Raw genomic sequence first — 72089 nt, forward strand, 5'->3', positions numbered from 1 at the left:
TTAAAATTTAAGAGAATGAGGCTCAGCAAGGCCTATCTGTTCCAGATCACACAGCAAGTGCGTGGTAAAGCTGGAACTTCGGCACATTTATCTTAGAGTCTTAGTCTGTGCCCTAAGCATATATCTAGAGGACACTGACACTCCGAATTTTGTTCTAGTTTGGCATCATGCTTTGTTTTCTTTTTCGATATTTGAGAAAGCTTCTAGAGGCCTTCTTTTCCAGCAGCATCTCAGTGGATGAATCGAGTCCCTCATTCAGTCCCCCGGTAGAGATAACAGCACCAAAAGCACTAAACTGTGCTAGGTCCTGTGGAGAGTTCTCAAGAATGAGAAAGAAGCTGTCTCTGACCACAAGGAGCTTAGGATTTTACCTCACAGCATAATATGTATTTGGACCTATGGGCTTTTTAAGGTTGTTCTTCACTCAAACCAGAGCAGCAGCATGGGCTAGTGGATAAAACACGGGCCTGGAAGTCAGAAGGACCTGTTTTCTAATCCTGGCTCTGCCACTTGTCTCCTGTGTGACCTTGGGCGACCTGTGTGACCGGGGAGAAGCAGCGTGGCTCAGTGGAAAGAGCACGGGCTTTGGAGTCAGAGTTCATGGGTTCGAATCCCGGCTCGGCCACTTGTCAGCTGTGTGACTTTGGGCAAGTCACTTAACTTCTCTGTGCCTCAGTTACCTCATCTGTAAAATGGGGATTAAGACTGTGAGCCCCACGTGGGACAACCTCATTCCCCTGTGTCTACCCCAGCGCTTAGAACAGTGCTTGGCACATAGTAAGCGCTTAACAAATACCAACATTATTGGGCAAGTCACTTAACTTCTCTGTGCCTCTCTGTTCCCTCATCCGTAAAATGGGGATTAAAACTGTGAGCCTGATGTGGGACAGGAACTGTGTCCAACCTGATGATCTTGTATCTACCCAGTGCTTAGAATAGTTTCTTGCACATAATAAGCACTTAACAAAGACCATTATTATTATTATTATTATTAATAAACCACCACTAGTGTTATCAAAGTAACCTAAATCCTACAACTGAAGTTTTTTCATTTGATCTACTGATAGCTCTAAAAATCAGGCAAAATAACACAACCAATTGTGGTTTTTGTTATGTGCTTACTAGGTGCCAAGCCCTGTACTTCGTCCTAGGGTCAATACAAGAAAATCAAGTCAGACACAGTCCCACATGGGGCTCCAAGTCTAAGTAGGTGGGAAAACAGGTATCGAACCCCCATTTTACAGATGAGGAAACTGAGGCAAAGAGAAGTTAAGTGACTCAACCGGGGTAAGACAACTGGAAAGCGGCAGAGTCAGGATTGGATCCCGGAACGTCTGACTCCTTGGACAGGATTCTTTCCACTAGGCCACCAAGAGAACCAGGATGGTATTTGGTACAAGTCATCAAATTCATATTGATTATATTTTGGATTCTGGTTACCAGAGGGATCACTCCTTTATCTAAGTATTTAAAACCATCCACCTCTTTAGGAACCTAAAAACTGTTAACTTTTAAGAGAAAATGAAGAATTTATCTCTCAACTTCATACTATCATTATCACCAACATTTATTGAGTAGGTTGTTTTGTGTGCAAAGAACTTTGGAAAAGGGTGGCGACTCAGTCCCTATCATTAGTAAGTGTACAACAGAAAGAGGGAAACGCAAAATCACAATCATGCTAAAAGTCCAAGAGCAATAAGAACAGAAACATATCTAAGAGTACAGGATGACTCTATTTTACTGCTTTTAGGGATGCGGTTTTGAAGGATTTACATGTTCACGTGGTTTTAAATGGATATAATAATAATGCTGGTATTTGTTAAGCGTTTACTATGTGCAGAGCACTGTACTAAGCGCTGGGGTAGATACAGGGTCATCAGGTTGTCCCACGTGAGGCTCACGGTTAATCCCCATTTTACAGATGAGGTCACTGAGGCACAGAGAAGTGAAGTAACTTGCCCACAGTCACACAGCTGACAAGTGGCAGAGCCGGAATTCAAACTCATGACCTGTGACTCCCAAGCCCATGCTCTTTCCACTGAGCCACACTGCTTCTCTAAACAATGGCATTCTTGAAAGTACCAAATATGTTGGTGTGTAAAATGGTAAGTGATTTTGATCAATCTAATAATTCTACATTTAGACAGGGATTCTGTATGGCCAAATACCATCTTGCTCATCTGAATGTCTTTCAGTTCGATTTACAGTCAAAAATAAACCGAAAGTGTAACGACTAGTAAAGGGGCTTTCTTCCACATTTGAAATGCACTAAGTTGGAGGGGCAGGATTTGCTCCTAATGATATTTTTAATCCATACAAGAAATCCAGCGTGAAACTCTTATATAAATCTTCAGACATGAGAAGCCTCAAAAGATGAAAATCTGACATAATCCCCCCTTTTCTTGACATTTCATTAATTTATCTAGGCTTCACTTTAGCTTTTGAAGGTGTATCCATTTTTAACAAGGATTTACCCTTTTGACTTAATTTTTGTTCCAATTTTACATTTAGTTAGTTTTAATCATGTGCATTGACCTTCAAGGTCAAAGTTAAATCCTACAATGGGAATTCTAAGATTTACAAGGTGAAATTGATTTACTGCTCCTAAATGAAAAGGAAGGAACCCCAAATATTCTCTCTCACTTCATTTCCTATTACCTAGCAAATGTCAAATCTTTTGCTTTTCTCTTTATTTGGCATTCAAAAATAAATCAAATTATTTTCTGGAGTTTTTTATGATAAAATTTTTCTGCAGTATATGAATTAAATCACAAATATAAAACCTTGACAAGCAATAAAGAACAGTTTCAGAACTCAATTCCCTTTTGATCATTTTAGCTTTCAAGATTTTTTCATTGGAGGAGGTAGTTACAGGAATATTTCATAGACAGAAACAGTTATTTTTTATTTATCATGCTTCTAAGGGAGAAAATGGAATGGGAATGTCCTTCTCTCTGAAAATTGGAATACATTTATTAAATAACATTGAAAATCCTGAAAAAAGTCTACAGAGGAGGGATTGGAATATATTCCTTGTTTTATTGAATCTTACTGAGCCTTATAAATTGGGACACGGAGGAGACTTTAATCATAATAACGATGGTATTTGTTAAGCGCTCACTATGTGCCAAGCACTATTCTAAGCACTGGGATAGATACAAGGTTATCTACGTGGGGCTCACAGTCCTAATTCCCATTTTACTTGTCGCACAGCTGACGAGTGGTGGAGCTGGGATTAGAACCCATGATCTCTGACTCCCAAGCCTGTGCTCTTTCCACTAAACCACGCTTTCTTATGCCATCTTCCAAATAGAACACTTCCCAGATATTCTGATTATTAATTAATTCAGATATGATTTCCTAGCTAGTGTTTTTACAATCTGCAATCCTCTTTGACGAGAAAGATTATTCAATTTTACAATAATAAAGATGCTGTGATGTTATAGAGAATGTTTTTGTCCAAGAGGTCAAAGCTATTGTATTATATCACTGATCCTCAAAAGTATCCCTTTGACATACGTAAGGGGTCATTGTTACTGTCTCTTTTATAAATGGGAAACAGTTGCATTATTCCTTTTAATTGCAATAGTAACACCACCATTTCAGCCTCTAGATATTCCCAGAATTACTGAGGGGCGTGTGAGTTCGCTAATGAAGTTAACTAAAAGACGGTTCCACACGTAGACTAGTCTAGAGTCCATAATCTACTTAACAGTCAGAAACTGCAACAGGATAAGAGATCATTTTTCCAGGCACTGTGGTCATATTCCCACTTCCGCTGAAATCCCATCTGCTCCAGGAAGACTTCCTTCACTAATTTCTCCTCTCCCTCTGATTTATCTCTTCAATTGCCACTCCAACTCTCTCCTCTGCTAGACTGTAAGTTCCTCCAGGGCAGGGATGGCGTCTGCTAACTCCATTCCACACTCCTACACACTTAGTACAGTGCCATGCACATAATGGGGGCAATAAATACTACTGACTGATGAATTGATTCCTTTTCCTATAATTTACTTTTTGGAATTAAGTAGGTGTGTCAGGACAGTGCTGAAGACAGTGCTAAAGAACTGGAACTTTTGATGCCCTAGACAATTACAGGATGAACAGAAGCGACGCGACATAGTGGATAGAGTGTTGGCCTGGGAGTCAGAAGGACTTGGGTTCTTAAGTCTGCTCCACCGCTTGTGTGCTGTGTGACCTCGGGCAAGTCACTTAACTTCTCTGTGCCTCGGTTACCTCATCTGTAAACTGGAGATTAAGACCGTGAGACCTATCTGGGACATGGTCTGTGTACAATTTATCTTGTATCTACCCTAGTGTTTAGAACAGTGGGTGACACATAGTAAGTACTTAAATCCCATAAAAAAAGAATACTTGAAAGAGCATGGCTATGTACCTATGTTAATATTCTATTACTTCCTCCTACCTGTAATTTAGTTTAGGGTCTGTCTCCTCTGCTAGGCTGCAAGCCCCTGGAGGGCAGGGATCTTGCCTACTGATTCTACTGCACTCTCTCCAAAACTTAATATAGGGACTTAGACACAGTACGTGCTCAGTGAATACTTTTGATTGATTAACTGGGACTAGAAGCCGAGTTCCCCCTCTCAGGGTCGCACCTGGAGAGTTTCCAGTACTCTACCAGTCACGACTACAGGAGAGGGGAGTCAAGCAGAGGCCTGTCCATTCCATTCCTAGCTTGGGCAGTGAGTGGCTAGTGAGTGGAAGGCAATCTGCCACAAGTCAAAACTCACCCGTGCTGGGCAGCAGCGGCATGGGAGAGGGTTGAGAGCAGAGACTCGTTTACTGCGTGGAAGGAGTCAGTGGTAAGCCACTTCTGTATTTTTACCAAGAAAACTATGGATACACTACCAGAACGATTGCAGATGGAAGTGGGGCGTTCTGGGAGAGACGTGTCTATGGCGTCGCTATGGGTCGGACACGACTCGACAGCATAAGACGACGACGACAACAGAAACGGAAGCCGAGTTCACTGGCTTCTAGTTTCGTGCTCCTTCCAGGTGTTCCTACAACTTGGGGTACTAGGAATTGTTGGGATAATAACTGGGGAAGCCTTGCGGGAAGGGATATTAGTAGTGGCATTAAACACTAGTATGTATTAATTGCTTACTGTGTGCAGAGCATTTTACAAGACACTGAGAAAGAATACATAGATGGCAATTAGACAGGGTCCTTTATGGGCTCACAATCTAAGAAGTGAAGGAAAGAGAGGACTAGAAACAGAAACATAATGAGTATAGAGGTGAGACTTCTTGCTCAGGAATATTTTCCCCGGTTTTCTATTCGTATTAAAGATAGGCATAGTTGCTCCCTGGTTTCACTGAGGGGAGAGAGGGAAGAGGAGGTCTATAACTCAATTCTGGGTAATAGAGCACAGTTTATAAGGCAAACTCTCATTGAAATAGTGAAAAATTCAGAAGAAGCCAATCTGTACTGTTGGAGATTAACACCTGTAAGCGCTGAATAAATACCATAATTATTATTATTACCTGAGACAATTCTATTAGTGAAATACAGTTTAAAACACTTCTAATTCCTATCAGTTATTGTAGTTTTTCCTGGACAAGCGACTTCTTTGGGGATGTGAGGAATGTAAAAATCAAGGGTTCTGATTTATAACTATTATCATAGTCATTCTTGTAGAAGAGGAAAGGAAAGAAAGCAATAACAGAATTAGATGATTGTTAATTTAATTTGTCAAGTTAGTGGGTATAGGAGGCCATTAAGTAGAAATTCAGCCAAAGGCCATATTATCTGACTTTGGAACTCTGAAACAGATTGCGCAAGTAGGCCAAAAGGATCAAAAGATCGGTTGCGCTATGCTCCCAAACTCCCTCCGGTCTCAAAATATTTCTCGTGTTATAAATTCTCACTTTTGAAATTGCCATGTCTTGCTTCCCTCGCGCAAACGTCTGAAGTCTGTACTCAGTTCCTCCTCTTTTATTTTCTTTTTCTCTTCCCTTCATTTACCTCTTCAAAAACATTCCACGAAGACGCAGCTTTTGGAAATCCACGCTGCTTGCACCGGAGCTGGGAGTAATGAAATTTCAATCTATCACACAATGGCAGGAACATCCTTTTTATGCTCTTCTACTGGAGGAAGAATAGCAACTGCCTAGCATGAACAATAGAACTACTTTCCAGCTCTCTGTGATTGGATGTTTCTGAACAGAAGTGCATAAAAATAATCCTCAGTCATCCCATGGGTGACATGTCTCATTTCTTATCGGCTCTCCCGCGTACGGTCGGAACTTGATAAGACACCCAGAAAGAAGATAATGGCTACTATCAAGCTGTCTAGGTAGAAATAATAATAATAATCCGTTTATGGAAAAGCAGCTGTCGTATTGTTTTGCATTTCACGAGATCCAGGAATAAAATACCCCCCTATCACTTTCAAGCTTTAGAGTGGGCTGACATTTTTTCCTGGGTTTTTATTTTTGATGCCCAAGGCAAGTGGCCCTTCAGATATCTTATAATTATAGGCAATCATAGACCGGGTTTGAAGGTAAAAGACAGCAAAAATCATCTCTGAAATCAGAAGGGCTTCTCCGATTTAGGCATGGGCATAGCTCTGGAGTGACTTGGAGAATTGTCAGAGATTTTGATAAAAGCCCTAAGTTGCCTGCAATCTTTTAAAATGGTTCTACGAAATCCAACTTCCCCACATTATTCCATTATTCTGCCGCCATCTGGACCCGTACCAAGCACATCAGAGGAAGGGGTGAATCCATTACAGGCGAGCTGAATGGCCATGTAAGAGAGCACCTTTAAATACTTTCTGGCTTGTTCCTTGCTCCCTGAGCCTAGTGGTTCTCAAACACGGCAACCACTCATCTCCCTACCTCATTAAGGGTCTGGAATCCAGGGCCTTTGATTTTAAAATTCCCCCCCTACAACCCCTACCTCTAGCAGCCCCTGGAAAATGAGACTGATAAGCACCCCAGAAATGCTGGGAGGAAAAATACCTTCCTGGTAATACTTTATGCCCCCCGAATACTTTAAGCATGTGGATAAATAGGCTTTCTCATTATAAACGTAACTCGTCCTCCGGCTAATTCTATTTTCTGTTCCTTATCGGCTCACGAAGGCATTTGTACCCGGACACAAAGTGTCAGGATGTGAGGATACAATGGCACAGGAAGGGCTAGTCTTTTTCTCTTGACCTCAGTGCACCTCCCGGACTCTGCCACTCTCTCCAGGTCCCAACATTCACCAGTGCCCCACAGCATAACCGGGCCTGGAAAGGGACCCCAACCTTTATTAATTAATGAAGCCAGTTGACATACGATCCCCTCAGTTTCCCTCCGATTGGGCCTCAGATGCCTCATTTTCTTTCAGAGCCTAGTTTCAGGCTGGCACGGGCAGATTCGGAAAGATGAAAGCTAGTGTGGTAGCTCTGTTGCTCTGCCCGGAGACTGAACGTCGTGGGTGGTGGAATAATCTTCGGGAACTCCAAACTGTCTCTCCTCTTGATCTGTACAGTAGGACCGTACATTTAACTTTCTAGTCTTCTTTTGATAGGTGCCATTCTCCCATTTCTTTTCCCCTAGAAGCAGTGTGTGCCAGTGGAAAAAGTGCAGGCCTGGGAATCAGTAGACTTGAGTTTCAACCCAGGCTCTGCCACTTGCTTGCTGTGTGACCTTGGACAAGTCACTTCTTTAAGCCTTAATCTCCTCATCTGTAAAATGTGCATTAAATATCTGTTTTCCCTCCCCCTCAGACTGTGAGCTCTGTGTGTAGGACAGGAATTACGTCCTACCTGATTATCTCCTGCTCAGTACAGTGCTTAGCGTACAGTAAGTGTTTGACACAGCCCAGTATAATTATTGTTATCCATGATTTTTCCTGGAAAGTTGCCCTACCCCATCCTCCCTAGCCAAGCCCTTTTCATTCCTGCAGTTCTGCTGCACTCACCTCAGTCGCCTTCCACCCCCAGCCATCCTTTTCCCTTGAAGCAAAACGGAGAGAATTCGGTCTTCTCTGCAGACCGATTAAAAATCCATGAAAGGAAGAACATTCCAGAGTTTGAGTTGCTTTCAAGGGCACCTTTCTCCATTCAATCATTCAATCAATGGTATTTACTGAGGGCTCACTGTGTGCAGAGCACTGAACTAAGCACTTGGGAGAGAACGGCATAACAGAGTCGGTAGGCGTATTCCCTGCCCATAATGAGCTAATGCCCACTGTTACCGACAGCTTTCAGAAACGGTATTGGAGGTGCAAATCTCCACCGCTGAGCGGACCCTTCAATGGCCGGGATCTTCAGCCTCTGCGGATGCAAAGAGGCCTGATTGGGTGGGCCGGTGACAAGCTAGTGGCAGTGAATGAGGGAGGAGAGTTTAGAATAGGAGCGGGTTCGACGGAGAAGATCTGAGTCCCTCCTCCCCGCATCCCCTTTACCCTTTAAGTCCTAGAGATTCAAGCCACCCTCAGCCCCACAGCATCCATGTCCATATCCATAATTTATTTTAACATCTGTCTCCCTTCTAGACTGTAAGCTCCTTGTGGGTAGGGAACATGTCTAACAACTCTGTTTAACCATACACCTCCAAGCAGTACAGTGCTCTGCACCCAGTAAGAGCTCAATAAATACCATTGATTGATTGATTTCTCCTCCACCACCTCTCTACCCCGGCCTGCTCTGTGCAGCCCCAAATTTGGCATCACAGAGCGGGCATCGGGGGCAAAGTGCCGGGGGAACAAGGGCTGCCTTGGCAACAGAATCTGTCATTTGGGAACTGCAGAGGCGATAATGGAGAGGATTTGGGGCAGGGGAGGTGTGGGACGACAGAGAGGGGTACCTGGAATGGCCAGAGGGAAAGAGGGAAAGTTTAGAGAAGCAGCCTGGGCCTGGGAGTCAGAAGATCTTGGGTTCTAATCCCAGCACTGCCATTTGGCTGCTGAGTGACCTTGGTCAAGGCACTGCACTTCTCCACACCTCCGTTCCCTCATCTGTAAAATGGGGATTGAGACTTGGAGCCCATGTGGGACGGGGGCTGTGTCCAACTCGACTGGCTTATAGCCACCACCCCAGCGCTTAGTACAGTGCCCGGAACATAATAAATGCGTAATACCATTACTATTATTATTACTAAAGAGTTCAGGGTGCGGAAAGTTGCAGTTCACCGGGGTAAAGGGTTCAACGATATAAGTGCCGAGGTTCCTAAGGCAGCAAAAGTTAACCCTCCGATGGGTAAATCCCAGAACGAGCTCAGGGCGGCTTACGTTGGGTCTGCCGGATCAATTCTTTCTTAAGGCAAACTGCGTTCCATCTGACTCCAGCTGAGGCTATTGACTTCTTGTGGCTTCCTTCTCGGCTGACCGAGTACAAGATGCTCTAGTAGGTTAATACAGTCTGGGGCGGTGTTCGTCTCCAGATAAACCCTCCTAATTATGAAAAGGAGACCAGAGTTGATCAAGCTCTGGATCAATATGCTCAAGTAGGTCAGGAGAGGATTTTAGAAAATAATGAAACTTGGCATTAGAGGTGTAGGCTTCACTTGATAGGGTTTTAGCATCACACCGTTGTAAGATGTCTAATCAATGCTATGGATTGCAAAATCCTGGAAGGGTCTGGCTTCAGGCCTTCATTCTCCTTCCTCCTCTCCTCCCTTCCCCCTCCAGCCACCTCCTCGTCTCCCCCCGTATGACATCAGAAGGGTTAATGTCTGGCCTGGTAATCAAATTCTGGCAACTCTAACAGAAAGCACAATGGGCATTGTTGCCATTGAAAGTTTGTCTGTTTTTTCTGGCAGGCATCACTGTTTGGAAGTGATCCTAAAAGAGAAAAAAAGGCATTCCGAATTTAAAGAAACACACACGGAAGAGGAATTGTTGTTCAGCTAGATTTCCGGGAAGAGTTATTGGCTCGCTGTTCTAAGAAGCTGACTTACATACTTTAAATACAATTACTTCAAAAAGCAATTTCGATGTCTACATAATACATGTATAAGGGAGCTTCTGTCTCAAATGTGAAGCAACACATTACCAGTGGATTAGCTGATACGTGAACTGTGAATACCCCATCTATCTGCATATAAAATCCATTTGCTGGGCATTATTAATGCTATTACATCAACCAACGGGTTTCACTTGCAATCTTGTGGTCTGACCATCTCCCTCCGGATGAGCTCCCAGCTGTTCTTGTCTGTTTCCCTGCACCACCCCTTTCCTAAGTTGTAAATTTGATTGCAATACAAGGGGAATACTGGCTTGCCTGTCTGACTGCCTATCAACCCGGGGGGGGGGGTATAAATAAACAATTAAGAAACAAACGATTGAGTATATCAAATAAATAAATATTTCTTCACGCTCCTAGGTGCCCTCAGCTCAATTGTGCTTTCAGAAGCTATTCCAAAAATAGCATTCGTGAGCGGTGGGTGAGTGGGTTGAAGGTTTGTTTTGCTTTGTGGGGTGTTTACCAACACGTGTGTGTGTGTGTATGCATATGTACACATGTGAAAACCACTAATCCCTGTTTGCAGCAAGAAGGTGGGAGGTGATAAGAAAGACCAACCAACTCTTTTAACATTATAGCAGTTGGTTAGAAGCGTTCATGAAGAATTTCATGAACTAATGAGAGGTTTGGAGAGTCTGCAAGTTCCATGCAAAAACCGCTATGTCTATAATGCATTCGGTTCAATGTTTAACGGACTGGGCATGTTTAATATATGTCAAGTTCCAGTTAGATAATCCATTTCCAGTTTTTCTACTCCCCCGGTGCTGAACTCCCTACACAGCAATAAAAGAAAAGATCTGACAAGCTATCAAGTCCACTGACTAAGGCAGCTCTGGTGAACAATATCTGGGGAATTTGGATAGTTTACAATTGTTCTCTCCTGTTTTCTGAGAACTTTGGCACCAAGCACGTCCAATAGATATTCAGCACCTTGGAATAGTGATTATAAAGAGTGTTTTGTGTGTTAAGTTTCAACAGTTGTGATTAGTTTTCTCTTCTGAGTCTCAGATCTTCAATGTGACTGAAAGCGCCTTGAGGACAAGGATTGTGTCTTCTAACACTGTCGTATTCTACCAGGTGCTTGGTACAGTCCTCTGCTGTTATTATTTTGCAGTTTTGAGGTTTAACCATTTGAAAGTGCCTTATATTCATATTTTACAATTCAGTCAGCTAGTTCTCCTCATTTTAAATAATAATAATTATAATTATGGTAATTATTATGCACCAAGCACTATCCTAAGCACTGGAATAGATACAAGATAATAAAGATGGGACACAATCCCCGTTCCACATGGGGCTCACAGTGTAAGGGGGATGGGGGGAAGACAGGTATTTGGTCTCCACTGTAGAGATGAGGAAACTGAGGCAGAGAGAAGTCTTGTTACTCACTAAGGTCACATAGCCGGCAAGCTGCAGAGGCAGGATTAGAACCCAGGTCCCCAGGATCCTAATCCTGTGCTCTTTCCAGTAGGCCATGGTTCATAAGTTACTTGTGGGCAGAGAACATTTCTACCAACCCTGTTGTGTCGTAGTCTCCCAAGCACTTAGTACAGTGATCTGCACTAGACAAGCGCTCAGCAAGTACCATTGATTGGTAGGAAAATCAAAGGAGAGACTGACAAATAAGTTCCATAGGCAATGTGTGGAGCAGAGTCAATCTGAGGTAATGTCTCCTGATTTTGCATCAACTCAATTGTTTACAGTGTTCAGAATAATGAAAATGGATTTGGTGCACTTTTATTTGCGTACTCTACTGAGACCTTCAAAAGAAATGTCACTCGGAAAGTTTTGTGTTTTTTTTCCCCTTCCCCTTCCCATTCTACAAAGACAAAATTGAGGTTCTGGCAACTGAAACAATGCAGGGGTGGAGGAGGAGGACAGAGGAAGGAAAACCTGATGGCAAACATTCAGCTTGTGTGATTGTTTTCACAAGGATGTAATTCTGACACAACCCCTCCTGGGTCTCACGCTGCTCTGCTCAGCGGAGCCGGGGCAGAGCTGGGCAGGCCCATCGGTAGACCCATGTCGATGCTCTGTCTTCTTTAGTCCTCGCTAAAAACCATCATGGGAGAAGCAGCGTGGCCTCGAGGAAAGAACCTGGGCCCGGGAGTCGGAGGACCTGGGTTCTAATAGCGGCTCTGCCGTTTGTCTTCTGTGTGACCACGGGCAAGTCATTTAACTTCTCGTTGCCTCATCTGAAAAATGGGAATTAAATACTAGTCCCTCGTACTTGTCCTGTGAACCCCATGGGGGACAGATACTCTGCCCAACCTGATGAATTTGTATGTATTCCAGCACTTGGAACTGTGCTTGATATGTAGTAAGCACCAAACAAGTATCTTAAGTATTATTACTATTATTGTTATTAGGTTGTGCTGCAATTGAAAAATATTTTCAAGCAATCGGGAGAAACGGCATCACTTGAAAAGCAGCTGCTGCTTTGCCTAGAAGATCTGCCATGCTGATTTTATTTTGCAAGAACAAGGGAAAGAGATAGTAACGTAACCAAACCAGAGCTACATGGATTTCCTTCCTTTTTTTACAAAATATTTTCTTGGTCAATTTTCTTTTTTCACTCTGAAGGAAAAGATTACAAAATTGCCTCAGTGAATGTGTCTCAAATCTCAAAATCTGAATCCAAAAGATCATCATACTTTGATAAGAATGTGGTATTTGTTAAGCGCTCACTACGTGCCAAGCACTGTACTAAGCGCTGGGTTAGAAACATGATAATCAGGTCCCACATGGAGCTCACAATCTAAGTAGGAGGCAGAATAGTCATGCATCTCCTCTTTGCAGATGAGAGAACTAAGACACAGATAAGTTAAATGAAATGCCCAAGGTCACACAGCAGACAAGTGGCAGAGTCAGAATTTGAACCGAGGTCCTCTGACCCTCAGGCCTGTATTCTTTCCACTAGACCATGCTGCTTCCCTAAATAACAGTTGTTATTTTAATAAGAATTTTGATATGCCATATGACAGTTACTTTCTAAGGTCCCAGAGTGTTTTTTGAACTTTAACTTTAGTACATTCCTTACAGAGGGAGTAGTCACCTAATGTACATTTTTAATGTATACATGAGATATCGGCTCAGTGGAAAGAGCCCGGGCTTGGGAGTCAGAGGTCATGGGTTCGAATCCCGGCTCTGTCACTTGTCAGCTGTGTGACTGTGGGCAAGCCACTTAACTTCTCTGTGCCTCAGTTACCTCATCTGTAAAATGGGGATTAACCTTGAGCCTCTCGTGGGACAACCTGATTACCCTGTATCTACCCCAGCGCTTCGAACAGTGCTCCGCACATAGTAAGTGCTTAACAAAAACCAACATTATTATTTTATAATTATATCCCTTATTTCTGTGTACTTTAGGCAAATATTTGTATTTGTACACCTGTGTGATTTAATCTACTTGTGCCCTAGCTAACATCGAAGAAACGTTCATGCTATTTTAGTCCATAATGCCCTGTCTATCCTAGTCACTCTAGTGTTTCTTTATGGTCTTATCCGTGATATTTTGTTCTTCTCCATTGTACTCTCTGTCCCACCTGATCTTACTGGTTAGTTGTTTTGCTTAGTGTTTTATTTTCCTTCTTTGCTTTGCTTTTCCTCAACTTCCTCTCTAAACTTTCCCTCTGGTTTCCACCAGACGCCTCTCCCATTGTCTCACCTCTCTCCTCTCTGCCCCTTTTATCTGCTCCTCTTGGTAGCGTCTCCCAGAAATGGATTCCCCTGATACAATGGATGACTTTTCTGAGTCCCAGGCTTTTCAGTGATCCCAAGTCTCACATTGAAATCCCAGTGGTGCTAGCCATTTTGGGCTGATGACGATGATGATGATAATTGTGGTCTTTGTTAAATACTTCCTGTGGGTCAAACACTGTGGTAAGTGCTGGGGTTGATACAAGATAATCAAGTCCCACTTTGGACTCACAGTCTAAGTAGGAGGAAGAGCAGGTATTAAAGCCCCATTTTGCGGGTGAATAAACTGAAGCAAAGAGAAGTTAAGTGACTCGCCCACGGTCACCCAATAGAAGAATTGTGGAAGCTAGATTAGAACCCAAGTCTTCTGACTCCCATGCCTGTGCTCTTTCCACTAGGTCATGCTGCTAAAATAATAATAATGATGATCATGAAAATAATGAAATGCTTATTGCCTGTCAAGCACTACACTAAACGCTGAGGTACATAGGAGACAATCAGGTCAGACATAGTCCTTGTCCCCCATGGGACTCGCAGTCTAAGAGGGAGGGAGAATGGGTATTTCATCCGATTTTCAAAGGAGAAAACTGTGGCACGGGGAAGTTAAAGTGATTTGCCCCAGGTCATCCGGCAGGCAAGTGACAGAGCCAGGATTAGGACCCAGGTCGTCGGCCTCCCAGCCCCACGCTCTACGAGCAGCTCGTCACAGTTCCCTCAGTTTGGCTTCACCAGGATAGCTAATTCCAAGTTGAGGAGTCACACGGAGACGGATAGGAACTCCCATTCCTCAAGCTCCGGCCTCATAAGACTTCTCAGTGGTTGGACCTATGAGACCCAAGAAAAATTTGTTCTATGTTACCAACACCCTCAATCCAGCCCTCCCCTCAGCTTGTTCCTCCAGGCCCCATCAGATCCCTGCTCCTGCCTCTCCACCTCACTCTCCTCTTCACAACCCCAACTGCACCCATCTCCTTCCCCCACTCCCAGACAGGCCTTTGTCCCTTCCCGAAACTAAGGGCTGCAGCCAAACTGGGCTCATCCGTTCCGCTCCGCACCCTGGTAAATCCTGCTAACTCCCGCCTACACCTTTCACAACTCGCTTCTGACCGGCGATGCGACATTTCGGTCGTCGGCCTTTCCACACCCCAGGCACTCTAGGCTACTCTGCTTAATCCTCCCCACCCAGGCTAACTTCCCCATGTCCTAGCTTCACTGGGCCGGCCTTCCGGTGACCCCTCCTCCGCCCCTTCCCTCATTAGACCGGCTCCCCACCGCTGGGTCTCTGTGACATCAAAGCAGGCCTTCCCACTTCCCACCGGGCTGGGTAGAGCTGCCCACATTTGCCTTCGGGGTTTGGGGCTTTACGAGTGGCGCCTGGTCACTGCACAGCAAATCTCTGGGCGAGAGGTTCCTGGAGAGTCACGGGAGTTAATCGGAGGATTCGGAGTCAGCAGCCAGGCTATCTTCACAGACAGTAAGCTCGCTGTGGGCTGGGAACGTGTTTACCGACTCTGTTGTCCTCTCCCAAGAGCTTAGTACAGTGCTCTCTGCACATGGAAAGTGCTCAACCAATGCCATTGATTAACCGATCCATCTCCATGGTTAGATAATAATAACAGTGGTTCTGTTAAGCACTTACTAAGCGCCAAGCATTATTCTAAGTGCTGGGGTGGATATGACCAATTAGGGTTGGACATAGTCCCTATCCCACAGGGGGTTCAGAGTCTTACTCTCCATTTTCCAGATGTGAGATAACTGGGGCACAGAGAAGTTAAATGATTTGCCCCAGACCACACAGCAAATGGCAGAGCCGGCATTAGAACCCAGGTCCTTTTGACCACCCGGCCCGTGCCCTACCACTAGAACATGTTACATGCTCGTAGATCTAAATCAATACACAATTGCAGGTTTATACAGACCTACATCACATTTCTATGCATACTTACGTATCTAGAAATATATGTAGGTTGAGAGAGCAAGAGATGAACTTGTATACCTATCCTCTTCCCAGTGTGAACTATACCTTCCTGGTGATTTACTGTTGATAGAGATTACTCATTTAGATAATATCGTAGATATTAGAACGCATCCAAAGGTGCTTTATAGCATTTGGAGCTTTTGGAAACTGTAGCCAAAAAAAACCCCACTCGATTCCATTCAGAGGGTTAAATGGATTCCATTCAGAGGGTTAAATGGGCAGAAGCTCTTGTTGGAAATTCTCAAGTAGGAAAGACAGTAATTGGGAAGTTGAGAGACTGGCTCACTGTATGATCACTTGTATCCACTCTGGGTTTCAATTTTTCAATCGATAAAAACAGAGAATAATGATACCTGCTCTCTACCTCAGAGGACTATTTTGAAGATAAATGGGATAAGCAGACTGTCTTGGAAGCACAGGCTTGCGAGTGAGGGGACCTGGATTCTAATCCCAGCTCTGCCACTTGCCTGCTGGGTGATCTTGGGCAATCACAACTTCACTGGGCCTCAGTTTCCTCTTACATAAAATGCAAATTCAACACCCGTTCTCCCTCATGCGATTAGACTGTAAGCCCGTCAAAGGGCAGAGACTGTCTCTGTTACCGATTTGTCCATTCCAAGCGCTTAGTACAGTGCTCTGCACATAGTAAGCGCTCAATAAATACTATTGAATGAATGAATGTTTAGACAGTGAGCTCCATTCGGGACTGTGTCCGACCTGATTACCTTGTGTACAGTGCTTGGCAAATATAAAGTGCTTAACCATTATCCCAGTTATCATCATCATCATGAATAGGAAAGATCTCTGTAAAATGGGTGTTAAGAGAATGGGGAATTTTTCTGTGTCAGGTTTTCCCTCCCTTTTTCAACCAGTTGTATTACTGCTGAAAATGGGATGTAGCTCATATAGCCTACAGTGGAGATTTTAAAATACCAACCGAAAATCAAGAACTTAGTATAATGCTCAGGCAGAGGATTCTTAAAAAAAAAAAAATCAAGGACTTATTATAGCAAATATTTTTTGGAATTTCATAAACTCTCATAAGCGTTAAGCTTCTCCTGTATAAAAAGGAACTGAAAACCCCAAAAATGTGACAGATCCCTATAAGAGCTGTGGTTTTCCATTCGCTTCCCTTCAGACTCCATTAAAACTATTTTCTTTTAAATTTGAGCTATAGCAGATCTATTGTATTAGAAATGAAGTGTTTGGGGGAACGAATAGCAGTTACATTCTAATTATATTAATTCAGACAGCAATTTATTTGGAACATAAAAGCCCCGCTGTACCGATGATGTGGACAATGGAGGCTGATCATGTCAGGGACGTGACAAATTCTTCTAGAAGAGTGCCAGATATGCTATGGCACAGAGCAGATTCAGCCACAATGCCATTGTCAAGCCCAGAGGAAGGAGTGGTTCATTTGTTATCTTCCCAACTCGCAGGTATATCTGCCAGGAAACGAAGTAGTAATTAAAATAATTTCCGTGTTAGGAAGTGGTCTCTGGGGCTGGAGCATTTCAGAAATATTTTACTTCTTGCTTCTTTTGTGTTTAAATATTCTTTCGGTAGGCCGTGTCATGGATTTATCACGAAACGTCCTAAACTCCGGTCGCGCATCCCTGAATTCTGTTGGCATCTAAGAAGGGCCTCAAACTACAGGGGCTTTGTTGATTAGAAATTGTCAAAGTCATATGCGGGTTGGACGCTTTTATTGTCAGTTAATATCAAGGGAAAGGGTTTGGTTCGTCGCTAATTCTCCATATGCGTGTCACTCACGAAACCAAGGACGTTAATAAACATTTGCAACTGTCATTTTCTCCTGTCCTCTCCAAGAGCATTTAACCACTTTTCCTTTTTGAGCTTCATTTGGTTTTTCCTCCGACTAATATATTTTAGTATCTCAGCCCACCATTTAAACTAAAAAAACATTGTGTCAAAATCCAAGTAGCTTGAAGGGGCTTTATGAACTCTTTCTCTTCTTAGCTTTGCCACAGCCCGGTGAGTGAGACAGAAAGTTTTAAAATCGTTCAGCTGTGTTATAAATGTTACTGTTATTATAGGGTTCCACTGGGTCAAGGATCCAGTTTTTGTTGAAAATTGCTGAGGGGGGTTGGTTTCATTTCAAGGGAAGGGGGAGGAGGGGTAAACCCATCAATGGGCAGGGACTGTCTCTAACTGTTGCCGATTTGTACATTCCAAACGCTTAGTACAGTGCTCTGCAGATAGTAAGCGCTCAATAAATACTATTGAATGAATGAATTGAATGAATGAGGTATGCACGAGCTACTGCTTCCAGGTGGCTTCACTTGGAAGGTTTGTGTGTAGGCCTTCGATGTGCCACAGAGCTCTTTGAAGGGGTCTTCATTCTCCAGAAACGAGATGCTCAGCTATTTATATGCCACTTTGATTTTTTTTTTTTTAATAATTAGTACTTGTGGAGCGCTTATTATGTGTCAAGCACTGTTCTAAGCGCTGGGGTCGATACAGGTTAATCAGGTTGGACACTGTCCATGACTCATGTGGGGCTCACAGTCTTAATCCCCATTAGATAACAGGCAGAGAGAAGTGAATTGAACCCAGGTCCTCTGATTGCCAGGCCCGTGCTCTTTCCACTAGGACACGCTGCTGCTGCTTTCTTTTTATGATACAACTGTTTCTCTCAACGTCACTTAGCGTATCTCCCGACGTTCTGTAATGCAGCTGCCATTTCTTTGGTGTGTCCCATAGATTTGCCGTTTGGTTTCGTACCGCTAGTTGGTGAGGACGGCAACTGGTCAGGAAGTATTTTCCACTCTCTTCTCCATTCGGAGAGCAGCGGGTGAGCTGCTGAGATGTCAGGAGGCTCAGAGTTCCACTGCCTCGCCAGGAACTACGTGAACAAAGTCTTCAGCGTGGCTCAGTGGAAAGAGCCCGGGCTTGGGAGTCAGAGGTCATGGGTTCGAATCCCGGCTCGGCCCCTTGTCAGCTGTGTGACTGTGGGCAAGTCACTTCACTTCTCTGTGCCTCGGTTACCTCATCTGTAAAATGGGGATGAACTGTGAGCCCCACGGGGGACAACCTGATTACGCTGTATCCACCCCAGCGCTTAGAACAGTGCTCTGCACATAGTAAGCACTTAACAAATACCAACATTATTATTCAGCTGCCTACTTGCCTTAGACTTTAGGTAATTCCACTGTCTGAGGAAATAGGCCCTTGATTGTCTTTCCTTTATCAAGCAATCAGTGGTATTTATTGAGAACTTACTGGGGCGGGGCACGGTACTAAGCATTTGAGGAAGTACAATACTAAAGAGTCTTAGATATGTTCCCTGCCTACAAGGAGCTTAAAGTCTTTAGTGACCTGTGCCAAGCCCATAATATTATAGACTGCCAGAGGTGAGGGATGAAGTCTGTGGCCATGGACAGACTATCTCGGTGTGACGTCCTTTACAAGTAAAACTCTCTGCATCTCTGGGGGGTTCTTGGCCAGTTAGAAGAAAGTCTGAGTCACCAGATGCTCTCTAACATCTCAGGCAAGTATTGAAAGCTTGAAACAAGTGAGTGTAAAACATATACGTGTGAGCCTCGTTGAGGGCAGGGAACGTGTCTACCAGCTCTGTTATGTCGCTCTCTCCCAAGCGCTCAGTACAGTCTTCTACATACAGTAAGGTCTCAGTAAATATGATCGATTTGCTAAGAGAAGGAAAGACCTCTTGACCATAAAACACTGCAATCATAAAACACAGCCCAACAATCCAGACTGGGAATATTATGCAATGAATTGTTATGCTGTTTGAATGGAAAAAATTGGGAAATTATTAGGAAATTAGAAAAAATAATGAGTTCACTTTCTTGGTTATTCACACACAGTCATTTTCACATACAGGAAAACTGTTCCTTGTTCTGGTCGTGAAGAAACCTGCTTGACCCCGATGCCCCAAAACCTACAATCCTCCCAAGAGTCTTCCCTCGGGTGTCTTCCAGAAGCCCAGGCCCAAGAGGAGGGGGCTTCATGACTGCTCTCCTGACCTCTGACCTTTTTCTACGGATAGAAAAATCACGGCGCCTCAGCTATTTGTGGATCCCTCAAAGGTTCGCTCACGTATCGCTTGCTGTAGAGCGTGAATATTCACGAGCAGGTACCACAGCGGTGATTACGATCGAGCAATCAGTGTTATTTATTGAATGCTATCTCTGGGCACCACACTGTACTAAGTGCTTGGGAGAGCTCAGTATTGTATTTTCCCAAGCATTTAGTACGGTGTTCTGCGCGCAGTATGTGCTCAACAGATAGCATTGATGATGATTATGATTAGGGTACAATACAGTACCCTACCCTCAAGCACCTTACAGGCTAGAGTTGGTACCAGTCATTAAAATCAATTACAGCTAGAGAAAGCAGCAGAATATAAGGATAAGTGCTGTGGGCCTGGTGCGGGGGCGGGTAGATAGCAAGAGCGTGGGTTTACTTCTGTGTTTAGTACAGTGCTTGGCATATAGTAAATGCTTAACAGATACCGCAGTTGTCTGCCACTTGTCAGCTGCGTGACTGTGGGCAAGTCACTTTACTTCTCTGTGCCTCAGTCGCCTCATCTGAAAATGGAGATTAAGACTGTGAGCCTCACGTGGGACAACCCGATTTCCCTGTATCTACCCCAGCACTTAGAACAGTGCTCTGCACGTAGTAAGCGCGTAACAAATACCAACATTATTATTATTAGATCCAAATGCCTAGGTGACCTAGAAGGGAATGGGAATAGAGGAACTGTGAGTTGAGTGGGGCTCCTCTTGGAGGAGATGTGATTTTAGGATGGTTTTGAAGGTGGGGAGAGTTGTGGTCTGTCGGATACAATTGTGATACTTCTTAAGCACCTACTCTGCATCAATCACCCTTCTAAAGTTCTGGATTAGATGCAAGATAATCGGGTCGGACACAGTCCCTGTCCCACAAGTGGCTCACAGTCTCCCGCGGAAGAGGAAATGGAATCTCCATTTTACAGTTGGGGAAACTGAACCCTAGAGAATTGAAGTGACTCACCCAAGGTCACATAACTGGCAAGTGGTGGAACAGGGATTAGAACCCAGATCTTGTGCCTCCCTTCTGTGTGCTCTTTTCCTCTAGGCCATGCTGCTTCTCGCTTTCAAGGTAGTGCTGTATTTTGAGTGCTGTTAATAATCTGTTTTTCCTCTCCCTTAGACAGTGAGCCTATTATGGGGCAAGAACTGGGTCTCATACGATTATGTGAATCTACCTTAGTGCTTTTTTATGTACTTGTTAAGTGATTACTCCGTGCCAGGCAGTGTACTAAGCACTGGGGCAGATACAAGATAATCAGGTTGGACACAGTCAATGCCCATGATCTTTCCGCTAGGCAACATTGCTTCTCAGGCCACTTTTCCTCTATTCTGCAGTACCGTCTTTTACTGGCAAACACACATCTAGTGTTCTTCCTCTCTTACTTTCTTTAGTGCTGAGAGACTTAAGGAAAACAAAGATTCTTCGAGATGACCAAGCGCTCCTGTATTTTTTCTTATTAATATAGGATACTTTGTGGAAAGTTTAGACTTGCAAGCACTGGCTGTGCAACAGAAATACTGTATAAGATCTCAGTTCAATCAACCAATCATTCGTCCCCCCCGTCCCAGCCCCACAGTACTTATGTACATATCTGTAATTTATTTATATTAATATCTGACTTTGTCTCTAGATTGTAAACTCGTTGCAGGCAGGGAACGTGTCTGTTTATTGTTATATTGTACTCTCCCAAGAGTTCAGTGCTCTACACACAATAGGCACTCAATAAATACGATTGCATGAATGGTGTTTAGTTAGTATTTTCTGTGTGGAGAATACTGTACTAAGTACTTGGGAAAGTAATAATAATAATAATTATGGCATTTGTTAAGACCTTGCTATGTACCAGGTCTTGGACAAAGCGCCGGGGCGGCTACAAGCAAATCGGGCTGGAAACAATCCCTGTCCCGTGTGGGACTCAGAGTCTCTATCCCCGTTTTACAGGTAATAACAGTAATAAGGGTATTTATTAAGCGCTTACTATGCCAAGCGCTGTTCTAAGCGCTGGAGTAGGTGCAAGGTAATCAGGTTGTCCCATGTGGGGCTCACAGACTTAATCCCCATTTTACAGATGAGTTAACTGAGGTCCAGAGAAGTGAAATGACTTGCCCAAGGTCCCACAGCATACAAGTGGCAGAGACGGGATTAGAACCCCAGACCTGCCCAGGCCAGTGCTCCGTCCACTACACGATAGGCTGCAGTTGGTAGACACGATCTCTGCTCTTAAGGAGCGTACAGTCGAAAGCTACGCACACACGTCAAGCCCACTAATGCTCTAAATTTCTACCCTACCTTCATGATGAGTTTAAGGTGTGGTGTTTACAGTGGTATTTATTCAGTACTTACCATATGCCAAGCACTATTCCTTTTGGAAAGAGCACGGGCCTCGGAGTCAGCGGGCCTGAGTTCTAATCCTGACCCCATCGCTTGTCTGCTGTGTGACCTCGAGCAAGTCTTTTAACTTCTCTGTGCCTCAGTTATCTCATCTGTAAAATGGGGATTAAGACTGTGAGTCCCGTGTGGGACCTGGACTGGGTTTAACCTGATTAGCTTGTATCTACCCCAGCACTTGATACAGTGCCTGGCATATAATAAGTGCTTAACAAATAGCATTAAAAAATAGATGCCTCCCTCTCCAATAGGTAATCCAGTAAGAAGAATGCTTGCAATTTGTTCTTAATTGGCTGTGTTTACTGGATCTCTCTCTCCTGCTGTGAACCCTAGATATGATCCTCTCTCTGGCCCCTTTCCAGTGGCTGCCGGTTCATTTTTAATAAAGTCCATTCTTATGTTTTCCCATTAGCTTTCAGACATTTATATGTGGCTCAAAACAAAACAGAAAGCAATTAAAACATCAACACTTCTCTGAGAAGAAATGTCAACTGTCTTTTGATACTCTTTATATTAGAAACCTCGTTCCCTCCCTAGAGAAGCCATCCCCTCAACAACAACAAACATCTCTCCGAAGGAAATTAGGTGTAATATGTTGAATGAGCTCTCCGGAGAGCATAAATACCACATTTTACACAGACTCATTTGTACTAATTGTTTTCTCCACCATTTTCCAAACAAAATGATGTTCTTGTGACTTTCTTGAAATCGACTAATATTTAGTGGAATCAGTGCATCTAAATTTTATGGGATGCGGAATGTACACCTGAGTTATTTGATCTTAGGCTAAATAATATCATGTGTGATCTAACAGTTAAGTATTCAAGGCTGCAAAATCAATCAAATGAGCGTCACTATGTTTAATGAAGATATAAACACTGATTCTAACTGCATACTAGCTGGTGTGCAGGGGTTCAAGCCCTTATCTAAGAAAACAGCAGGGTTTTGTTTTTGTTTTGTCCCCCAACAAGTCATAATATATAAACTATATGTGATTAAATCGCCCTTGTAGTTTGCATCCTGCCAAAATTCACAAGGGTTTGGAGGGAAAGTTGCAGGCCTCCTGGTTAGAACGTTTGACCTATACTGGCCACTGCGTCGGACGACTGACATTCCCAAATAGCTCCCGTAACCAAGAAGAGTTCTACCCGGGAAGGATCCTGGCAATCCTAGCCTAATGAATCATATCTCAATATCTAATGAATCGACGTAGTGAGTAAGTAGGTTTAGGATGAATAGGCATTTAGGAACAACCCGTAAGGTGAAACTGGACCACTGAAGCGGTTGATAAAGCCACAGTAGAAGAGAGCCAATGGGTATATCACCTTTCTATTTTCCAAAGCCTTTTGACAAATTTCGGCACCAGAAGCTATTAAAAAGTGAGTAATCATGAGTTTGGATAATCTGCCGTGGATAGACAATGAATTAAAATAGAGAATCTAAAGCTTAGAGACGGAGGCTAGTGTTAAAAAAAAAAATGGAACCCCACAAGGGATCGGTGCTGTTTTCTTGACTATATTCTCAAATGATCTGGAAGAGGGAGTAAGTAATGAGAGCAAAGACTCTATCTGCAATAGTTTCAGCCCCACTTGGAAACTCTTAGCTAGAGAGCTACTACTCATGGGCAGGGAACATGACTTACCGACTCTTTCGTAATGTTCTCCTCCAGGAACTTAATACAGTGCTCTGCCCACCATAAGTACTCAATAAATTGCATCGATTGATTCCTGCTCAGAAGCTCCCAGTTCCTAGTAGGAAAGTGGGAGTCCAGGCTTGTAGTCTGTGAGAGTTGAGGACCCTGAAGGGTCAAAGACCCCTCAAAGACTGAGCATCTACCCCACCATCATCTAGTAGATCATATAGTAAATGATGGAGTTAATACAAACAGGGACATCAGTGATAACAGGTGATCAAATTTTGGAGCTCTTTCTTCTCAGAGCAAGGTGTTAGTTTTAGACGCAGTACTAAAGCTCTGTACAAATTCTCGACAGAGCTTGAATGTGACCTGTAATGCCGGGAGCTGGTAGAGAGAAACTGGAGCAAATCCGTCTTTTCCGGTGAGCGTTGGGCAGTCCTGCTTCGTACCCTATCTCACCGTTTGCCAGTTGGAAATCTCTCCCAGGTGCTTAGTTTGGTGGTCTGCAATATCCATCAATATCCGCCAGCGATTGAGTGATCGATTGGGTGCCACTCCTAATGCTGGGTTGAAAGTAACTCTGGCTGGCCCGAGAATGCGAGTTCATGAGCAGCGACAGAGGGAAGGGAGTAGAGAGGAATTCTGGTTAAGGAAACTCGCACAAATCAACTGCCCCAGGTCAATAATAATGTTGGTATTTGTTAAGCACTTACTATGTGCAGAGCACTGTTCTAAGCGCTGGGGTAGACACAGGGGAATCAGGTCGTCCCACGTGGGGCTCCCAGTCTTCATCCCCATTTTACAGATGAGGGAACTGAGGCACAGAGAAGTTAAGTGACTTGCCCACAGTCACACAGCTGACAAGTGGCAGAGCTGGGATTCGAACTCATGACCTCTGACCCCAAAGCCCATGCTCTTTCCACTGAGCCACGCTGCAGAACCGGAATCTGAGAGTGCTTCAAAACCGCCCTGAACTACAGGAACCACTGGGCCTCATTCCTCCTTTATTCTCCTCCTCATCATCCCAGTCCCAATCCCATTCAAAAAGATTTAGCCATGGTCCTTGCAAGGGTGAGTTTTCTCCCTCGCAGATTCCAACCAAAAATGAATTTTATTTTAAAAAGCACCTCCTCCCTGTGCAGACAAGGGCCAGTCCTGTCTTGAAAGTTCTCTAACATTTCACTTCATTTTTTAACTCGTAAGGAAAAAAAACTCACTGTGGTGATTGTATCTGTTAAGCACCATGTACCGAGCACTGTACTGAGTGTTCGGATCCATACTGGATAATCAGGATGGATACAGTTCCTGTCCCACAAAGGACTCATAATCAAGATAGGATCCTTGCTTCTGAACCTTTGTTTTATTTGGGAGATGCTTCATTCCTTGTCTCCATCTTAGGGGGAAAAATAGCCCCCAGTAGAACATGACACCATGAAAGAGAATATGAACACTGGCTAGTTAACTTTGTCCGCTAACTAAAAACAACCGTACATCAATCCCCACCTCCAAATGGACCGATGATTCCAAGAAGCCCCGGGGTTGGGGGATGGTGGGAGTTGAACAGAAGTTTTTACCTTCAGGACTGCCTCTTACTCCAGACTTTTCATTTAAACGGCGTAAGGCCTTTTCTGAATGGAAATCAATTGTCTCTGACGAAAATATGTAGCCGTGACCTCTCCGAGGCCTGAGAGTTTCATAAACTAATGGAGCACGTTCCTGATAATTGCTTTTGGATGCATGAGAAACCATCAGCGGTCTGCACTAGGTGCTATCGCTTTTCCAGTGAACAAAATGACAGCTGAATTGCTTGCAGCTTTTATGCCAGAAATACGTCCATGCTTGCATTCAAAATTGGATCACGTCTCTATGTGGTGACAAAATCCACTGTCGGCGTTTTACTAATTAGCTCTCATTTCGTACATCCTTACTTCATACATCCCTCTTTTAAGCCTCCCTGGGAGTTCCTCTTAAATTTTGCAACACGCGTAGTGCTATCAATTGGATTCCACGCAGCGCAGCTTGAAGATAAACTATGTGCGAGTCAATAAATGAATCAGAGCCAACTCTACTTTACTGATCTAAGTTTCATTTAGCTCCTTAAGTCAAAAAAAGTGAAATTGTAATTAGTCTAGGCGAGTAGCAAAGTTCAACTCTCCTATACGGTCTCGGACATTTTAGACAGAGAGGCCGGGAATCACCGACCCAGGGTGGGAGCCAGGACAAGTGTGTAAGGAGATTAAAGAGTCTCCCTTGAAATATGACTACAGGGTCTCCCCTCCTGGGGGTGGGGATCACGTGGGAGGCAGGATCCTCTGAAGAGGGTCTCCAAACTGCAGAAGGATCCGACTGTATAGGGAACCTAGAACTTTTTTTCCAGATTGGCAAGTCCTTAATCAATCAATTGCATTTACTGAGTGCTTACCGTGGGACAGTACAATATAATGTTGGGAGAGTTATCTGGCAGACCCAATCAGATTCCCCCAGGCTCCACATCCTTAGCTGTTTACTGTTATATTGTATTCTCCCAATCGCTTAGTACAGTGCTCTGCACACAGTAAGCGCTGAATAAGTATGATTGAATGACTGAATGCGTAGCAACCTTGAGGACCCTGCCCACCCAACCTGATTTTTTTTTTAAATTTAGATCCTGCATGACAACTTCTTCAAGTGGGTGAGGTCCCTCTAAGCTGCCGACGGGTGTAACGGGTGAGCCACACAGCCTTGAAGACTCCGCTCACGGGGACCTAGATGTGAGGCGATGAGGGCCTCAGAGGGAACTCATCCCACCGAGAAATATTAGCTGGCCGTCCCACACCTCACTGGCGCCGCCATTTTGAAAACTCCCAAATTACCGAATGACTAATTTGGGGAGTTTAGAGAAACAGCGGTATTGGGCCCAACCCGAGCGGTTTCAACTTATGGGCAGACAGATCTGCTCAGAAGACTAGACAAAGTTGTAAGCACTTAACAGGTATCATTATTATTATTATTATTCAGTGTAGCCCGTCTCTCAAGCTCGTGCAGTAACAAAAATGACGACGGTATTTGTTAAACGCTTACTAAATTCCCAGCGCTGTACCAGGCACTCTGGCACTAGGCACAAGATTATCAGATCAGACACCGTCCTTGTCCCGCGTGGGGTTTACTGTCTTTGTAAGAGGGAGAGGGGATATTGAATCCATATTTTACAAACTGAGGAAACTGAGTCCCAGAGAAGTTAAGTGATTTGCCCAAGTCACACAGCAGGCGGGTGACAGAGCTGGGATGAGAACCCAGGTCCTCTGACTCCCAGGCCTGTGCTTTTTCCGCTAGGCCATGCTGCTTCTCCACTTCTCAGTGGTGTCTACTGAGCATTTACTGTATGTGGAATGCTCTAAGAGCCCCGGGGAGCGTACAGTACAGTTGGTAATCAATCGATTCATCAACGGTATTCACGGATCACTTACTTTTGCACTGAGTTAGGTGCTTGGGAGAGTAGCCTATGACAAGAGCTCATAGGCATGTTCGCTGGCCTTTAAGGATTTATAGTATACTACTGCCCTACGGGAATTTACTGACCAAAACCTCCCTTCATTCATTTACTCAAATTTACTGAGCGCTTATTGTGTGCAGAGCACTGTACTAAGCGCTTGGGAGAGCACAATGCAACAATCAAGTGACACATTCCCTGCCCACAACCAGTTTACCATCTCCAGGCTCTGTAATCCAGATCCAACCTTCATATGGGCTTGGTAGTCAGAAAGACCTGGGTTCTAATCCTACCTCTGCCTCATGTCTGCAGTGTGACCTTGGGTAAATCACTTCTCTGGGCCTCGGTTCCCTCATCTGTAAAATGGGGATTAAGTGTGTGAGTCCCATATGGGACAGGGACCGTGTCCAACCTGATTAACTCATATCTACTCCAGTGCTTAGAACAGTGCTTGGCACATAGCCCGTAATACGTACTGCTACTATTAATATTATTAATAAGGCTGAATATCTCTCAAGATCCCTACTGAGAGTGCTCTCTTGGCCTTAGAGGTAGCCAGATGATGCGGTGCTCTCCTTTACCCCAAGAACAACTTGGAGGAGTTCGTATATAGATGAGAAGTCTTCGATGGCGTCGAAGGCTCCACCCTGAGATTTCAGGACTGAGAACCTGCCCGAAGCAATTGATCGAAGAGCTGGTGGTTTGTGCAGCACCAGACACTCTCTTGTCCTGATTACCTTGCATCTACCCCAGCGCTTAGAACAGTGCTTGGCACGTAGTGAGCGCTTAACAAATATCGGCATTATTATTATTATTCCCGCTAGGGCACAGAGAACACTCAGTGAGCACGGGGGAAGAACTGCAACTCCTTGCAAAGTATATACAATGTATTCTTACATGCAGGACACCTCTAAAATGACCGCGGCATAATGGCGATGCTTTGTTGGGGCACCATGACACGGACGGTGGTTGCTTTGATAACCGCTACAGTCATTTTTTTTTAAATGGTATTTATTAAGCGATTACTATATCCCGGGCACTGTATTAAGTGCTAGGATAGATACAAGCTAATCAGGTTGGACACTGTCCACGTTCCACGTGGGGCTCACAGTCTAAGTAGGATTATTTTCTTAAATCTACCTCAGTGCCTAGCACAGCGCTTGGCACATCGTATTTATTAAATATTACAATCATTCAATCATTCAGTCGTATTTATTGAGCGCTTACCATGTGCAAAGCACTATACTAAGCAATTGGGTGAGTACAGTAGCGTGGCTCAGTGGAAAGAGCCTGGGCTTCGGAGTCAGAGGTCTGGGTTCGAATCCCGGCTCCGTCACTTGTCAGCTGTGTGACTGTGGGCAAGTCACTTCACTTCTCTGTGCCTCAGTGACCTCATCTGTAAAATGGGGATTAACTGTGAGCCTCACGTGGAACAACCTGATTACCCTCCATCTACCCCAGCACTTAGAACAGTGCTCTGCACATAGTAAGCGCTTAACAAATACCAACATCATTATTATTATTATTACAGGAAAGCAGTAAACAGACACATTCCCTGCTCACAACGTGCTTCTTATTAGTATTAAACCAGTCACTATTAAACAGAGACTGCGTACAACCTGATTAGCTTGTATCTGCCTGAGTGCTTAGTACAGTATCTGGAACACGGTAAGCATTTAACGAGTACCGCAGTTATTATCATTACCAATAATAGGCTTGCGAATTTGACTGCCAGGAAGCAATTTCAGTGAATTAAAGAAAACATGGGTCGAGTCATAGATTACTTACCCCTCAAAAGTGAGACTGTATGTGATTCTGATCAAGAATAACCAGAAATAAACATTTCTTACCCCCTGCATCAACTAGGAGCCAATGAGTAACCCCAAAGGACAAAATATGTAGATCACTGATGGAAGAATGAACCAAAAAGAAAATTTCCAGGAGTCCCTGGAACAATGTGGGGAACAAATTCTAATTTCAGTTCTCCAGCCCATGCCCACAATGGTGAGAGCAGCCAAGAGCTCCTACAGAAAGCAAAACACAGGACGGAAAGCAGAAGTTACTAAAAGGGGAGGAAAGACAGGCAAGGCTGCTCCAGCCCCAGGGTGGGATTAACGCAGGGCCTCCCAGGGCCGAAGCAGAGGGGGCTCCTGATTAACCCCAAAAGGTGCCCACAAAAGCTCCCCCTAAGTGAAGCCGGATAGATCACGCTTTTCTTCTCAGTCCCCCTCCTGAGACGGAACCCTCTCCCATCCCTGCCCCTTTGACTCGTTGCCAGGACCAACGTGTAGGGACGTGGCCTGACCGCAGCTCCCTAACAATCAGGAACAGAAGCCCTGGTCAACCCCATTCAGAAGACCCCGCCTCGGCCTCGGTCCATCGAGAAGGAGAGAGCTCGCTCCCAAAACTGCAGAGAGAGGATCGAGACTGGAAGCTCACCCCCATCACCAACCCTCTCCCTCCCTTCCTCTGCCTCCAAACCCTTGGGTATAAGGGAGCTGATCTAAACCAGCTGCGGCCCGAAGAAAGCAGGTCCTGGAGTCAAGTATGCTAAGAAATCAGGGATTAGCAATAGTTAATGGGAGCAAAACCTGGTGCAAAAAGGCAAAGCCTGGGCATACAGGCATTCCTGTGAGAGACATCAGTCCTCTGGGGGGGGGTGGGAAAGTGGAGTGGGTATCCAGAGTGGAAATGGGGGAGGCTGTCATTTCAGTTAAGCTGAGAAGACGCTCCAAAGTTGTTATACTCAACATGACATCATGTGGGGCCCCACAAAGCCCGGTACTCCCAAGCCCATGGGAGGATTCATACAGCCCTGCCCATCCCACTATGAGTTCCAAAACTACGGTCCCTTAAAGCAAATCTGGTGTTGTGTAAGTCTCTCTCTGGGCTACTGCTGCCCGGGCTCTTGTGCCTGACCTCCATCGCATGTTCTGATATGCTTCAGTTATCGGTTTGGGGGAGAGTAAGAAGAGACCTGGGAAGCAGAATGAATGAGGAAGGTCTGAATGCCAAAAAATCTTGTTTTTCATTTAAGATAAGCCAAAGTGTAAAAATAAAAGAAAGGGCAACGTAAAGCACAGCTCTGAAAGAACAAACGTTATTGACATAAAGTTTGTGGCACCGTGTGTATATCCCCAAATTAAATTAGTCAGGAATTAATAAAGTTAATATTCCCCGGGAAAAGAATAATAATGACTCGGTGGGGCGGGGGGGGGGGGGGGAGAAAGGTGAGTATTATGCTTGATGGGTATCGTTAGGAGGTGTTTGATTTACACTCAAAAATTGCTGGAAGATAATCCCAGATTGGTCATTCCATCTGTGTAAACCAAAAATAAAGAGAAAAGGCCGGCAAAATATAGCCGCCTTTTTCTCATAAACCGACTTGCCTTTGAACTGCTTCTGGCCCACAGGCTGCTGCTGGAGGATTTAATCAAACTGAAATTTACGGCTGCTAACCAGTAAGATTGATTTTTAAAGAATCAATGGAATAAGATCTATGTCTAGTGTTTTTTTAAATGATTTTTTTTTTGTTGCTCTTCTAATTTTAAAAGTTACATTTCATCCAACAAAATACCTAGGTAATAACTTAAAGTGATTTGCACAAGAATATCTAAATCCAGTATCCTTGAATATCTTATTTAAAGAAATAGTGACAAAACTGAATGAACTTCTCAGTGCATTTGGAGACTTTTAATAAGGAAAACAATTTAAGGCTTGCAAGGGAAAGCTCAAATAGAATAGGTTGGCACAGTTTCAAGTCTTCAAAAATAATATTATTTTATTTAGTTCATGAGCCAGAAACACAAATAGTTTTTAAATATAAATGTGCCATCTGTATTCCATGAAAGCACTCACTGTTGCTCTAGTATTTCCTTACACAATTTATTCACTGTTTGTTTAATCTAGTGGTGAGCTTGGATGGCAGAAAATCATCAATCCTTTAATCCCAACCAGTAAGGTAATCAATTTTAAAAAGCAAAAAAAAAAATCATCTATGGTCCAATAATCCAAAGGGATTCAATACATTTCCAGCCACTTGAACTTTAGTTAGAACAAATTCTTAATCCAGCTAGTGAGCTAGAGATATCTGAGTGACTCAAGTTTCCAGTATTGACACACTTGAAAACCACATATATTTCTCTTCCTGAAATTATTTGCTATTGAATAACCAAAGGCGCTGACTTAACAGAAGAGGGGCCAATACCGGATGCCTTCAGGCTGAAAGATGACGCAGGAATCATCCTGAATCTGAGGTAATAGCCTTCAGTATTCTAGTGTCATTTGCTCATGAAACATTCAGTCACCTGCTGTGTTTCATCATGACTCACTCAGTTTGTCTCAAGTTATTCATTAGCACATGTATTACTTGCCCAACAGACACCAATGTATTGTCTCTATTTTCAAGCAGTTGTTTTTTTTTAATTTGTATGTGGTTTTTTAATGGTATTTGTTAAGGTCTTACTATGTACCAGGCACTGTTCTAAGCACTGGGCTAGAGACACAAACTAATCAGGTTGGACGCAGTCCTCTCCCACGTGGGGTTTACTGTCTTAATTCCCATTTTACAGATAAGGTAACTGAGAGAAGTTAAGTGACTTGCCCCAGGGCACACAGCAGAAAAGTGGCAGAGCCAGGATTAGACACCGGACCCTTCTGATTTCCAGTCCTGTGCTGTATCCACTAGGCCAAGCTGCTTCTCTAAGTGGGTTGTTCGTTACTACTGGCTAAAAAAAAAAAGTCACTCTACCAGTCTTCTGAGCGAAACTCTGATGTGGTTCATTGAATAGCATTTATTGAGCGCTTACTATGTGCAGAGCACTGTACTAAGCTCCTGGAATGTACAATTTGGCAACAGATAGAGACCATCCCTGCCCAGTGATGGGCTCACAGTCTACTGCTACACAAAGGGCCCCTGTTCCTGATGTGTCCTGTCCAGCCTGGACCTTAGGGATTAAGGCAACAGCAGCTCAGAGACTTTCCAAGTTTTATGAGGCCCTTCTGGATCCCCTTTACCACAGGATTTGTTAGACTCTGTACTTTCATACTGTCTTCTCTTTAAATGACTTCATTTGTCCTACTGTGCCTGTCGGCAAAATTTCTTCCACTTTATCTGTAGCTTCTAGGGAGCAGGAACTTTGTCTAACACTCACCTGTGTATTTTTTTTTAATAGAGTGCTCTATGGACAGTTGGCCTTTAATTAATATCACTACAAACTCTGAATTTCCACAAGAGTAAATTAAGCTTCAAATTATTTCCCTATTTCAGTCCATGGGAATTTGGAACTGTACCAGAACTGTGACTTATGGCTGTTAAGAGGGGGGTGGTGAAAGATAAAGATGTAACCTGGCTTGTCCTTCAGAAGTCTATGAAATACAGTTCTGTAGTAAAACTTCAAAAACTCACCATATTCAGAGCATCGTGCTGCAAAAAAAAAAAAAAAAAAAAATGAAGTAGGTGGATTTGCTCTTGAAAGGCAGAGAAAATGTATAATTTCACCAATCGAAAACTTTTGCTAGTTCGATGTTCTAAAACTTTGCCTTTCCAAAGACAGAAGTTCCTTCCTATTTTAGTAGCACCACATGCACTGCTATTGTTCATTGTAAATTAGGATTTCCATTTTTAACCCTCTAAATACGTATTTTCCTTCCTAGTATTTCTTTTCTACCCTTCAGTTCTCTCTGCCTATTTACTCTGGGGGCAGGGATGAATTTACCACGAATTTACCGTTTGCCACTTTAGCAATCCCCAGTTTACTTATATCGTTCATTTAGGCAGGACCTTGCCTCGATTCACTGATGCCAATTCACTGGAGCCACATTAATCCTCCAAACAGCGGTAGCTCCTCCACTTGTCTGCCGTGTGGCCTTGGGCAAGTCACTTCACTTTTCTGTGCCTCAGTTACCTCATCTGTAAAATTGGGGATTAACACTGTGAGCGGCACCGTGGAGCAGAAACAGCTTGGGGTCTGGGAGTAGAAGGACCTGGATCTAGTTCCAGCTCTATCGCTGGCCCGCTGGGTAACTTTGGGCAAGGCACCTACTTCTGTGTGCCTCCGTTTCCTCATCTGTAAAATGAGGATAATGAAATCTGTTTGTTCCTACCTCCCAAATTTTGTGAGGACAAAAATACCCTAAGATAATGTGCATAAAAGTGCTCTTATTAAAGAAAAAATTACACGTTGGCTAGACTCCGCAAAGCGAGGAACGTATTGCGATAATCTCATGGAATCCTTTGGTCATATTGATAGCTTATTTTATTACAAAGGTATTTGTTAAACACAATGTAGTAATAGAAGTTGGAGGAGGCGGAGTGGTAGTGATAGTATCTATTAAGCGCTTAGTGTGTTCAGAGCACTGCCCGAAGCCCCGGGAGCAAATACACAGGTGGAAATTAGACAAGTCCCTGTCCCTCAGTAGCAACCACTGTATTGAACACTGGGGTAGATACAAAAAAAATCCAGTAAAACACAGTTCCTGTCCCCATGGGGCTCCCAGATAAAGAGGTCTGAGGGGAAGAACAGGTATTGACTCTCCATTTTACAGATAATAATAATAACGTTGGTATTTGTTAAGCGCTTACTATGTGCAGAGCACTGTTCCAAACACTGTAGATACAGGGTCATCAGGTTGTCCCACATGAGGCTCACAGTCTTCATCTCCATTTGACAGATGAGGTAACCGAGGCACCGAGAAGTGAAGTGACTTGCCCACAGTCACGCAGCTGACAAGTGGCTGAGCCGGGATTCGATCCCATGACCTCTGACTCCCAAGCCCGGGCTCTTTCCCCTGAGCCACGCTGCATCTCTACAGATGTGGAAGCCGACACAGTCTGCAGGGAATGTGTCTGTTTATTGTTATATTGTACTTACCCAAGGGCTTCGGAGTCAGAGGTCGTGAGTTCGACTCCCGGCTCAGCCACTTGTCAGCTGTGTGACTGTGGGCAAGTCACTTCACTTCTCTGTGCCTCAATTCCCTCATCTGTCAAATGGGGATTAACTGTGAGCCTCACGTGGGACAACCCGATGACCCTGTATCTCCCCCAGCGCTTAGAACAGTGCTCGGCACATAGTAAGCGCTTAACAAATACCGACATTATTATCACAGCTCTCTGCACACAGTAAATGCTCAATAAAAACGACTCTCTGAATGAAAGACACAGAGAAGTTAAGTCACTTGCCTAAGGTCATATAGCAGGCAACTGCCAGAGCTGGAATTCGAGCCCAGATACCCTGATTCCCAGGTGTGTGCTCTTTCCATTAGGCCACACTGCTGCTGCTGCATGTTAACCACTTAGCATTCACCACCACTGGTTGTGAGACAACACGGATAGAGAGAGATTCGATCAGTGGTGTCTGTGGTCTTTGTTCCACTGGGTTGTGTCTGTGTTGGTATTTGTTAAGCGCTTACTATGTGCAGAGCACTGTTCTAAGCGCTGGGGTAGATACGGGGCAATCAGGTTGTCCCACGTGAGGCTCACAGTCTTAACCCCCATTTTACAGAGGAGGGAACGTAGGCCCAGAGAAGTGAAGTGACTTGCCCACAGTCACCCAGCTGACACGTGGCAGAGCGGGGATTCGAACCCATGACCTCCGACTCCTAAGCCCGTGCTCTTTCCCCTGAGCCACGCTGCTTCTCAAGTAGCATGTGCCTGTCCTTGCCCCTGAAAGTCTCACCAATCGAAACCTGAGGTACCGATAGCTTCGTTTCGCTTCCCTCACCCCACCAACAGCCTGCTTGAGTTCTGGGATCTACGGCGAGCTAGGTGCCAGTGGAGCGGGGGATGAGGAAATGTCCAAACTGATGTCAGTCGGAGGAAGCCCCCGTAGCCTGGAGTCGTGACTAGAGCCGGGCATGGGAGTCAGAAGGTCGTGGGTCCCCATCCCGGCTCCGCCAAGCGTCCGCCGCGTGGCCTCCGGCAAGACGCTTCACTTCTCTGTGCCTCAGTCATCTCATCTGTAAAATGGGGATTAAGATCGCGAGCCCGATGGGGGACAGGGACTGTGTCCAACCCGATTTCCTAGTATCCACCCTAGTGCTTAGCACAGGGCCTGGAACATAGTAAGCTCTTAAATACCAGAATTATTCTTCCTAGGAGTAGTGCTGGACTCACTGAGGCAGACCTATTTACTAGACATTTGAGAGAGGCACTGGAAAATATGTGCTCTTATTTGCCTTTCTATATCCACCGCATCACAGCCACAGAAGAACAGGATGTTATTAGTACATCGTGAACTTTCGGCAGTTATCATAAAGCCTTTCTCTGAGCTTTCTACCTCTATGCTTACAGGGTTCGACTGGCCCTCCAAGATGAACCTTCCATCGAAATTTAAAGTCATAATATCTTTCTACCTTGCAGGATAGTACAAGCAACTCCTCGGAGTATCATTTTTAATGAAATCAATTAATCAATCAATCGTCTTTACTAAGTGCTTACCGGGTGCAGAGCAATGTACTACGTTCTTGGGAGAGCGCACTACTGTATAGTTGGTAGACACGTTCCCCGTCCAAAAGGAGCTAAAAGAGTAGAGGGGGAGATGAACATTAAAATAATTACAGACAGGGAAAATGGCTGGGGGGGGGGGGGAGGGGTGTATATATAAAAGTCTTTAAACTGTAACAATGATAATTGCGGTATTTGTTAAGTGCTTACTACGTGCCAGGCACTGTGCTAAGTGCCGAATAAGATATCGGATGATCAGGACACAGTCCTTGACCCACATGGGGCCCACAGGCTTAATTCCCATTTTACAGATAAGGGCACTGAGGCACAGAGAAGTGAAGTGACTTGCCCAAAGTCCCACAGCAGACAAGTGGCAGAACGGGGATTAGAACCCAGGCCCTTCTGACTCACGGGTCCATGCTGTATCCACTTAGCCACGCTGCTTCTCAGGCCCAGTTGCACAGGCAGCACAGAAAGGAGGATGAATAGGAAAAATGTGGGCTCAGACAGGGGAAGGCCTCCGTGGAGGAGATACGCTTTTAGTAAGGCTTTGAAGATAAGGGAGAGTTGTGGTCTGTCAGTTGTGAAGAGGGACGGAGTTTCAGGCGAGAGGGAGGATGTGGACAAAGGATCTGTGGCAAGACAAATGAGATGGAGGTAAAGCGAGTAGGCTAGCGTTACAAAAGCCCAGTCTGTGGGTTGGTTTATAGTAGGAGATCAGCGACGTAAGGTTGTCGGGGGAGAGCTGACTGAGAGCCTTAAAGGCAACCCGAGGGGGGAGACACGGACTGAACATTTTTTTTTGAAAAACGATCCAAGCAACGGAATGAAGAATGGATGGGATTCGGGAGACGCAGGAGGCAGGGAGGTCAATTAGGAGGAGGATGGGGTAGTAAAGGCAGGGTTCGCACGAAAGCGGTTTGGAAAGTCTAAAGACGTCGTGAAGGTAGAACCAGGAGGATCTGAAGACAGACTGAATATTCGAGTCGAACGGGAGAGGTGAGTCGAGGAGATCGCCAAGCTCACGAGCTCGTGAGAGAGGGAAGTCGATGGAGTTGTCTACGGTGACGGGAAAGTCCGGAGGAACATAGTGTTCGGGTGAGGAGTTAAGTTTGGGACACGTTAAGATGTTGGCAGGACATCCAAGTAGAGATGCCCTGAAAGCAGGAGGAAATGTGAGATTGCAGAGAAGAAGAGAGGTAGATTTTAGAATCATCTGGGTTGAGGTGGCATTTGATGCTGTGGGAGTAAGTGAGTTCTCCAAAGGAGTGGATTTAGATGCAGAATAGGTGGGGGACCAGAACAGAGCCTTGCAGGTCTCTTTTTTTGGTGTTTTAATAGTATTTTCTAAGTCCTTACTAGGTGCCAGGCACCATACTAAGCGCTGGAGTAGATACAAGCTAATCAGTATGGACACAGTCCATGTCCCACGTGAGGCTCACAGTCTCAATCCCCATTTTACAGATGAGGTAACTGAGGCCCAGAGAAGTTAGGTGACTTGCCCAGAGTCACACAGGAGATAAGCGGTAAAGTGGGGATTAGAATCCAGGTCCTTCCGACTCCCAGGCCTGTGCTCCATCCACTAGGCCACACTGTTTCTCATAGTCTGGTGGATAGAGCTGGCTCCTACGGTTAGCAGGTGAGAGGCAGAGGAAGAGTCGGCAAAAGAGTCTGAGAAAGAGAGTTAGGAAGGGAAGTAGGGCGGGATAGTGTCAGTGAAGCCAAAGTTAGACAGTGTTTCCGGGAGCAGGGGACGGTCCAATGAGGGCTCACGTTTTGAAGGCAAACACAGAGAAAAAATCGTTGTATCTCTAAGAATAAACAAACACATCTACAAACAAAAAAGCCTCGCCAAATTACGTTTCTTTTTCTTCGCGGATCAAACAGGAATAGGGCGATTATTTCGTAAGCTGTACATGAAACAAATCGTCCTCCCTTGGACCTGCTGGATTTTACAGTCAGATGAAACAGCAACTTGCTGCAGTTCTTCTGCCACTCTCTTCTACACAAATTCAAATTTAAGTAAGGGCAGGATACAGGAGCAAGTTAAAGGCTAAAGCGTATTTAACGAAAGTGAAGCGAAATTGAACGTGTGTGCAATAGGCCCTCCTAAATTATTTCCAGAGTTTCACTTACAAAATCTTCCCCTATAAATTAAGGCACAAGGTAAAGCAATCCAGTTCCCTTGGGACCCAAATTCCCATATATTAACATCTGTGTTGAATCACTAAGGTGCCACCTCGCTAACTTGCCATTTTTCATGCCGGGGTCTGGGGGGGTTTGTCAGATGGGGTGCCGATATCCTCAGCTTGCCGACTAGAAATGGGAGAATCAGAATGATGCCCCAGATCATTTGGCATTAAAGAGAAGCTTCCAAGACCCTGACACTTAGTAGACCACTCCATGGCTTTCCTGTGCCCCCTTCTCAGCCTGTCTTCAGCCTCCACCGTAAAACAAACGTCAGCTAAGCACTGACTATTTACTCAGCACCTTCCACCGCGTTCTCTCTTTTCCAGCATATATGCAGTCATGAGAAGTGGAATTTCCTTTCATTTTGTTTTCTGTTGACATGAAGAACTCTTCTCCACCCTTGGGCAACACTGGAGTTCTTCTGTTTACATTTTTTCATGATACTAGGGCATGTCCAGACATTATAAGAAAACAGCAATCCCAGGCAGAGCATCTGGTGACTCATTTGAGGAAATACGAAGCTTATGAAAGTTGGTGTTCTGCCAGGGGAAATTTACAGACTTAATGCAACATGTCTCTTCACAGAATCTCTAAGGAAGGAAAACAAGCGGGGAGGGGGAGGGAGATAGGGCATCTGCCACCTGAAGGTCAGTCGGGATAAGCACACGGTAAGCGCTCAATAAATACGACTGAATGAATGAATTCGCGATGGTACCTTGTCTTGAAGTTTCCCCGAGGACCTTCAGAGTTGCGGCCTCTGTTTATTAACAACCTGCTAGATCTAATCTTCTAAAATACTCTGTTGGTGATTATCCGGTGGAATATCTCTTAGGCTAATCTGAGTATGGCATAGTGTAAGTAAAGTGAACAAATCAGCAAATGTTTATCTACGTATTTAAAATTGGTAACGATGATAATAATAACTGTGTATTTGTTAAGCGCTTACTATGCGCCAAGCACTCTCTTGGCGCTGGGGTGGGTACAAGGTAATCAGGTCGGACACAGTCCCTGTCCCACCTGGGGCTCACATTCTTAATCCCCATTTGACAGATGAGATAACTGAGGTACAGAGGAATGAAGAGATAGCCCAAGGTCACCCTGCAGACATGTGGTAGAGCTGGGATTAGAACCCACATCCTTTCATTTATTCATTCAATAGTATTTACTGAGCGCTTACTATGTGCAGAGCACTGTACTAAGCGCTTGGAATGGACAATTCGCCAACAGATAGAGACAATCCCTGCCCTTTGATGGGCTCAGAGTCTAATCGACGGGCTGACAGTCTAATGGACGGGCTGACAGTCTCTGACTTGCGCTCTTTCTACTAAACCGCACTGCTCCTAACATCATTCTTGACAGAACGTTATTAAAACACGAAGAGCAGATGTCAACACCATGCTACTAAAGTTTGCCAGAAAGTAAATCCACCCCACTTTGTGTTATTTCTGAGATAGGGCCTAGCTAGACCAAATATTTAGATCACCCCTAATACAATACAGTACTTTGAATGTATAAAGAACTCACTTGCTTATGATACGTAGGAACTGTACACAGCCACGAGTGACAGAAGGAGAAAGTGAAGCCAAAGAAAAAAAATCAAGTTACAAGTTGATTAAGTTAACTTAATCGTGTCCCCCAAGACAGATCGCACACCTCTCCAATTTGGTTTTCAAGAAGAGAATTGACTGTAAAAAGGGATTTTCTTGATAAGAAAACACTCTCTCAAGTAAAGGTTAATGCAAAGGTATCAAAGATTCCCCATGGTCTGTTTCTTACCCTTCTTTCCTACAAGCACAATGTAGAGGTGTTATCTTATGTTTGCAGATGGGGAAAGCGAGACCCAGAAAGATCAAATGACAATTCCGAAATAACAAGAGAAAACCATTAGGCCCTGGCCTTCTGACATCCATGCAGTGCTCTGACAACTAAACCTCAACCTTCCTATGGAGGAGAGGGGGGAAAAGAAAAAAAGAGTTGACAAACCAGAAAAATATCACAGCGTCCTGCAGATGTAAATTTCATTAGGTCTCATTAACTGGATATAAATCTGGTCGGGCAGTGTGCGTTTGTGAAATCTGCAAACCTTACCCACTTAGTGTTAGGAGACCTTGGACTTGCTTGTGTCACACTAAATTGACTCTGCTGGAAAAGGTGGTGGTTCTTAAACTATTCTCTGATGATGGTTACTCAGTGTGAAGTGTGAAGACAATGATGGAGAGGAACTGAAGAAAAGTGCATCAGTGATAAATTCAGCCCAAGAGACAAACTCTAGGGAGAGCTGAAAATATCAGTGAAAAAAAATAGGAAACTAAATTAGGATTATGTGAGCTTGATCCTACTTCTAAAAAGAGTGCATCTCTTCCACTGACTGTTTCAGGGTTCTAAGGGCCATTAAGTAAATTACTAGAGAAGCAGCATGGCTCAGTGGAAAGAGCCCAGGCTTGGGAGTCAGCAGTCATGGGTTCGAATCCCAGCTCTGCCACTTGTCAGCTGGGTGACTGTGGACACGTCACAACTTCTCTGTGCCTCAGTTACCTCATGTGTAAAATGGGATTCATTGTGAGCCTCACATGGGACAACCTGATTGCCCTGTATCTACCCCCAGCGCTTAGAACAGTACTCTGCACATAGTAAGCGCTCAACAAATACCAACATTATTATTATTATTACTATTTCCTGGTCCCTTAATGGTTATTTAGTAGATTGTCCAAGTCCATGGACCTCCTCATTTGGATCCCTTCTTTCAGGAATAGTAGCAATAATAGTATTTATTAAGTGCTTACTATGAACAGAGCTACTGTATTAAGCTCTGGGAAAGAATACACAGGTGGAAACTAGGCAGATCCCTAATTCCCACATGTATAATCTTTCCCAGACCTTAGAGTGCTCACAATCTAAAAATAATAATGGGGAGAAGGGATTTGTTAGAGAGACATAAAGAGAGATGAAAATAAAGCACTAAGAAAACATAGAGATGAAAACAAAGAACAGTAGGGTACTGTGGCTAGAGGACCAGAATGTCAGGCTCTTCAGGGCTTAGGGTTCATAGTTCCAACCACAGTCACTTATCCAGGGAGAGTAACCTTCCATGTTTTCAAAAGGTTGTGCCAGGCCAGTTACGTCACAGTCATCAAATCATAAGGAGCCATTTTAGTTGGAGGAGCAACCACCTGGAATCTACATCTCCTTGCCTCTGAAAACTTCAGGGGCAAAGGAGAGGAATGGAACGGCTTTCAGTTTCCTTTGCACCGCTGATTCTTGGAGATTTTTCCCACCGACTTCCCTGGTGTGACAAGTTCACTGGAAAAATTCCCCCAAATTAAGTTCGAATCAACAAAATACAAAGCAGAATCCAGAGCTCCCTCTGTGTGTTCACTCCATGGAATTCAGGATGTCTGTCACTCGGACAATTTCTCGGCATAGCAATGGAATAAAAATAGAAAACCAATGGAGCGATATATTAGCCATTTTACTCTCTTTGGGATGGTTAATTTGGTGTGTGTGTGTGTGTTTTAATGGTATTTATTAAGTGCTTACTATATGCCAGGCACTGTACTAGGCACTGGGGTAGAAACAGGCTAATCAGGTTGGACACAGTCCATGCCCCACACGCACTCATAGTCGTAATCTCCATTTGACAGACGAGATAACCGAGATACAGAGAAGTGAAGCGACCAACCCAAGGTCACACAGCAGACAAGTGATGGAGCCAGGATTAGAACCCAGGTCCTCCGACTTCCAGGCCTGTGCGCTTTCCAATTGACGAAGCTGCTTGCTGGTGTCTGTGTGCTATGACCTTTAAAGTGAAAGATCTTCTCCCTGCACGAACCTTTCTCCACCATTTAACCTTCGCCCTACATGAAACTCCTCCTTTAAACCCTTTCAAAATGTCACCTCCTCCAAGAAGCCCACCCTAATTAATTCCCATCTTCCATTATGTCACTCCATTAGCCTCCGTAACGTTGTCTTGGTTTTGTTTCGTTCTGTTTTGCTCGGCTGTCTGTCTCCCCTGATTAGACTTGGAGCCTTTCATCGGGCAGGGATCGTCTCTTGTCTATTGCTGAATTATACATTCCAAAAGCTTAGTACAGCGCTCTGTACATAGTAAGCTCAATAAATACTATTGAATGAATGAATCTATTTCTTTGGTTACTTTTGTTCTTTCATTTGCAGCTATGTTCTTGCTTTTACCTATTATATTTTTGACCATTTCTAGCTACTTGCCGCCTCCTTTGATTGTACTCTAGAGCAGGGTCCTTATCTTCAACTGACAGTGAATGTTCCCAAACTCCCAAACACTCAAAGAGCTCAAATAAATGCTGTTGCTGATAATGAGGGTGTGCCACTGTGGTGATCTCTGTTACTGAATAAATCTTGAAATGAGCTCTCACTAGCCCAGTGGAGTTCTGAGACCCCTGTGTCTCTCTAGCAGTTCAGTGTTCTTCACTGAACTATAATTCAGCCAGCTCACACAGTTAGTTCATGGTCAGTGCACACTCTTGTCAGAAAAATGTCTATTCGTCTACTGTGGAATGTACATGCTTCAGAAAGTCTCATTAAAAGCATTAAGTCGATCTTTAGCGGAGGCCTAAAAAGTCTTCCTGGAAACCAGTTCGACTTAGAAAAGTTCTAATTTGGTTCCGCCAGTGACTCAAGTTATAACCTTGGGTAAGCGCAACTCCCTCCCTGTTCGTTTAGTCATCTGAAAAATGAAGAAGATGGTCTACCCTCTTTTTCAAATAGGCTTAAGTTATAGGCGATGGCTAGATCAAAATGGGGAAGTGGTTGTCTTTATATTTCAACATTAAAATAACCGTCTCCATTGAAGAAAGCATTTAAGCGCAATCTATTTTTTCCAGGACTGGCTCTAGAAAGCACTCGATCCATTTCATTTTGAAATTCCAATTGATTGACTGTAGCCCAATTCTCTGTGAAAAACAGAGATACATTTTAAAAAGATATTTTGGGGGGAAAAAAAAGAAAATGCTGCCATTTCTCATCATCCCTTCTAACACTGCCCAAAGACTCCAACATATAAAAGGCTTCTATAGCTGGTGCTGAATGTGACACCGAGTTTAATGTATATACAGTGCACGTTTCGGGTTAAAGATCTCACGATTTGTTTCCCAAGTTTGGGAAATGGCGGTCCTATGTAATAGCTAGGAGTTAAAGACCTCTCTTGGTATTGATATGCAAATGACTATTTCAAGTGTTCTACTGTGCTTCAGAATTCCCATGACTGTCTCTTCCACAGTCAGGTTATTAAACCTAAACAAGGCTAGTTTGTCTGTCGTGAAAAGCACGGCACTTTCCCAGTGACCGAGAGACTCACGATTGTTTACATTTTAACTATTAATAAATCAACATAAATGTTCTTCAGAATCCAGTTTCTAACTCACATTGTCAGTTGTGCTTAATAGTGGCTTCAAAGAACCAGCCTTGTTCAAGATTATGGTATGGCACAATTGTCTGAGTTTCAGTAATAACTGTTCTAGGTCCTCCCAGAGCAATATTAAATGAATTCCCGTAGAATCTCATGAGAGCGACCAATAGTAATCCTTGTTTACCAGTTAAGAAACCAAGGCCACACTGAGGCTCAACGGAAAAGCTTTATAATCCCAAATGTGGTCCCTGGACATGACTGCCATCTGGATAGAGCTGTTGCATCGGATGACAAGTAATGACCTAGAACTAAATAGAATCCCATTTAATTTATAAATCATTTCAAGAGAAACACTGTGACCTATTGGATTGTCCATTGGCCTGGCAATCAGCAGGACCTGGGTTCTAATCCCAGCTCCGTTCTTATCTCCTGTGTGACTTCTCGATCCCTCAGTTACCTCATCCGTAAAATGGGGATTAAGACGGTGAGCTTCATGTGGGACATGGACTGTGTCCAACCTGCTTTGCTTATATCTACCCCATTGCTTAGTACAGTGACTGGTACGTTGTAGGCACTTAAATACCAAAAAAAAAAAAAAAAAAGGTACATGGTATCCCCTCTACTCAGAGATGTTAAATGAAAAACAATGGAAATGAAGAAAGAAATAGAAATCACTGAGTTATAAATTCAGTAGTTTCACTAGTACATGATTCAAAACAGTGATTCCCCTGTAGACTGTAAACTCCTCCCTCCAGGCTGCGAACTCCTTGCGCTAAGGGATCAAAGTTGCCCACTCTGTCTTATATTGTTCTTTTCTAAGTGTTTAGTTCAATGCTCTGTACCCACAAAGCACCCAATAAACACCTCTGATGGCTTGGCTGATGGACCTGAACTAGGCATTCCTTTCTTATGAGATTGCCGTTCAGAACCTCAATTCTCACACCCCATTTCCTCCCAGGCAGTAGTTTCATTTAATTTTGATTGTAGATGAAATCTGAATGGAATAAGCACATTGAGGGATTGGAAGTAACCCATTTTTCATAAAGCAAGGTTGGTTTCTTTGCGAGTCTTTCCCATAGCCTCTTCTTCTACTGTCCACATTTTAGAGGAACAAACCCATGAAACATGTTGATTGACAATGTTATTTTATTAAATACCATTTAAGAAACAATCAATCACTTGTATTTACTGAGCACTTACTGTGTGCACAGCACTGTACAAAGTACTTAGAAGAGTACAGTAAAACAGAATCAGTAGACACGTTCCCTGCCCATAGGCATAGTGGATAGAAACACGGGCCTGGGGGCAGAAAGTCATGGGTTCTAATCCCAGCTTCACCACTTCTCTGCTATGTGACCTTGGAAAAGTCATTTCACTTCTGAGCCTCGGTTCCCTTATCTGGAGAATGGGGATATCTGTGAGTCCCACGTGAGGCAGGGACTGTGTCCAACCCAATTTGCTTGTATCCACCCCAGCGCTTAGTACAGGGCCTGGAACATAGTAAGCACTTAAATACCATAATTATCATTCAAAATCTATCTTAAAAATGACTTATATGTTCCACCTATATCCAGAATTTCATAAACTCTTTCTCTAAGGGCCTTCTTTTCCCAAAACCTGTTGGTAGAAACGACTTCGCAATGATGAAAAATGGCTGCTTCACTAATTTCTTCAATCAGTCATATTTACTGAGTACTGCACTAAGGCTGGACTGCCCCAGGGGAAACCAAGGAGACATCTAAGCAGCTTCAGCCAGTCTCATATTTCCCCTATTGTCTATTTACGATAGTGCAATTTTGGTATTCATTCAATAGTATTTATTGAGCGCTTACTATGTGCAGAGCCCTGTACTAAGCACTTGGAATGTACAATCCGGCAACAGAGACAATCCCTGCCCACTGACGGGCTTACAGTCTAATCGGGGGAGACAGACGGACAAAAACAAGACAACTTAATCACAATATTCATTCATTCATTCAATAGTATTTATTGAGCGCTTACTATGTGCAGAGCACTGTACTAAGCGCTTGGGATGAACAAGTCGGCAACAGATAGAGACAGTCCCTGCCGTTTGACGGGCTTACGGTCTAATCCGGGGAGATGGACAGACGAGAACGATGGCAATAAATAGAGTCATTGGGAAGAACGTCTCGTAAAAACAATGGCAACTAAATAGAATCGAGGCGATGTACAATTCATTAGAATCAAGGGGATGGACACCTCATTCACAAAATAAATAGGGTAATAAAAATATAGACAAATGAGCACAGTGCTGAGGGGAGGGGGAGGAGCAGAGGGAAAGGGGGGAAAGGGGGCTTAGCCGAGGTGAGGTGAAGGGGGGGGCAGAGAGGGAGCAGAGGGAAAAGGGGAAGCTCAGACTGGGAAGGCCTCTTGAAGCACGTGCTGTGTGTTATGCGCTGGGTTAAGCACTCGAGTACGTCCAAGCAGGCCACTGCTGTCCCTATCTTCAGAGCCCTCCTGAGAAATCAAATCTTCTCCAGAAAGCCTTCCTAGAGAATCTAGGATTCTCTCTCTCCACCCACCATCTTTCTCCCCCTGCTGCTACTTCAAGCACTTCCGCGTCACCTAGGAACTTGGGCACTCGACTCCCTCCGACATACTGTGTACTAAACAGAGTACTAAACTCCTTTAGGGATTATGTCTACTGTCACTATAGCACTCTCCTCAGCTTCTCTTAGAGTACGCACTCAATAAATGGTAATGATTGATTGAGTAGACACAAGGTGATGATTTGTGAACTAATTGAATTAATTCCACACCGTTTGCTGGGTATGAAATGCAGTGTGAGACAAATACGAGAAAGTTTCTGGAATACAATAATTGTCATCAGTTAAAGTTGTCAGTATTGACGCTGAAACTTTGGCAGGTAGCTATCAAAAATACCTTGGAAAAGCAAATTTTTATGAACAACTGTTTTTCTTTTTTATTACTGCTTTTCTTGGATCGGATGATATTCGTTTCTGAATCCAGTATTCTTTTCTCTTTAGATAAATCTCTCTTTTGTTCTTCATCAAGGTGACACTGAACATAATAGTCTTACTGGTGTTTTTTTTTTAAAAAAGGCAGTCCAGAGTAGAGAAAAACTGAGATTACTGCCATTTTGCAAAAACCTATCCATCTGGCAGAATAAAATAGGCAACAGAGAGAGAGAGAGAGTTCTGCTTCTGTTTGAACAGATGTATTTACATATGAGGGATAGATAATGGGGCTACAGATTCTGGAGACTCTTAACTAGTCTGCGACAAAACACTGAAGGTTTCTGCCCTCTATACAGCCCCTAACTAAACCAAAACAATATCATTCTGGGAACATCTTCACTCATTTTCCTTCGTGATTCCACCGAGTCTTTAGTCACGTCTAAACCGAGGATTGCACGGCTCGGCCCCTTCTCTTGTCCACAGAAAGAACTCCGTTGGAAAGCTTGCCTGTCTACTTGCTTTCCCACCCTCCCACTCCCCCTCCTGCCCTCCTTGAGCACAGGGTCATGGGTGGGAAAGATGCCAATCTCTAATGGACTCTAATGGAACATCAGTACCTAATGGACTCTTTCAAAGAAAAAAAATGTTTGTTTTGGAGATTTGCTTTTATTTGTTTTAGACCATTGGAGTTCTTAGGGTGGCCCGTCATTCATCTGGTTGTATAGCAGACAGTCCAGTTTTCAGCTGTTTTTGCCCCTTGTCTGGAACCAGCAGGCGTGGGGGTTATTGAGAGGGGAGGTCAGCAAAGGGGTGGCCAAAGAGCTATCAGTAGCCACCTAGTAGCCACCCTTTACTTGTACTATACTGATAGTAATAATAACGGGACTTGGTAAACGCTTACTATGCGCCCAGCACTGTTCTAAGCACTGGGATAAGTACAAACTAATCAAGTTGGATACAGTCCGTGCCTCACATGGGGCTTACAGTCTTAACCCCGATTTACAGATGATGGAACGGAGGCCCAGAGAAGTTACATGAGTTACCCAGATATTCATTCATTTCTGGCCAGCCTCAGCACTCGCCTGTTTATTCATGTTAGCTACTTTATGTCTGTCTCCTCAGTTTGAATGTAAACTCCTTGTGAACAGTGAATGCATCTTCTGCTTCTGTTTTGCTCCCTCAGATGCTTAGTTCAGTGAAGCAGAGTGACTTAGAGTACGGGCCTGGGAGTCAGAAGGACCTGGGTTCTAATCCTACCTCCACCATATGTCTGTTGAATGAGCTTGGGAAAGTCACAACTTCTCCATGCCTCAGTTACCTCATCTGTAAAATAGGGAGAAGAGTGTGAGCCCCTAGTGGGGCGGGGGCTGTATCCAACCTCATTAACTTGTATCTACCACAGTGCTTGGCACATAGTAAGTGCTAAACAGGTACCATAATTATTATCATTAATGAATCCGATCACTACAGCAAATTTCTTTAAAAATGTTTCCTAAACTGCTGTGTCTCTCTGTCACGCTTCCCGCCTGCCTTTTGGACCAAGTACTTGTCATATGCTTGGGATTTATACCGAAGGAAGAAATGGGATCAGAAAATAAGTGGCTTTTTTAAGATGAGCTTATTTGGGGGAGCTTAAAGCAGGATGGGGGGAGATTTCCACAGGTCCAAAAGGCACACGTAATACTGTGTATTATGTATGATACTTGTCAAAACCCAGCTTCATTACTGCACCAGCTTCCTCACTGACCTCCCTGTCTCCAGTCTCTCCTCTCTCCAGTCCATCTTTCAATCTGCTGTTTAGATTATTTTCTAAAATACCATTCTGCTCATTTTCCCTCCTTCTTCAAATCTCCTCTTCCCATCCAGCAGAAGCTCCTGTTCATTGGCTTTGAGGTCCTCACACAGCGCTCTCTCCAATTTGTCCACTCTTACCTCCCACTACACCCCAGCTCACAAACTTTGTTTCTCTCCAGCCATCCTGCTCACTCTGCCTCACTTTACATCTCTCCCACACCAAGCTCTTGCACACATTTTCCCTCCTACCTGATTTTACTCCTCCCCTTCATATCTGTCAGAGGGCGGCTCCCAGGATTTACATCTTCAGGAGGTTTTCCCAGATTAGTTTCTTATCTCGTCACCCTATCTCCACTGTTGACACTTCAGCTCAAATTTTCAACCACCCATGCACTTAAATGTTACTGTAGCACTAATGCATTTGTAACTTTCTCCTTAGTGTCATTTAATTTAGTCTGTCTCCCCTACTAAAATGTAAGCTTTGACAGCAAGAATAGTGTCTTCTAAGTCTATTCTACTCTCCGGTGGTTTAGTACAGTGCTCTGCACATAAGCACTCAATAAATATCGTGGATTGATTGATGATATAGTTCTATCTGATGAAACCATGAAATCCAGGTTGTAATTTACAAAGTTTGTTAGTGTACTGTCTCATAGCAATAGCTATGCTTCAAATTATTCTTTGTGGCGGGCTAATGCTTCACTTTTGTGTTGAAGATTTCACAGAAGATTGACTAATTACATGATGTGTGTATGGCCACATTGCTTGGGGAGGATTGTTACATTGCTCTGTGGTAAATCAGTTGGGAATTCACCTCATGGGTGCATTTCAAGCAACTCACTTCTGTGTATTACCTAGGATAATCCAAAAATCAGAAAGCATAACACTCTTCTGCATGTAAAACTTTTGTGTTCTCTTCTTTTCCGGTTGAGACAGAGCACAACATAGCTTGGCCCTGACAGGATACTTCTGAGAGTGGAGAGGAGGGAGGAAGTGAACGGAGGAGCTTTGAAGCTACGGTGGAAATTCTTCAGGTTCAGACATACTAGATTGGTAGATAGGGTTCAGGTCGGATAAAAATGTTCAGAATGCATATACTAGGTTTCAAGAAGGTGAACTCTATCAACTACCATCAGTTTTGACAACGTGCTCTTTGGTGTGATTACTGGTCCACATTATTTGCTTGTCCTGGGGACCAAAAGCATCACACTCTACCAGGTGTTTTGGAACTATCGTTCCGTCATTCCTCTTACCCTTCCCCCAAACACCCGGGCAGTTGTTCCAAACCCTCCACGTTCATGCCATTCCAACCCCTCTACGTTCATGCCGTTCCAACAGCCACCTTAGCATCCTTGTTTATATCTAGATCTCCTGTTACAGCTTCTGGAGAATAGAGATGTCGTCTACCAACCTTACTGAATTCTCTCCCAAGCACTTCACAGGGTGCTCTGCACAGAGTAAGCCCTCAATAAATGCCACTGATTAATCGACTGGTTCGTTGGTAAGGACAGATGGGATCTAGCTAGCTAGAAGCAGCATGGCCTAATGGAAAGAGAACGGGACCAACACATCATCTGTGTCTCATTCCCTCATCGTATGGAAATCCACTACCTGTTTTCCCTCCTACTTAGACTAGGAGCCCAAGTGGGACCTGATTATTCTGTATTTACACCGGTGCTTTGAACAATCATTGGCACATAAGTGCTTACCAAACACTACAATTATTACCTAGTTCTTTCATTTCTTTAGCTTTTTTTTATCATTTGAAACTATTCCCTTTTTCTTTAATCTACCGCAAATTTTTAGAGAGTGGGCGACTGTGTCTTTTACTTCTATTGTATGTTCCCAAGCTCTGGTAATAACAATGTTGGTATTTGTTAAGTGCTTACTATGTGCAAAGCACTGTTCTAAGCGCTGGGGGATACAAGGTGATCAGGTTGTCTCATGTGAGACTCACAGTCTTAATCCCCATTTTACAGATAAGGTAACTGAGGCCCAGAGAAGTGAAGTGACTTGCCCACAGTCACACAGCTGCCAAGTAGCAGAGCTGGGATTCAAACCCATGACCTCTAACTCCCAAGCCTGGGCTCTTTCCACTGAGCCATGCTGCTTCCCTTAGCCACGCTGCTTAATCTGCCCAAGATACTGGTAATCTGCTCAAGTAATTAATGTATATCGCTGATGGTGGTGATAATAAAGACTAACCACTGATGTGTCTAAATGGGTAAACTTTCTGTACACTATCATTCCTTTCTTTTTAAAAAAAACAGGAAATATTGACCTATATTGTTTTGTAAATAAAATGGAATACCTGATTTCATTAGTGACGTCAGATAATGCTAGGTGTTTTCAATCCCTGACAAGTAGCCACCCCAGCTTCTAGGTGTTTAAGTACTGTCATTTTCCACCTTAAGGAAATTGAAGATAACTTTGGAGAGTAGAAAAAAGACAAAGAATGAGGCAGAAAGAAAACTCTCTAAGGTACCTGTTAGCCCTCAGGCACCTGTCTGTGAACAATAAACAAAGGCAAACAAAGAAGGTAAAGTAACAGACAACTGATTGAGTATTATAAAATGTCCCATACTCCATGGAAATGCTTTACTATTTTTTACACTGACATAAATAATTCCAAAAGCATATGAAAGAAACATATTCGTGTAGGAGATGGGAACACATACATATGTATTATAAGCAAACATATTGTGTCTGTGTGTATATATACATATATATATACAAATTCATATATGGCCCAAAAATAAAAGTAAAACAAAAGAAGATAAGGGGAGAGCACTAAGTTCAAGCCTCAAATTTTGAACAATAGGTAGTAGTCAAGAGTTTGGGTTTTCTTGATACTGTAAAAAAATACTATTACTTTTCATCCCATCCATGTGTAATTTAATTTGGGAAAGTTATGTATTTTGCTAGGAAAGGAGGATTATATAGAAGTCGAATTGCTTTTTAAAATTGCACTGAGGCATCTAAATGCAGCTTTGCTAAAATATATAAAATATATTTCCAGCCCAGCAAAATAGTTCACTGTTTGCAAGTAAGAATATAGAGAAGAAAATGAAGAAAATTAGTATGTTTATTTCTTCCCAGGCACAGTGTATTGCTCATCAAAAGCTGAGTAGTCATTTTAAAAAGCTATTTTAGGCTTAACTAGATTGTCAATGCCTTCGGTCATCCTCACTTAGTAGAATACTATGTGCTGTGGCGACTGCTAGAATATATACCAAAGAATCGCTCCACAAAAGTTTCATCAAATCATCGATCCACTGAACACACATTTACTTTTTTAAGCAAATGACTTTCAGTAGGGAAACAAACTCTCTTTTCTGGCAAGGCAATGTGATCAAGACACAAAGATTCTTGTTTTCAGGAGCATAGTCATACCACATTTGAATGTTTAACAACTAACTGTAGGCAGAAAACCCCCTCCGCCACTTGACTTCAAAACAAACACAAGTCAGTGGAGAATTACCAGATGTTCTGGTTAGACAAATGCTCTCACCCTCCACAGAGCTGAACCCTCCCTCACCACCAGCACCACCGAGAATGTAACACACAAGCAAACACAAACCCACACTCATACCCACACACACACACAAAACTATCCAAAAAAATGAAAAATAAAAATATCTTCTGGCATAGTAAGCACTTAAATTCTAGAGAAAGAAAAAAGTGAATCGGGTCACAGGCCATGGAGATTTTTACTCCCCTCAAGTCGGCTTCAAGCTAAGTAAAAAAAATTAAGGGACTGAGGTTAGAAGAGTGTCTTGTATTAAGCAGTCTCCATATGCACTGTCTGCTCTCTGTACACGTTTCGCCATAAGGCAGGCAGACAGAGGTCTCTAGAAACCACACTTCTGGATACAAGTTTTAGAGAGGTGATGGGAAGGTGGAAAAAATAGACAGTTCTGCCTTGGACTTGTAGCTGCAGGTCACTAGGGGAAAATACAGTAATTAGTCGCTGATTCCTCCCTTAGGCTACCATCACTCTGACCCATCCAACAGGAGGGAGCCCAGATGCAACTGGGTTTCTTGGGATTTAGGAAGAATTGTTAGTGGAAAGTAAGAGCATGAATAGCATGAGTAAATTGCTATTCTCCCTCTATTTCATAGCATTTAGAAGCCAAGATTAGGGGCGTTTGGGGAGAGAGAGAGAGAGAGAGAGAGAGAGAGAGAGAGAGAGAGAGAGAGAGAAAAAGAGAGAAATTTGCTGGATGTGCCCTGTCGAGGTACAGAAATGCACTTTCTTTATTTCTTATGGACCGGCAAAGCTACCTTATGGCTCTGTGGGTATGGTGGGGTGTACGGTGGCCCAATGTTAGTGGGTAAGAGGGAAGATGATTTAAAATTACATCTAACTCTAGGAAAATAGAGTTACTCAATTATTTTGAGAAAGTGTTTCACCAGAACCCAAGGCCTGAATTTAGTTTCCTTTTCTAAGGAACTAAAATTATTCAGATAAAGTAATCAGACCTGTATCTCTATGGCTCAACTGTCCTAGCTCTTTAGAGGGCCCACCATAGTAATGATAATGTTAATTACTATCATCATTACTGCGACATTTGTTAAGCACGTATCATGTGGCAGGCACTAAGCACTGAGGTCGATGCAAGTTAGTCATCAGGTCAGACGGAGTCCCTGTCACACATGGGGTACCATTATTATTAAGTAGGAGAGAGAACAGCTATTAAATCCTCATGAGATGCAGTGTGGCCTAATGGAAAGAGCACAGGCCTGGGAGTCAGAGGACCTGGGTTCCAAACCTGGCTCTGCCGCTTGCCTGCTTTGTGACTTGGGCAAGTCATTTACCCGGGCCTCAGTTTCCTCATCTGGTAAATGGGGACTGTTCTCCCGCCTAATTGGCTCACAGTCTAAGTAGGAGGGAGATCACATCAGATCATAACTGCCAGGCCTGGGTCAGACCAATGTTCTATCCAGCCCCATATTTCGTCTTCAGTTCTTCAGGATGCTTGGAAGAACTTGAAGGTGATTGCCTTGCTTGACACCCCTCTCCATAATTTTAGTTTTTAAGAACTAACTTTTTTCTCTACATTCTAACTTCCCCTCTAGGAACCCATTTTGGACAACAATTCCATGAATTTCTCTAAATCCTTCTTGAACCTTCTGACATCTTTGGCCTGCACAACTTCCTTTGGCAACAAATCCCACAACCTTACCCTCTACTGTGAAGTGCTTCCTTTATCTTGAACTAAAAAAAATAATAATAATTATGGTACTTGATAAGTGCTTACTATGTGCCAAGCACTGTTCAGAGCACTGGGGTAGATGCAGGGTAATCAGGTTGTCCCATGTGGGGCTCGCAGTCTTAAGCCCCATTTTACAGATGAGGTAACTGAGGCACAGAGATGTTAAGCGACTTGCCCAAAGTCACACAGCAGACAAGTAGCAGAGGGGGAATTAGAACCCATGGCCTTCTGATTGCCAGGCCCGTGCTCCATCCACTACGCCATGCAGTTTTAAAGCTTCGGCCCCACTGCCCTGTTGTTGTGGAATTTAATGAAGGCGAATTCCTCGTTCATCCACTCCACCTCTTTCAACGCTTCAGTACTAACAAGAGTAGAGCAGAACCGTCATTACCGATGATTTCTACTTCTCTGAATTCTCCCGAGTGCTCAGTATGGCACACTGCATACAGTAAACACTCGATAAATATCAGTGATAGACTGATTCAGAATACTAAAAGGCCCAGAAGAGGATCATAACTTAATCTCTTCAGAAGTGAGTATCGACAACTCACTGTGGCATTTATTATAGGTGCCAAACACCGTGCTTGGTGCTGGGGTAGATACGATATAAACTGTCTCATATGGATCTCACAGTTTAAGGGGAAGGAAGAGAAGGCCTCTTATCCCCATTTTTACAGATGAGGCAACTGAAGTTGCAGAGAAATGAAACGACTCCCTTAAGGTCATACAGGGGGGTACTGGACAAGTCAGAGAAGAAACCGTATCTCCCGAGTACCAGGCCCGGGCTATTTCCACTGGTTGGTTGGAAAAGCCTAAATTCGTCTTAAATCCACTGCCCCACCCTAATCGGCTGGGAGCTAAGAGTCACTGGCTTATTTGGTTCCCAGCAGCTACTGGGCTCAGAGCCAATTAGAGCAGCGCAGTGTAAGCAAAAAAGACCTTCCAAGAGCCACTCAGTGACAGTCGGCCCAACCTGGCTAACAGGACGGCTGCCCGGGGCCTCCAGAGATGCAGGGCCCAAAGCAATTGTTCCACCGAATCAATGATAATCCAACCCTGATTAGGACAGCCTCTCAACGGCCTCATTATGACGGAATTACCCACAGTGCTTCAGTCCTGAGGATTTGAGTTTTCAATATAATAGATTTCAAAAGAATTTACCACGTTTCTCTTCTTCGCTCAGTTGATTTATTTTCAGGTTCAAGTGATCTACTTAGAGAGAAGCATTCTTAGACGTAGGCCCTATTAGAAGAGGTGCCAATAGTCAAAGAATGCAAAATCTGTCAGCAGAGTACCATCCCTTTATATTCAAAGTGCTGTGTTTCGCCCAGTTTACCATCGCACAGTGCCTTCACTGAGACTCAGGAATGAGGACAAGACCTAAAACAAAGGACACCAGAAGACTGAAGATGCAGGAAGCCACTAATGATGTTGAGCTAATTGCCGCTACGTTACATTTCCAATAACGAGAGGATGGGTCTGTTGACAAGCTGAACTTTGTTAACGACAGACAATTAAAATCGCATACAAACGAAAAGGCTTCGACTCTCTAGCGTAACTTCCATATTATCTAGTTTTCCATATTATATTATCTGGATGACTCTGGTCCCCTTATCCTCCCCTCTTCTCCCTTTCCCGTCTGCTGATCGTTTTTGAGATTATTTCCCTGCTCGGTAAGGCCACTGCCAGAGAAGTCAGGCAAGGAGAAAAAGAGCGGAGAGATGCCTCTCCCTGTTGCTTTGTGATAGCTGCTCAAAATAAAAGATTCATTCATTGGGGAGGTTGAAACCAATAACTAAAATGAGGTTTTAGTGTTATCTGTGCTATCCCTGTCCCCGTTGATATGAATAATCAAGAATCGGCTACAGTAGAAGGAATTGGATATCTTTTTGTTCTCCCCTGACGGTGTATATCGGACATTCGATATTCGCCCCACTCCCAACCCCACAGCACTTCTGTACCTATCTTTAAATTATTTATTATAAATTACTTATTCATTCATATTAATGTCGGTCTCCCCTTCTAGACTGTAAGCTCATTATGGTTAGGAAACATGTTTGGAAATTCTATTATTTTGTACTTTCCCCAGCACTTAGAAGAGTAATCTGCACATAATAAGCACTCAGTAAACACCATTGATTGACTGATTGATTATTACAATAACCACACTAAGGCTATTCTCCCCGAGATCTTTCATCAGCGGGAAACTTGGCGTGGCAACCTTATCCGTGTATGTGTGTGTGTTTTCTCTAACTCTCCTTTTTCTACACTATCTTACACAGAAATAAAGATTTAGAAGCTAGGTTGATAGCATTTCAAAATTTTAATAATGGAGAATTAAGTCTCCTGTGCTTCACGATTCTCCAACTTGTTCCCAAAGTTTCATATCCACCAAGGCCCCCCGTGGCGTAAAACCAACGAGCTTCTCATCCCTTCCGGAAATGTTTTCTAAGTCCCGGGCAGCCTATGAAGTGGAAAGTGCCTTTGAAAGAAGGGGAAGGAACGGGAAATGATCTTCCCGGCACCCCACTGGCAAATAGTTGAAATCATATTCCTCTCATGAAGATGCCAAACGGGAAATTCTCTCTCCACGGAGCAACTACGCGACTGGGTTCCTTCCCAGCTATTGCTTCACCTTTGTTTACATTACTTAATTCTGTCAGTTCAGATGGCATTTAAAAAGCAGAACTGGGTTGGCTGTTTTTACGTTAGTGGTGAACTTTGTGCCTCAACCGTGTTGCAACCCGACAGTTGCTCAACTGCACCTGTGAGAGGAGCGCCTTCAAGGTAAAAAGGGTTCATTAAGAGTCTCTCTGGGGAAAATCAGTAGCAGTTTATTATCCCTGAACATACAGCTGGCAATGTTCAGCTGGGTTGAGTCTTTTATGAAAATTGGGCAACTCTGCCAGCGAAAACAACAGAGACGTCAGCGCGGTGGTGCGGAAACAAACGCGGGGCTGTGTGATCACCGTCGGAGGACATTCAGCCTCCAGTTAGCCTCCACGGATGCAGAATGAAGACTGTGCTTCCTTTAGAGGCCTCTCACTTCCTTTGGGAATATGAACGGCTCCCTCTGCCCCCACTGAGAACTAGCTGTAGGTTGGTCCACCTCTCCGTAGTCGGCCCGGTGCATTTTGTTGATGAATTTATCTCTGCTTCTTAAAATCCCTGTAGTCCCTTTCTCTAGAATGCTTCAAGCTAGTGGTCAGAAAGGCAAAGACCATATAGGACAAGTACGGTCTAGCATGAGGAATGTGAGAGAGGACACCACCCACATCTAGATTTTTTTTTTTTTAATGGTATTTGCTAAGCCCTTACTATGTGCCAGGCACTCTACTAAGTGCTGAGGTAGATACAACATAATCGGGTTGGACAGAGTCCAGGTGCCCCGTGGGACTTACAGTCTTAATCCTCTTTTTATAGTGGAGGTAAGTGAAGCAAAGAAAAGTTAAGAGACTTGCTCGAGGTCGCCCAGCAGACAAGAGGCAGGCCTGGGATTAGAACCCAGATCCTCTGACTCCCAAGCTTTTTCCACCAGGCCCCACTGCTTCCCAATTTGGACTAGCCTAGTATTTTAAGTGAGCAGCAAAAACACATAGTTACCATGAAGCTACGCCGAGGTTGGAAACAGCTCTTTCAATCAGTCGTCGACAATGGCTTTGTGCAGAGCACTGTGTTAAGCGAAGCTCACTGTGGGCAGGGAATGTGTCTCCCGACTCCGATATACTGTTATACTGCGCTCCCTCAAGTATCCCAGCGCTTAGAACAGTGCTCGGCACATAGTAAGCGCTTAACAAATACCAACATTATTATTATTATTATTTAGTAAGAATGTTGGTATTTGTTAAGAGCTTACTAGGTGCCGAGCACTTTTCTGAGCGCTGGGGGAGATACAGGGTCATCAGGTTGTCCCACGTGGGGCTCACACACTTTTAATCCCCATTTTACAGACGAGGGAACTGAGGCACAGAGAAGTTAAGTGACTTGCCCCCCGTCACACAGCTAAGTGGCGGAGCCAGGAGTCGAACTCATGACCTCTGACTCCGAAGCCCAGGCTCTTTCCACTGAGCCACGCTGCTTCTCAGTGCAGCACAGTGCTCTGCACTCAGTAAGCACTCAAATAAGATTGACTGATTGCTTGGGAGAGTATAATAGAGCTGATAGATACTATCCCTGTCCTCAAGGAGTCAAGATGGGGATGGCTTAGAGGAAAGAGCATGGGCTTGGGAGACAGAGGTCATGAGTTCGAATCCCGGCTCTGCCACTTGTCAGCTGTGTGACTGTGGGCAAGTCACTTCACTTCTCTGTGCCTCAGTTACCTCATCTGTAAAATGGGGATTAAGACTGTGAGCCTCATGTGGGACAACCTGATTACCCTGTATCTACCCCAGCGCTTAGAAGAGTGCTCTGCAAATAGTAAGCGCTTAATAAATACCAACGTTATGATTATTATTATTAAAATAAATTACAGGTGAGGGCAGTGACTGAGTATAAGGATATGTATTTATTAGTTGTGGAGTGAAGATCGGGAGCGCCACCCAAATGCTTAGACGGTGGGACCAAGTGCATGGGAGAGGCAGTAAGGAGGAAAAATAGAGTCAGGGGCTGAAAGCTTAGTCAGGGAAGGCTTCCTGGAGGAGGTATTATTTCAAAAGGAATTTGAAGATGGGTAGAATGCTGGTTTATCAGATATGAAGAGGGAGAGAGTTTCAGGCATGAGAGAGGGGGAGACCTCTGAAGCTACGGTTCCTCCCCCGCCCCTCAACACCAAAATTTGGCATCCAACAAGCCAATCGGTGTTATTTCTTGATCGCTCATCATGTGCAGAGACTGTATGAAGCTCTCGGGAAAGTCCTATTAAACTGAGATGGTAGATGCTCACCCTGCCCACAAGGAACGTACAATCTACAGGGGTAAACAGACATTAAAATAGATTACGGATAGGGAAAATAGCAGAGACCAGTGGGTGGGAATAGGCAGACTCCAAACCTGCCACTGCCTCAAAAGAGAGGAGAGACTAAGGATTGGAACTGAGGCTTTCTAAAGATCCTAAGGAGGGAGAAGGGAGTAAGTAGTTTGAGGGGCCAGGCAGAGAGAGAGGGGCAGAAATGGATGGCTGCTATAAATCTAGGTGACCGAGGGGATTAATGATCCGGATTTAGAAGCTTTGAAAGTGAACACAATGGGTCGAGGGGAGAGGGCTGAGAGAGCAGCTAAGCAGAGCTCAGTAATGTAGTCCTGTCATGGGATTCTGAATTTCTAGGCAGATATCTAATGGTATTTTGGTTCATAGGAGTAATGAAGAGATGGAAATCTGAGTGATAGGGGATATAGAAGGGATGAGAGGGAAAGAGGAAGGGAGACAGAAAGGGAATTTGTAGGACAGAAGGAGAACCCAAAAGGACGCTACTCTTTCCTGCCCCTTTTGCCTCACTTGCACATCTCGTTGCTGAGAGCTTATCAACAGTTCGATGCCACTGAAGGTAACCGTCTCTGCTCTAGAGCTAAGTAGACAGTGGAATAAATAAAGGATTGCTACGAAACGTGAAACAAACTGTTTTGCCCATTTGAGTTTAGAATTCCGACCACTCACCGCACCAGTACAGGTGAGACGGAGTGCAGAGAAATTAGTTTTTCCTCACATTTTTTGGCACCACGAGACACTTTCAACCAGGGTTTGCATCAGATAATCACTCTCAGATATCTGACTTTGAAAAATCTCGTCTAACCTTTGGACACCGGGGCTGAGGCCATGGGAGCTGAGAAGTTTTTTGTTTGTGGTTGGTTTTTTGGTTTTTTTTTTTGGTCGGAGGAGGAGGAGTGGGTGGATGTTGCTTATGAGGGAGTTGAGCTGAAGTTTTGGCTCTTGGCTGAATGGATAGCAGGAGGGGCTGGCATTTAGGAGACAGGTCCAAGTCTTTGTCTAGGGAAGTGGGTGGGAGATGTGCTAGATGGTGATGCGTGACAGGAGGAATTGGGAAAGAACCAGCAGCGGCAGCTGAGCGAGGGCGTGTGAGTGGAATGCTTTGTGTTGGAATTGGAGGAAGAGACAGGCAGCTGTGACTAGATCTGGTTTCTTGTTAGGGCCCTGAGAGGGAGGGTAGGTGAGGGGGAGTAAGACCACGAACGACAGATAGCTCGTTCTTACTGCTTCGGGGGAAAAAACTTGCTTAAAGGAGATCGGAAATGCAAAGGTTAAGTTGATACCCCTCTTCCCGAGGAGTGAGGACTTCAAATTCGTCCGTATTAAATAGAGCTTTGGAAAGGGGAAGGAATTTCAGAAATGACAGTGACACAAGGAAAGCTTTATTTGTTTTTCTAATTGCAAAACCAGCCCAACGAAACAAAGGCAGACGAGAAAGACCGTCGGAGCTAGAAAACATACCGATGACTCAGAGCCTGAAAGTAACTGCTACCAGCCATCTAGCCGTCAGAACCTTTCTTAGCACATTTGCACTAGAAGTATTATCCAGGCTGAGAGAAATTTGGAACCTTTTCCCTGCTTTATTATTCAATTATCCACCATCTTCCTCACTTCTTGGTCATCGCATAAGCATGAAGCAGCGTGGGACAGGGGATGGAGCACAGACCTGGGAGTCGGAAGGTCATGGGCTCTAACCCTAGCTCCCCCACTTGTCTACCGTGCGGCCTTCACTTCTCTGTGCCTCAGTTACCTCATCTGTAAAATGGGGATTAAGACTGTGAGCCCCCCGCGGGCCACGGATTGTGCCCGACCCAATTTGCTTGCATCCACTCCAGCGCTTAATACAGTGCCTGGCGCATAGTAAGTGTTTAACAAATATTCATTCATTCAATAGTATTTATCGAGCGCTTACCATGTGCAGAGCACCGTACTAAGCGCTTGGAATGTACAAGTCGGCAACAGGTAGAAACGGTCCCTGCCCACTGACGGGTTTACAGTCTAATCTATAATTATTTTAAGGAAAGAATCTATAGTTAGTCCTGTTCTCTTCAGCTAGACTGTAAGCCCCTTGAGGACACTGATCAAATTTCAATTAGTGTATTGATGTCTGTCTCCCCCGCTCCAGACCATTCGCTTGTTGTGTTCAGGGAATGTCGCTGTTTATTGGTGTATTGTACTTACACAAACAGTACAGTTCTCTGCACATTAAGTGCTCAATAAGTACAAATGAATGAATAACTCTATTTTTTATAATGATAATAATTGTGTTGTTTGTTAAGGGCTTACTACGTGTCAAATGCTGTACTAAGGACTGGAAAAGTACAAGATAATCGTGTCAGTCTCTGTCCCACATGGGGTTTACTCTCCCTCCTACTTAAATCGTAAGTAATGAGCACTTACTGTGGGCAGAGAACTGTATTAGATGCTTGGGAAAATGCAGTATAACAGAGTTGGTAGACACAGTCCTTCCCCACAACAAAGAGCAGACATTGAATCCCCGTTTTACGGAAGAGGAAACTGGGGTTAGAGAGAAATTAAGTGCCTCGCCCAAGGTCATGCGGCAAAAAAATGGCGGAGCCCGGATTGGAACCCAGAGGCTGACTCCGAGGCCCGTGTTTTTTCCACTGGGCCATGCTGTATTATTCAAAATGTTCTTTATTATTATTAATAATAATAATAATAATAATAGCATTTAAATGCTTACTATGTGCCAAGCACTGTTCTAAGCACTGAAGTAGATACAAGGTAATCAGGTCGTTCCACTTGGAGCTCACAGTCTCAATCCCCATTTTCCAGATGAGGTAACTGAGGCCCAGAGAAGTAAAGTGACTTGCCCAAAGGCACACTGCAGACAAGTGGCAGTGGCGGAATTAGAACCCACGGCCTTTTTTGAGTGATTCCCATCAGGGTGCTGAATTTAACTGCAAGTGGTGCAAAAGAACTCTGGCGAATTCCCAAGATGATACTGACTCCATTTGGAATATGCTTTTAGGAGGCAGCTGTGCTTGTTAGTAGTAAAATAGCATATGAACATTCTAAATGACCAAGATGGTAACAGTGATTGAAGAACCTTTAAGATCCCAGCCATATTTTGAACTGAAACCAACAAATACAGTACTCCATTCTAACGCATCGTATTTAAACCCCCGCGATATTTTTCCCCACCTCCGGATTACAACGTCTTGCTCCCTCTGTCAGGTGGGGGTGGACTGGGCCTTCCACTTAAACTTCTTATACAACTCCCTCATCACTAATAGAGAATCTTTCCTATTCTCTTCTCTAGGAGACCTTGGTTTCAATCAAAGATGAGGGAAGGAGAGTGGGGGGGGGGGAAGAAAAAGGGAGGAAAAGGGAAAAAATCGGAGAAGTTGGGCCATTTTTAGGTTTAAATTCTCATCGATGACTCCAGTGGCTTTCTTGGAGTAATCAAAGATGATAACCGAGATTAAGAGATGACAGAATTGTTGTGACCTTTGGAAGTTGTGGAAGATGGAATACGGAAGTCATGACTGTGATCTCCATGCTGACTGGAAGTCGACACTGTACTTTTAAAGGCTCAACGTTAGGCTGCCTCTATCCATGGCTCTCCTTTCATTCACTCAATCCGTGGTATTTATTGAGGGCTTACTGTGTGCAGACCACCGCACTAAAAGCTTGGGAGAGTACAGTACAAATTCAGATCGTCCGATACAATTCATCCCACCTCTTGAAGGAAGATGGATTCTAATTTTTTTAAAACTGGGAAAAAACATTAGATGAGAAAATTAAGCCTAACAAGGTGACCGCACATTGATTCCTAACTTATTTAGCAATACAGAAAAGGTACGTAAATACTCAACAATAAATGTCTCCCAAATCCTGCAGCTTTCCTCAATGCACTATTTTACATTCCTAAATACGACCCGTAGAATATCCAAAGATCAATCGGTCGTATTTATTGAGTGCTTAGCGTGTGCAGAGAACGGTACTAAGCGCTTGGGAGAGTACGACAGAGTTGGCAGACATTCTCTGCCTAGGATATCCTCAACCCCAATTGATATTTTCTGTTGTTTGGAAAGATCTCTGAGCTCTGTGCTTGTCCCCGTGAGAGAAAAGGACTGATCTGCTTATAATCACACCAGCAACTGAGTACAGTGCTTGGCTTATAGTAAGCACTTAAATACCACAACTATTATTGTCATTCACGGTGAATGGGGGGAGGTTCCTAGATGGTCCCCCATGGCAGGGATCACAGCGTGGCTCGGTGGAAAGAGCCCGGGCTTGGGCGTCAGAGGTCATGGGTTCGAATCCCGGCTCTGCCACTTGCCAGCTGTGTGACTGTGGGCAGGTCGCTTCACTTCTCTGGGCCTCAGTGAGCTCATCTGGGAAATGGGGATTGATTGTGAGCTCCTCGTGGGACAACCTGATCACCTTGTAGCCCCCAGCGCTTAGAACAGTGCTCTGCACATAGTGAGCGCTTAACAAATACCAAGATTATTATTATTTCTGTACTCTCCCCAAGGACTTTGTGCAGTAGTCTTTCACAGAATAAGCGCTCAATCAATAACATTCATAAATTGATCGATCGATCGATGCTGAACCTGAACTGGTGATAATTGAGGAGTGACAAAATTTAGTGTGGAGTAGAATGAGTCTGTGGGGTGGTAGGAATTTGTGGGGTGTGGGCAACAGTCATTGATTTTAGAAACAGCTGGTAGGCTACCATTTTAATGAACTGCTAGAATTTGACCATTCCCACAGTATGGTGAGGTCTGAACAGCCAGAAATTTCACGGGGTTGAATGAAAATGAAGCTGTAGGCACTCACCCGTTCCATGCTCCGTTTTCAGATTTCCTTATTAGAGTGAAATCTACTTAAGAGCAGGGATCTCATTTTTACTTCTTTCACTTGCTCCCCAAGTGACCAGTACAGTTTCTGCCCCCTCAGTAATAATAATAATTATGGTATTTGTTAAGCGCTATGTGCAAAGCACTGTTCTAAGCGCCGGAGAGGATACAAGGTGATCAGGTTGTCCCACGTGGGGCTCACAGTCTTGATCCCCATTTCACAGACGAGGTAACTGAGGCACAGAGAAGCAGCGTGGCTCAGTGGAAAGAGCCCGGGCTTGGGAGTCAGAGTTCATGGGTTCGAATCCCGGCTCTGCCACTTGGCAGCTGTGTGACCGTGGGCAAGTCACTTAACTTCTCTGTGCCTCAGTTACCTCATCTGTAAAATGGGGATTAACTGTGAGCCTCACGGGGGACAACCCGATTCCCCTGTATCTACCCCAGCGCTTAGAACAGTGCTCTGCACATAGTAAGCGCTTAACAAATACCAACATTATTATTATTATTATTAAGTGACTTGCCCAAAGTCACACAGCTGACTGGCGGCTGAGCCGGGATTTGAACCCATGACCTCTGCCCTCCAAGCCCATGCTTTCTCCACTGAGCCACGCTGCTTCATTCAATACCGTCAGTATTGACACTAATACTAGAATTCAGTGTATAGAGCCGATACGATACTGTGATTCTAACGTGAAAAACAAATGATAGTATCTGAATGAAAAACATGGTTTTACAGTTTAAAAGCCATATAAGGAGAATTCATACTTTTTTTTTTTTTACAGCTTGTGAAATGGCAGGGTAAAGCTGGATCCTTAATGATTAGATGAATAAAGCCCTCTAAATACTCTCCGATCCTCTACCTTCATAGTAACCGAGACACTACGGAATGAGCCGTAAATTCCTTTGAAAATCCAATTTATGCTGACTGCAAGCAAAGCATTCGTAATACCCCACCCCCTAAAAGCCACAGTGAGTATTTTATAGACTGCTAGATGCTGTTACCTGAAACCAGGGAGATGATGAACTTCATTTTCTCTAAGGCAATATTGGTCTCTGAGTTGACTTGAGGTCTTTTGATTGGCAAAAGGAAGATACGCACATAGAGAGATGTGCATATCTGTAATTGGCTCATTTATTTATATCTATGTCTATCTCCCCAGCTAGACCGTAAGCTCGTTATGGGCAGGGAATGTGTCCGTACATTGTTATAGTGTACTCTCCCAAGTGCTTAGTCCAGTGCTTTGCACACAGTAAATGTTCAATAAATACGATTGAATGAATGAATGAATCATAAATATGATTGAATGAATAAACGAAGAAAGGTTTCTGGGCTATTTCCTGCCTAGTTGAATAATAATTATATCAATGATGATAATTATGATACTTAAGCACTTACTGGGTGCCAAGCACTGGGGTAATTACAAGTAAATCAGGTTGGACACAGTCTCTGACCACCACATGGGGCTCACACTCTTCATCTCCATTTTACAGATGAAGTAACTGAGGCCCAGAGAAGTTACGTGACTTGCCCACGGTCACACAGCAGACACATGGGGGAGCCGGGATTGGGTTCTTTTGACTCCCAGGTCCATGTTCTATCCACTAAGCTCGAAGAGAAAGTAAAATTTATTCTAAGTGAAGGCAAATGTAAATTCTCATTCAAGAGTACAGTATACCGTAATAGAAGAGAACGGTCCACAAATGAAAATAGAAGTCAGGTTCATTCTAAGGTTCCCTTTCCTTGAAATGTGTATCTTTCTCTGGGTCAGCCAGAGGTTTTGAAGGCAAAGTTTTCCTGCCAATTCGTCAGTGAAATGCCGGGTGGAAACACGGAATGGGTAGTGATGCTTCTGAATACTTGTGAACATGACTGGCTATTTTTCCAGTATTTAGGCCCTGGAGATCATCACCGCTGTGGAAAGGATAGTGGTTTCTCCCTGAGGACAAAGTGCAATTTATTTCTATTACCCTAAGTTCTCCTTCCCCGGTAAAATTCACAAGGCAGGAAGGAAGGAGTACAATTCAGTCTGATCCAAACATCATTTGTTTTCTTAAGGCAATTCAAATGAAACTACAGTTTTAACCAGCGAACATGCAGCTTGATTAAACCCCAGATATAGGGGTCAAAGAAATGGGCTCCTGGAAATGTTTTCCTATGTTAACCTTAAGTTCAGTATTTGGAATGCCAAATTCTACAACTGAGTCAACACACTCCGATCTCTCATGATGACTTTTTTTTTTTATCATTTTCACTAGCATAGTTTGGTTTCCAAATAGCTACAGTTCCATCATAAACCCTCTCCATTCCCATATTGTCTTAATACGCCATCCTTATTTTGGGGATTCCAATTACCTAACAGGAGGTACATTGAATTTCCCTGGGAGAGAGGACAATATATAATTGTAAGGATTTATGGGGGTGGAGGAGGGAGAAGGGGAGGGAAAGGAAGAAGGAGGAAGGGAAGCTTCCCTCGGTGAATTCCAGACAATCTTAGAAGTTTAAACTTGGAAACAAATACAAATATTCTGAAAAGAGCAAACGCACAGTGATAAACCTTTACTGAAGTGATAAAACTTCAGCCAATTTACCAGCTCATGACAAAATCATACCCCTTCACCCAACCAAATGCACATTTCATGAACTGTTTGACTTTAGTATCCAACATTCCACTAATGCTAATAAATGAAGCATTAAATGTCGAAAAATATATTTTCATAAAGAAAGTCAAAGAAAAATTCAGGAAATTTTCATTAAAGAGAATACAGTATATTTGAATAACTGAAACCATTGAAAAGGGCAAAAAAAAGGGGCATAATTTCTTTGAATGTAAGGACTGTAGCTTTCATGTATCATCATGTTCAGTGGCGAACTGATTTGCTTTAGCAAATGGATAAATAAATTGGAATATTTGGTGCAGGTAACAGAAATATTTGTTTTTTCCAGGATCCAGTTAGAGGGGAAAATAGCAGAATGATTTATCTTACATAGAAGAAACAGAGGAAATAAGTATCACACACACATTTGTTAAGAGGTGATATGGCATCACACCTGCTGTGTGATCTAGGGAAAATCTCTTAATTTATCTGTGCCTCAGTTTCCTCATCTGTAAATGGGGATTAAACCCGTTCTCCCTCCAATTAAGTCCATGAGCCCCATGTGGGTCAAAGACTAGGTTCAACCTAAATATCTTGTATCTACCTCAGCACTCAGTACATTATTTAGCAAATAGTAAGGACTTAACAAATATCATTATTATTGCTGTTACTACAACTCTAGATAACATCTTTGTTTTTCTTATGGCAGCTCTTTTAACATCTTGGATTTGCACTGAGCCAGACTTAGCTACTGACCTACCAAATCTTCCCAGAGATGTGTGATGAACTCATTATCCTATGCCTGTCCAAAGTCAAAATGCCTTTCTACCATCGCTGGGACATACGTCCCAACTATAACAAATAGACACAAAGAGAAAGAAAAAGAAACCTCTAAAAGGATCTGGGAAGGCTCGTTATACTGACTCCAAAATCTGAAGAGTTGGTCATCATGGAATATTTCAATGTACTAGTGGGTATTGATGTTTAAATATGGAAAAATACCATCAGACCTCATAAGATTGGAGAGTTAAATAGGAATGGTGTATGTCTGCGCAGCCACCATGCCAACCGTCTGCTCAAATTTACCTATATGATCTTCAAGGCCCCCAAATAAGGACAGTGCTTGATGCTTAGTACAGTGTGGGGCACACAATAAGAACTCAATAAATATCTTTCACTGAAATAAGAGAAAAAATCATGGATACCCCCCGAGAAATAAACAATGACAACTTGCAGGTAAGTCCTTCTGCGAGGCCCGAAGGACAGAGAGATCACTAAAGTCATATGCCGAGGGCCGAGTGCTGAGCCGACTGTCAATCATTTATTCTGAACGTGTAATAGTGAAGCAGCAACCATCAATAAAACTAAATACTAAGTTTCCAGAAAATATAGAAACCTAGAAGGTGGTCTGAGACCCTCTCACAGAAGGTGCTGAAAGTACAAATAAAAATTCTGAATCATCCTGACCCTAAGCCCCTTCCCTCAATCACTCCCCCCTTCCCTCCCATGGCTAATTCTGTTTATTGTATTCTCCAGGCGCTTAGTACAGTGCTCTGCTCATAGTTAGCACTCAATAAATACAATTGATTGATAAAGATCCAATGCATAATGCTTAACAGAGCCCCACCAGCTGTTGAAATGCAGCTTTAATCTTTCTAATTCAAAGTTTTAATTCTAAGTCAAAATACTTCAAAGGTTGAAAGAGACAGAGAGCAAAAGGAGCTCTAGAGTGTGAGCTCGTTGTGGCTAGGGTTGTCACTCTTTATTGTTGTATTGTACTTTCCCAAGTGCTTAGGGAAGCAGCGTGGCTCAGTGGAAAGAGCCTGGGCTTCGGAGTCAGCGGTCATGGGTTCGAATCCCGCCTCTGCCACTTGTCAGCTGGGTGACTGTGGGCAAGTCACTTCACTTCTCTGGGCCTCAGTGACCTCATCTGTAAAGTGGGGATTAACTGTGAGCCTCACATGGGACGACCTGATTACCCTGTATCTCCCCCAGCGCTTAGAACAGTGCTCTGCACATAGTAAGCACTTAAATACAAATATTATTTTTAGTACAGTGCTCTGCACACAAGTGCTTAATAAATGCGATCGAATGAATGAAAAGGAGGGAGGCATGGGACCCAAGCCAAACTTAGCATGCCCTCCTAAATCAAATCAGAATATTACCACAAAAGGAGAATGTCCTATAAGAAATATGGGCAGTAAAATGGACTAGTGCTATTGGGAAAGAATGGGTGAAAGAGACAGAGAGAAAAATGAAACTGGTGTTCTGCTGAGGCCAAAAAACCTATGTGCCATCCAGTTCTGCTTTAGAGGAGAAGTACTGTGGCCTAGTGGAAAGAGCACAGACCTGAGAATCAGAGGAGCTGAGTTCTAATTCCCACTCTACCGCTTGCCTGCTGTGTGACCTTGGGCAAATAGCTCAACTTCTCCGGGTCACAGTTTCCTCATCTATAAAAGGAGGATTAACTGCTTATTCTCCCTTCCACTTAGGCTGTGAGTCCCCTGTGGAGCAGAGACACTATCAGGCCTGATGAGTTTATATCTACTCCAGGGCTCAGCACAGTGCTTGGCCCGTAGTAAGCACTTAACACATACATAATAGTTATTATCAATGGGCATCGCTTTCATCCTTTTTCTCAAATCCCAGGGGGCTTCTGCTGGAAGTGGAGAGACGGAAGCTCAGCGAAACAAATGATATTTGGGCAAAAGCATCCCCCGGAGCCAGTGCCGCCCAGTCACGGCACCATCGCTTCCCTACCTGACAACGTCCCACAAAGAGCAGGCAAGGCAAATGTCCAAACCTAGCCCGCCTCAGCTCGATTTGGCTTTGATTTAACCCCTCAAGACGACCCAGGGCTTTTTAACTCTCTACTAATAACGTTCGATGACAAGTATCCACTTGTCCTCTGCATCACCTGAACCATCTCCAAGAGGGCACCGGATTGAGGACATTCTGGGCAGGGAACGTGTCTATCAACCCTGTTATTTTGTACTCCCCCAAGGGCTTAGTACAGTGCTCTGCACGCAGTAAGTGCTCAGTAATACGATTGACTGACATGAAATTTTCCAGCTAGAACCTAGGCAGATCGAAGTCTAGAGCGGTGACACCCGAGAGTCCGAGCCTGTTCAGATGGAGATCGAGGTCCAAGCGGATCAAAGGAGATCGATAACATTTCAGGGTCACACCTGGAGAGTTTCCAGCGCTCTACCAGTCTCAACTACGGGAGGGAGAGTCAAGCAGAGGCCTGTCCACTCCATTCCTAGCTTGGCCTGTGGCTAACGAGTGGAAGGCAATCTGCTACAAGTCAAAACTCCCCCGTGCTGGGCAGCAGCGGCACGGGAGGGAGTCGAGGGCGGAGACTCGAGTGCGCTGCGCGGAAGGAGGCAGTGGTCAACCGCTTCTGGATTTTTACCAAGAAAACTCTATGGATCCACCGCCAGAACAATTGCAGGTGGAGGTGGGGCCTTCTGGGAGAGATGTGTCCATGGCGTCGCTGTGGGTCGGAGATGACTCGACAGCAAAGACAAGGCAGGCCATCCAAGGAGTGAGGGCAACAGGAATTCCTCATCCGGGAGGAAAACAGGTGAGCTCCCATGTGGGACACAGAACTCCGTATCGACTACAGAGGTCAGCACAGTGCTCAGAACATGGTTAGCACACAGTTAGCGTTTAGGAGCTCACTGTGGGCAGGGAACATGTCTACCAGCTCTATTATATTGCACCTTCCCAAGCTCTTAGTACATGCTCTGCACCAGCCAAGGGTATTTACTGATTGATATTAACCATGAAGAAGAGAGGCTCGCCGAGGGAGCCAAGAAATCTCCTCAGACGTGTCTTGGAGATTAACGAGAAAAAACGTCGGAGAAGATACCTGGGAGATTGAACCTCATTTCCGATTTGAAGAAATGTTCACCTCCCTTACGATTTGGGAGCTATTAGGTTGGAATTCAGTTGTAAAGTGTTAGCTTGAATTTTCAGAAGGCCAATTACAGCTGTTCACGTTGTTGTAGGGGCTGGGTTTCGGGGGAGAGGTGGATAGAGTTGGTCATGGAACATCGTGATTTCACACACAAAAGAGAACACTTACATGCGATGGAGCTCAGAAAACAAATCTCTCTCTGGCACCAAGTACAACATGTTTCGGGATTCTCTTTATTATTACCAGAGGCCTTTCATGTTTGTATATGATCTTTTCTCTATTCCAAATTCATATCGACTTCAATTTACCCTGCTATTACCTTCCAGTCTGTAGCTATTGAAACTGGAATCAGAAACCTAGAATTTAGCAACAGGACAAACAGAAAGACAGTCCAGTAGAAGGAAACCTTTGTTTCGGTACTGATATTAAAACCCTTCTCCTCCTTCAGGAAAATCCCTGAAGTTTTTTCAGGTAGGTTTTGGTTTCAATCGAAGTATACATGAAAGTTTCCTTGGGCCCAAGAACATTTTTTTTTCAAAAAGAGAAGTAAATATTTAAAAAGAAAACAGCTCTATCAAAAGCACAAGTAGCAAGAAGCCAATTCCTGGGTGAAGAGAGAGTTTTTAAGTCAACATTAGTGGCAGATCAAAAGAGTGCCATAGCTTCCCTTAAAATCCCCGTATCCAGTCACCATATTTAATAATGATAAGAAGTGGCATTTTTAAGTGCTTACTATGTGTCGAGTACTGTATTAAGCACCGGGGTAGATATAAGACAATCGGGTCCGACATGGGGCTGACAATATAAATAGGATGCAGAGCTGAATCCCCATTTGGCAGATGAGGGAACTGAGGCACAGAGAAGTGAAGTCACTTGCCCAGGTCAACACAGTGGATTTCCTTAGGCATCCTGAAAGGCGAGGCTCCTAACACAATCAACATGTGAATCCAGGGAGGACACGGGGCCAGCGAACCTCAGTCACAACACCGCAGCTTCCGCAGGTTGGAACAAGAAGCAGAGCCAGCCAGGTAGCTGCCAAGAACAGAGAGCTCCGTCCTGAAGATGCCCAGTGAAACAAGAACAAAGCCTGGCAACCCTAACAACTCTATGAGGAACCATCCTCCCGCAGCCCACAGTAATAATTAGTTCTCCTCTGGATCTGAAAATGACTTTGCTGATAACGTGCGGGCATGTGCCGGAAAAGACTGAAATGCTTTATATCGCTGGCACCCTACTAAACTCCTTCGGGGTAGGGGTCCTATCTATCGACTGTCTTGTACTCTCCCAAGCGCTTATTCTGAACCCGGTAAATGCTCAATCAATGTCATTACTTGACTTTCAACAACAATATTTACTGAGCCCCCCACTGTGCACAGAATCCAGTATTAGTGAGCACCCAAGGCAGGTATAGACACAACGTAAAGTGCATCTGTGTCTTTGCCAAATTGTCTAAAGGAGAAGACAAAGATGTATAGATGGATGAGAATACGATAGATATAAAACTGAGTAATCATATAAAAACTTGGCTGAGCATGACTATCAAATTGCATTTATTAAGTGCTAACTGTGTGCAGAACCCTGAACTAAACACTTGGGAGAGTACACTATAATGGAGTTGATAGACGTGTACTACTAACAACTCTATTGTCTCCTAAGTGCTCAGTACAGTACTCAGCAAATAAGACTGATTGACATGCTCCTGCTAATAATAATAATAATAATAATAGTGGTATTTGTTAAGTGCTTACTATCTGCCACATACTGTATTAAGCGCTGGGGTGGTTACGAGCAAATCAGGTTGGACACAGCCTCTGTCCCACACGGGGCTCACAGTCTTAATCCCCATTTCACAGATGACGTAAGCAAGGCCCCGAGGAGAGAAGTGACTTGCCCAAGGTCACACATCAGACAAGTGGCAGAACTGGGATTAGAACCCAGGTCCTGCTGGCCCCCGGGCCCGTGCTCTATCCACTAGGCCACGCTACTTCAGCTCATCACCAAGTAAAGTGTTTTTTGACGGTGTCGGAGGGAGAGGCTGTTGTAGAGAAGCAGCGTGGCTCGCTGGAAAGAGCCCGGGCTTGGGAGCCAGAGTTCATGGGTTCGAATCCCGGCTCTGCCACTTGTCAGCTGTGTGACTGTGGGCAAGTCACTAAGCTTCTCTGGGCCTCAGTTCCCTCATCTGTAAAATGGGGATTAAGACCGTGAGCCTCCCGTGGAACCACCTGATGGCCCTGTCTCTCCCCCAGCGCTTAGATCAGTGCTCTGCGCATAGTAAGCGCTTAACAAATACCAACATTATTATTATGATCTCGGGGGAAGTTTGGAGCGGGGCACCAGCTGCTTTGCTCAGGTCTGGAGCTCGGATCTGGACTCAGTAGTGTACCCGGGGCCAGGGAGACAGGGAGCCAAGGTGGCTATGTCAATCCACACCACGAGTGGTGCTGAAGTGGATATGGAAGTCGACACCATTGAGAGGCCTCCAGTGGAACTGGGTGCCTTTCTCCAGGATCAGGCAGGACGGTTTCCCAGCAGGAATTCTATCCCGGGCAAGAGATCTCTGGGAACGGTAACAGCTCAAGGACCCAGCGATGCCACTCTGATGCCAGACGAAGCTCCTTTATCCGCAAATTCCTCAAGCGTGGGTGGTCC

The 72089-nt window shown here is 44.0% G+C and overlaps 1 long non-coding RNA gene and 1 other non-coding gene across 2 annotated transcripts; one reads left to right on the forward strand and one right to left on the reverse strand.

The window, feature by feature from the left end:
• The first annotated feature begins 4598 nt into the window (after window positions 1-4598).
• Window positions 4599-4741, forward strand: LOC114816790. The gene has a single exon (XR_003764598.1). It is a non-coding gene; the product is annotated as a small nucleolar RNA SNORA7 (small nucleolar RNA).
• Window positions 4742-16937: 12196 nt separating this feature from the next.
• On the reverse strand, window positions 16938-35727 carry LOC114816602. Its single transcript, XR_003764405.2, has 3 exons — window positions 35646-35727; window positions 32616-32633; window positions 16938-17104 (listed from the first exon to the last, which is right to left on the reverse strand). It is a non-coding gene; the product is annotated as an uncharacterized LOC114816602 (long non-coding RNA).
• Window positions 35728-72089: the final 36362 nt, after the last annotated feature.

The sequence above is a fragment of the Ornithorhynchus anatinus genome, chromosome 14, assembly GCF_004115215.2.
Source record: "Ornithorhynchus anatinus isolate Pmale09 chromosome 14, mOrnAna1.pri.v4, whole genome shotgun sequence".
Taxonomy (NCBI): Eukaryota; Metazoa; Chordata; class Mammalia; order Monotremata; family Ornithorhynchidae; genus Ornithorhynchus; species Ornithorhynchus anatinus.